The sequence below is a fragment of the Zingiber officinale genome, chromosome 2B (assembly GCF_018446385.1).
Source record: "Zingiber officinale cultivar Zhangliang chromosome 2B, Zo_v1.1, whole genome shotgun sequence".
Classification (NCBI taxonomy): Eukaryota; Viridiplantae; Streptophyta; class Magnoliopsida; order Zingiberales; family Zingiberaceae; genus Zingiber; species Zingiber officinale.
In genome coordinates this window covers 915,956-988,044 of record NC_055989.1, presented here as the reverse complement: position 1 = coordinate 988,044, position 72,089 = coordinate 915,956, and the positions used below count along the sequence as shown (strand labels likewise).

Sequence of the window (72,089 nt, the reverse complement as noted above, 5' to 3'; positions counted from 1 at the left end):
CCAATAGAGGGATGTTAAGTTCTCACATGGGATGCGTAATATAATATTAAATTTCTAGACTATTTATTAGGAGGGCTTTTTGATTTAATTTGGGCAAAAAAAAAAAAATTTTGTGGGATGGAAAAAAATCCTCAATCACAATTTTAACTTTGTATAGAGTCATTGTGTAAAAAAAAAAATTTATTTCCATTCCAGATATATAAAGTTTCATTTACTTCAACTTTCTCATATAAACATTATTATATAAATTTAGTATTATTTAAAAAAATTTAATATATTTTTTATTCAATTGAATATTATTTAAAAAAAATCTAATATATTTTTCATGAAATTAAAAAATCAATTCTAATAGAAAATATATTAGATTATAATTTAATATAAAGAATTATATATATTTTTATTTTTTATATCTAAATAATATAAAAAAATAATTAAGTAAATTAATTTTTATAATACGGGACTACCTATAAATTTAAGTTATGATTGGAGAGTGTATTCTCCCTTTTTTTTAAATTTAGATTAAATCTGATTACATCATTTAATTATTTTTCACAAAAATATTAGAATTTCTAGCCCATCACGTGGATCTCGGCGTCAAAGTGAAGTGAGAATTATTCTGAGCGTTGACTGCTGAGATCGCTTTGACGGTTATCGGCAAGAGAAACAGGTGACTGATCACCGTTGATAATTAATGATTCTGGTTGTCTTTGATGGGACCTTGTTGCTCGATTAGACAACAGAATTCAACAACCAATCTACTTATTTCTTGATTTTTTTTTCTCATAAGAAAAAAAAAACAATTTTTGCAATAAAAATTGAAAGGAAGTGATTTACAATAAACTCCCAATTGAGTATAATGCTTAATTAACTAGTAAAAAAACATGGGTTGCAAAGTTTTGATGTATTACATGTAATTCTGTTCGAAAATGATGAAAATGATTAATTAAGAATGTGACTTTATTATTGATCAAAAGAAGACTCCGCATAATATAGAGAGCGTTAGTGACAGGGTAGGGAAGGAATTCCCGACGTTGACTCTCTGATACTTAAGTCAGTGATAGAAGAAAATGATGAAAAGACGGTAGCAATGTGCGTATGTAGATGACGATCATTTTTATAGTATCACTATTATATTTATACACGTATTCCAAAGTACTCCTAAAAAAGAACGTATCATATAATAACTTTGACACATTTCCTAAAGTGAATCTTCAAATCTCTATGATTTGATTAATTGAAAACTTCGAAAGCACAATTTACTTGTAGGATTACTTCTATCATTCGTGATGTAAATTTTCAAAAAGAGAGTACGAAATAGTTGGGGCATGGGGCCCACAATGGCCCGATCGATCATTCGGATTGCCCGATCAACCTTGCAGAATGTGATGAGTGATTCAGTCTTCACTCAGTCTTTTCATTTGCATCAAAGGCATGATATGTCCAATCGATCTATAGGTCCGATTGGCGATCGGAAGGCTCGGTTGGCCGGGTTACCACTACTTATTGCACCCTAAGGCTCGATTGGCCATCCAAGGTCCAATCAACCGCTCAAGGCCCGATCATCCATCTGTCCCTAGTCCCTACTCTGATTGGTGATCGTCTCATCAGCTGATGTCCCCGACCTTGACCTAGTTTTTGGGGTCCACCCTTATCACTATATCAACATGCATGAAAACAACATAGTGATAATAAAAAAAAACAAGAAGTTTTCTAGATTGTCTGCTAAGATTTCTAGCTCAATAACTGCTGCTAATTGTTTCTCATTGTTAATTAATTTTGCTCTTAATTATTTCTTTTTCATTGTTAATTATTTATTCAAATGTTTGAAAATGCGCCATCGGGGTGACAAATTGCACATTTGAGATTGCACGCTATTTAAGATTTAAACAATAAAGAAACCTATCCAATTCAGTAAGTTAGTTGAACGTTGGCAAAAAGAAGAAAATTAAATTTTGTCTTCTAAATTTATTATTAAAAAATAAATATCTTTGAAAATATGAAATTGACAACCAACGATGCTTCTAGAACAGATGATAAATTTGTAGGGATTCCATTTATTTTTCATATGCTTAAAATTAATTTAAAACCAATATTTTTTTTTACGTAGTATTCAAAATTAAATTGGTAACGTGATAAATATTTTTTGTTTGGATAGTTCGGTTTGTTGGGCATCCTAATAAGAAAGTGACATTTTATAATTTAAATTATTGTATTTTAATGACGTCATTAAACAGTGAAGAAAAGGTTTATTCCCGGAGATTCCTCTATCAGTGATCTTCTTTCTTCTCTATAAATTAAAACCCTCCTTCACTGCGACTGGCAGCGGATCGCCGCTTCCCTTGTTCCTCTTCGCCGACTTCTCCAGAAGCAGGTTTTCCTATTCGCCTCGTTGTTTGCTAGCTTCGTGGAGATCGAGAGGGAGGTGTGCATAGATCGGCTGGTGGCGATGACGAAGCTGGAGAAGATGGCATCCATTGATGCCCACATGAGGCTTCTGGCTCCGGCGAAAGTCTCCGAGGATGATAAGTTGGTCGAGTACGACGCACTTCTCTTGGATCGCTTCCTCGACGTCCTTCAAGATCTCCACGGCGAGGGAATCAGAGAGACGGTATGCTCGCTCTACTTGTTTGTTTCGATGTGTGCGGTTTGTTTGGATGTAATGTACAAAATAGGAGGAAAATCTACTCTCTCTCTTTTTTTTTTCTTTTGAAGGACTTATTGGTCGGTCGAAGTGGGTGGTAAATAATTTGAATTTTACATCGTGTTCGGTGATTCTTATGTTGATCCATTCAGGGTTTTTTTTAAAGAGGAACCGAATGATGTTCGTTTCTTGCTCTGGTTGTAGTCATTTTAGCTTCCCTAGCTAGGGAACCACTGAATAAGTTCCGAGGTGAATGGTGAAGGATTTACTGAGAATCCTAAGCGGGGTTAGTGATGCAATGTTTTTTACAAAGATTCATATTATTACCTAACCGATCATATTCTATCAAATTTGCTGTTTGGTTTGGTTATTTCATATTTGATCTTTTTTTTTTTTGTTTCAAATCTGGCGAAGCAAGTTGATGTTTCACTAATAGTAAAAGAAAGCTTTGCTTCTCCATCTATGTGAGCTAGAACATTCAAATCCTTGCTTTAACATGTTATTGCCTTTTCCTTTTCAGGTTCAAGATTTATATGAACTTTCTGCTGAATATGAAGAAAAGCATGAACCTCAGAAGCTAGAGGAACTGGGAAAGGCGCTGACTAGTTTGGATGCGGGTGATACCATCGTGGTTACAAAATCATTCTCCCACATGCTTAACTTGGCAAATCTGGCTGAGGAGGTCCAGATTGCCCATCATAGAAGGATAAAGCTCAAAAAGGGAGATTTTGTTGATGAAAATTCTGCAATAACTGAATCAGACATAGAGGAAACACTAAAGCGCCTTGTAGTGCAGTTGAATAAGTCGAAAGAAGAGGTATTTGATGCTTTGAAAAATCAGACAGTTGATCTAGTCTTAACTGCACATCCAACACAGTCAGTCAGAAGATCTTTGCTTCAAAAGCATGGAAGGTTTGTCAATAACTGCCAACTATAATCTACTTGCCAGAATTCCAAGCAACTATGTCATTTTTCTTCTTAGATTGTCTAGTTTAGATGCATTATTTAGTGTTGTCAATTTGTGGACTTAATTATATAAATATGGGAAAGGATTTTGTAACAATTTCTTCTTTTTTTTTGGGGGCTAAATATCGTTGTACCTTTCCTCTTCTTTCCTACAAAAATATCCTAAAGTTCACAATGAGATCCTGCATCACTGGCATGTTTTCTAGTTGCACAAGCTGTCATAGTTAAAACTGGCAAATATTTGCTGCACATGTCAAAGACATTTTAATTTTAGTAGGAAAAGGACTAACATTGTAAATCTTTCAGAACATACTTCATAATATTATTCGATTCTTGCACTATCTAACATCCAAATGAATGGATAGTTGTATCTTTAAATCTTAGAAATTTCTTGTCTTTACCATTCCTGGTGTGTTATTCTTGTTTAATAACAGCAAGTAGCTATAAATGTAATGAAGTTGGCACCTGCTAGAGTAAAGGACGAAAGCAACACTTTTCTTACATATGATCAATGTTTTCTTCAGGATAAGGAATTGTTTAACTCAGTTGAATGCGAAAGACATCACTCCTGATGATAAGCAGGAGCTTGATGAGGCTCTTCAGAGAGAGGTAACTCTCCCACATACTTCACTTTACTATGAACGAGCATCTTTTTTAGATCCTTGAAGTTTTTCATAGAGCTGGAAGCTACATGGTTGATTTTATGATCTTTTCAATATTGAATTAGAGAATAGAGAATAACGTAAACCTGTGTATAGAGAATTTTTAATTTAACAACCCAAGTCACCAGCTTGTTTAATGTTTTGTTACCATTGATATTTCTAGTATACAGAAAATAGGAAAAAGGATTTTTTTTTTTTTTTTGCATGGAATCAGGTTGATAATTATGTAAGAATGAGTTTCCTCTTTAAAAATCAACTATATCATCTTTTTAACAAGGGTGTTTCTTATTAAAAAAATGAAACATTTAGTGATATTCCATCAAACCATGGTTTTAAATTTTGTTCTATGCCTATTGACACGGGTGTAATATTTTGTTTTTTTTGCTAATCGACATGCGAGAAGGTTCTGCGAATGAAGCTCAACCTTCAAACATGTAATAGCAATAAACTAAATGTGTACATGCAATTTACCCTTGATGCATTCCCTTGGACAACAGGAGATGCACCTACAATTTACACTATATTTTAGCGTGAAATATTATTTCCTTATGAGCATAAGTTCTTTTAATCTACATGCATTGTTTCATCAAAATGACTTCCATTATTCAATTTTCCTTTAGACTGAGGTTGAGAACTTTCTTGCCTCTGCATCTCTTCATCGTTCCCATCCTTGATAATGTGGTAAATGAAGATCTCACCATCAGAAGATATTGACCAATGAACATTTGTAATATATGCAATAGCCAATAATTGACCCTCTGGAGGTTCATCCTCTCTGTGGTCAATGCTTGGCTCACAACTTTTGTAATTCATTTTATGTTGCATATGCATTGAAGACCCTGACGTACTATTACATTCTCCATTTTTTTTTCTTACATTGTTGGAAACAAACATATTGCTAAATCAGCTTGGAACGGAAATATCCTCAGTCTTCTAATCTTGCTTTTTCATAGTTGTGTTTTTATTGTTTATTGCAAATTGCAATTGATCTTTTGCACATCCTATTGCTTTTTATTTCTTTAATTTTATCAGCTAAAAATTATGGCTTTCATTCTCGAAGCAACTAGTTTGTCTTACAGCATAAAATGATTAGACATTACATAGAAATCTGATCTTCCAATCTGAGCACTAGCTAATTGGTATTGAAACACAAGCTACCCTATTAGCCCACTATCAATTTGCATCACTCTTTGTCATCTGGCTTCGCACCTTTTAGATCTATAGGTTCTGCCTAGCCTTTCAAATACAACATATCCATCGTGAGTAAGTTCTTCATGTCATAGTTGGTAGAATCCAACTTCATCATATTTGCCCCTGTATCCTGATCATCATCTGTGATCCTGCTTTATCTTGCTCTGAAATCGCTTGTTGGGATGCTACAGATTTAATTTAAGCGTGTCTAATGGATACGACGATGTCCTAGCAGTTAGTTGCACAATATTGTAGCATAAAAATAAAATTCAAACACACCAAATTTACTTGGGAAATCTCATGGAGGAACAAGGGTAAAAAAAAAACCCATCAGTAAAATACTTCACTAGTAAATATGAAAAAGTACTCATTAGTTTTTCCTATTGAAACATGCTACTTGAATGGAATAAAGTTAAAGACTAATAGCTTAAGAACAGGATACGATCAGGAACCAATTTGTGCTTAAAGACTAATAGTATAGTCAATCAGTCTATATTAAATTTACAAAATATCTAAATCATGCTAACAAAAATGTTTAAACTAGCTCAACAATCCTACAATGTAGTCTGATTAGCGAAATGCCTTGCCTAAGGTTTCATATCTTCTCTAAAATTCTCTAGTATTTATTACAACATTCCTATAATATTTTTTAATATCATCATTGTACCTTTGATTTGTTGACTTGTAGATTCAAGCTGCCTTTAGAACAGATGAAATCCGAAGAACTCCACCGACCCCTCAAGATGAAATGCGTGCTGGAATGAGCTATTTCCATGAAACCATATGGAAAGGTGTTCCTAAATTTTTGCGACGTGTTGACACAGCACTGAAAAACATTGGAATAGACGAGTGTGTGCCCTATAATGCACCCACTTATTCAATTTTCCTCTTGGATGGGTGGTGATCGTGATGGTATATATGATTCCAAATAGGCCCATTTTGATTTTGCTATTATTTTGATGTAAATGTAGTTGATTTGCACATTTCCTGAGACGGGAAATGGAATACAGTAGATTGTTCATTGTTCTTACAAACTTATACATTAGGAAACCCGAGAGTTACTCCAGAAGTAACAAGAGACGTGTGCTTGCTGGCCAGAATGATGGCTGCAAACTTGTACTACTCACAAATTGAAGATCTGATGTTTGAGGTATTACATGGTCTTCTTATTGTAGTTTGTCGTTCTTTCTTTTGCAATGTTCTTGTATGAAGAAATGACATATTTTCTTGTAGTTGTCTATGTGGCGCTGCAATACTGAACTTCGAGTACGAGCTGACATTCAACACCAATCTTCAAGAAAAGATGCAAAGCATTACATAGGTGCTATTTTTTCATTAATTTTTTTGTCAATTTAATTACAATTATGTAAATGTTTTTTTTGTTAATATTATGCAAATGAATTTTATATCATCTATCACCATCTTCTAAGCTTATCTTTCTTGGTATTTTATTAGTCTGCTTCTGTTATAGGAAAATCTGACAAAAATCCTACATTATGTTTTGAAATTGTAAGTTAGCAAGTTGTACTATTTGTAGTGTGATATTTTCAAATTTATGTTCATGAAAGCTTTATGTATTCATTGTTTGCTTCATATTTATTATTTAACAGAATTCTGGAAGCAAGTTCCTCCGAGTGAGCCTTACCGTGTTATACTTAGTGACGTGAGAGATAAGCTATACAACACACGTGAACGCTCTCGTCATTTACTTTCAAATGGATATTCTGATATTCCTGAGGAAGTGACTTTCACAAATGTTGAACAGGTATGCATCTCTATCCATGTTACAAAGGGTTGTTTTAATATCTCTTTTATGTTATTCCACATCTGATGGATTCCATAGAGGTTATAACTATTTGTGCTGCCTTTGTTGTAGTTTCTGGAGCCTCTTGAACTCTGCTATCGATCCCTCTGTGACTGTGGTGATAGACCTATTGCAGATGGGAGCCTTCTTGACTTTTTACGCCAAGTATCAACCTTTGGCCTGTCTCTTGTTAGACTTGATATTAGGCAAGAATCTGACAGGCACAGTGATGTTGTTGATTCTATTACCAAACACTTGGGAATTGGATCCTACCGTGACTGGTCTGAGGAGCAACGTCAAGAATGGCTTTTATCTGAACTTAATGGGAAACGCCCTTTGTTTGGTCCTGACCTACCAATGACAGATGAAGTTGCTGATGTTCTAGACACATTCCATGTCATAGCAGAACTTCCTTCTGACAACTTCGGGGCTTATATCATATCAATGGCAACTGCTCCATCTGATGTCTTGGCTGTTGAGCTGTTGCAGCGTGAGTGCCATGTGAAAAAAATCCATTGAGAGTAGTTCCATTGTTTGAAAAGCTTGCAGATCTTGAGGCTGCTCCCGCAGCTTTGGCCAGACTTTTCTCTATAGATTGGTACAGAAATAGGATTAACGGGAAGCAAGAAGTCATGATTGGATATTCAGATTCAGGGAAGGATGCCGGTCGATTTTCTGCAGCGTGGCAGTTATATAAAGCCCAAGAGGAGCTTATAAAAGTTGCCAACAAGTATGGAGTAAAACTGACCATGTTTCATGGTCGAGGTGGAACTGTTGGAAGAGGTGGTGGTCCTGCTCATCTGGCTATCCTATCTCAGCCACCAGATACAATTCATGGATCTCTTCGAGTAACTGTTCAAGGTGAAGTAATTGAGCAGTCCTTTGGGGAGGAACATTTGTGCTTCAGAACACTCCAACGTTTCACATCTGCTACACTTGAACATGGAATGCATCCCCCTATTCCCCCAAAGCCAGAATGGCGTGCATTGATGGATGAAATGGCTGTTGTTGCTACACAGGCATATCGATCTATTGTCTTCGGGGAACCGCGTTTTGTTGAGTATTTCCGGCTAGTGAGTTTCCTAACTCTCTTATTTGAGTATTTATTCTAGTTTAGGAAAATTTAGGTTAGTTGCAACATAAGTCGCTCATACATGTTAACTTCATTGTCCAGTCTTCTCGACAAGTATGTGATGTGGAGTCGATCTAGGTGTCTGACACATTAATTTCTAGAAGTGGGATGTGTTTGATGGATCTAGTTGTTTGGCACATCATATCTTTATCAGGGTGGTGTTGTGTCGAGAATGGTAAACAGTAAATTTTATAACACCTTATCAGCGAAATCAGCCATTTATCCTATCAACTTCTACCATCGTCACCTAAATGGAATGTGCCGTCAACCAGTCAATCTTTTGGATAATGCTCTCTTCTCTTTTCACCTCTCCTTAATGCAATTGTGGTTACATTGACAGGCTACACCTGAACTGGAGTATGGGAGGATGAATATCGGAAGCCGGCCATCGAAACGAAAACCCAGCGGGGGCATCGAATCACTTCGTGCAATTCCTTGGATATTTGCATGGACACAAACACAGTTCCATCTACCAGTGTGGCTTGGTTTTGGTGCTGCATTCAAGCATGTCTTGCAAAAGGATATCAATAATTTTCAAACTCTCCAACAAATGTACAATGAATGGCCATTTTTCAGGGTGACCATTGATTTGGTCGAGATGGTTTTTGCCAAGGGAGACCCTGGAATAGCTGCTTTATATGATAAATTGTTGGTTTCTGAGGATCTGTGGAAATTTGGTGAGCAACTCAAAGCCAACTATGAAGAAACAAAATGTCTTCTTCTTCAGGTGAGATCTATATTGTTTTTTCATCAACTTTTAATTAAGAACTCCAAACTGATTATTGAGATACAACAAAAACAATATATTGATTCCATTAGTTTGTTAATATACTCTGAACATTTTTATTACTTTTTCCCAGCATTAGCATTTGGATTACTTCAGGGTTTAATGACACCCCAAAAGAAACCGAGCTAGTTTCCCTCCAATACTTTTAAAGACTTTACAATATTCCCATCACCTTGGTTCTCTTTTCGTAGGTGGCTGGTCACAAAGATCTATTGGAAGGCGACCCATACTTGAAGCAACGGTTACGTCTGCGTCACGCGTATATCAAAACGCTGAATGCTTGCCAAGCTTACACCTTGAAGAGGATCAGGGACCCCTCCTACAATGTCCATGTCGGGCCTCATCTGTCGAAGGAGATCACAGAGTCTAACAAACCTGCTGCCGAGTTGGTGAGGCTCAACCCCAGCAGCGAGTACGCCCCTGGACTGGAGGATACTCTCATTTTGACCATGAAGGGTATTGCTGCAGGAATGCAAAACACTGGTTGATTAAATTTATGAACTTGATTAATTATATACTAGTGCAAACTTTTCCTTTTGGTGTGTTTGTCGAAGACAATACTTTTCGGCATCGTTGCCTGATTCTTATTAGTAATTGAACCAGACAAAAAATAAACCCTTATCTATGGATATGTATGTTTCTTGTGTTTTTATTTTGCATGAATCTAAACATCTGCACTTGTTAAAATCTTTGATTCAGGCTGTTAATTCGGGTAGGTCGGGTTTGAATCATGAGAGTTGATTTTTTTTTTATTTTTTTTTAAAAAAAAACTCAATATGAATCCTATCCGAATCAAATTTAACTTAAAATCCCTAAATCTGACCAATCCGAACTTGACCATTCAAGAAAAAAAAAAGTCAATTCAAAATGATTTTATATATATATATATATATATATATTTACTATTTTTCTCATAATTTTTTATATTTATCTCAATATTTTATTATTATCATACTAACATTAATATTAATATATATAAAAATATCTTAATTTTTAAAATAAAATTTAATTTAATCTAAAAAAAATTCACTAAACTTTATATTTGAGTCAATCCGAATCTAACCAAATTTAATCTAAAAATCTTCAAATTAAAAATGTTCCAATCTGATCTCACCTGAGTCCAAAAATACTCAATATGAACTTATTTTTTTTTTTTTTCAAATTAACTCAGATTGGATCGTCAGATCAAGTCTATTTTTGACATCCTATTTTTGATGATTTTGATCGGACGGCGTTCTTTTGGTTGCAGTTTGTCATGCTGACAGACAAGACGAAAAGGGTACTTAGGGGAGAAAGTACGAAGACAAATCTAATAATACCTAAGAAAATAGGAAATTGTATTAATAATTAATTCCTCGTGTACTTAAATATGCGTTTATATAAATTATAGTTCCTAAGACTCATAGCTAAATATGTGTTTAACTAAATTATAGTTGCTAAATGGTCAGAATCTAGTCAGCTAGAATATATGCATGCATGCATATACATAGGTATTTTAGTAATTTCATATTAATTATATGCATGTCCATGCATGCATTTTAATTTGGAGATAGAGATTTTTAGCTGACCAGATTCTGACCAGCAAGATTTACTCTTATATAAATTATAAATCCTAAGACTAAGAAAGAATTTTTTTTAAATTAAGAACCTTAATTATAATTTTATAGAGAAAAAAATATTTCTAAAAAAATAAATTTCTTAACAAAAAATTAAAATTAATAGAATAGAACGCACAAACCAGGATTCATAAATAATAAAATTATCTTGAATAACATAAAATATAAAATACTAAAAATAACAAAGATATTCTGAAAATACTTAAATAGTAGAATTGGAATTTGAAATTTGATTATGATGGATCCTTTGTGACAAATATAGATTTTAAAATTAACATACGTGACCATCAATATAATCTGATTCTGAATCCCAACTTAAAAATTATAACAATTTAAAATTTTGATTGACCTGCATCATTCTTGAAAGTATATATATATATATATATATCTCTGATGCAATCGGTATGCAAGAAATTAAATAAATCTGTTCGAGTCAATCCCACTTAACATGCCAAAAAATCACTTAATTATTTGTTAAAAAAAAATTTAAGTCACTGCAACAAGCCAGCCATAAATTACGTGTTAAAACTATAAAATAATATAAAACGTAATTTTATTAAATTATACATATTTATATATAAAAAAATAATATATATATATATATGTTGATTACGTAGTGGAATCGTTGGATAAGCACATTTAATTATTTTAAAATTATACAAAAAATTTAAAATACAACATTTAATAATTTATATTTGATATATTTTATAGATGAATTAAAAGTCGGATCGAAACAGGTCATCGCCAACTTTTTTTTCCCACCGCTAATTGAATACCTATTTTTGACATTTGTTAGTTAAATGATTAACATAAAATGATAAATGGCTCCGCAACCGCTGCGAGTCTTCATTTATTGCCCCACGTCACGGGAAGTTCGATCGCGGAGGAGAAGAGCTTTGGATCGGCAATGGCGTCGCAGCAGGAGCGCGAGAACTTCGTGTTCGTAGCCAAGCTCGCCGAGCAAGCCGAGCGCTACGATGGTACGTTTTCCGATACAGAACGCTAGGGTTCATGTTTTCTTCGATCATCCGACCTCTGTTGGCGCTGCAGAGATGCTGGACGCTATGAAGAAGGTGGCGAATCTCGGCGTGGATCTCACCGTGGAGGAGCGGAACCTGCTCTCGGTGGGGTACAAGAATGTGGTCGGCGCCAGGAGGGCTTCCTGGAGGATTCTCTCATCGATCGAGCAGAAGGAAGAGGCGAAGGGGAACGAGAGTCATGTCAGGAACATCAAGGAGTACCGACAGAAGGTGGAGTCGGAGCTTTTTAACATTTGTACCGATATTATTGCCCTGCTCGATGAACACCTCATCCCCTCTGCGTCGGCTGGCGAATCGTCTGTCTTCTACCACAAGATGTGAGTTTTATTAAGATCCACCGTGATGCTATTGAACGGATCTTTTAGGGTTATCAAACTTTTTCCCATTCTGTCACAGGAAGGCAGATTATTATCGTTACCTGGCAGAATTCAAAGCTGCCGACGATAAAAAGGAAGCGGCAGAGCAGTCTTTCAAGGCGTATGAGGTAGATTTTTCTTTTTTTCTCCCTTTTCTATAATATTTGTCACATATTAGATTAATATCTAATAGAAATTTCTCCCATTAGGAATTGAGCAAAGCTATCACCCTCTAGCCAACTAGGCACCCCGTGGGGACTTGGTATTTTTGTTATTGATATTATTGAGGATGTATGGAGATAATGGCCAAGGTCTATTATTTATTAGGTTTTCTTGAAGCGTGACTACCTGTTTCTTTTCACTATAGGGCTTTAATGATAAATTGTAATCTATTTCAGTTAGTTGACACCAGTTTTTGTTATGGTTAGAATTTGAAGTTTGCATCCATTGTTGTGGGTGGAGCATTATGAGAAGCTTAATCCGGATTTTGGATTTACAAGTTCTTTCATAATTACCTGAGGCAAACCACAAATGAGAAGAAATGGGCATCCCTCATTTACATATAAGTGAAGTCCTCGCTTGATTTTTGCTTCTTCACAATTTGATGTCTGACCCTTTACTAAATTTTCCTTGTATCTTGTCATAACCAAAGTCTGAACTATCGTATATGATGTAACATGACATTATGATCTCACTGTAGTTTGCAAGGATATTTATGTATTATGAGATTTATCACTTCATCTTTTTTTGTTATAATCTCAAACTTACTATAATTCTCTATTTCAGTTTCTTTTTGTTTACCTAGTGAATTTGATATTTCTTTAATATTGACTCCTTAGGCTGCTACGAAAGTAGCTGAGGCAGATCTTACTCCTACTCATCCGATTCGATTGGGATTGGCTTTAAATTTCTCCGTTTTCTATTATGAGATCATGAATTCACCTGAACGGTAATGTTCATTAGAATAATATTTTTTTAGATATAAGCTCATCATCTGATTTCCTTCGTACTTGTTATCAAACTGCAGAGCTTGTCATCTTGCAAAACAAGCTTTTGATGAGGCTATTTCTGAACTTGACACACTGAGTGAAGAATCATACAAAGATAGTACCTTGATCATGCAATTATTAAGAGATAATCTTACCTTATGGACTTCTGACATCCCCGAAGATGGAGGTAACAGTTGATAGAATGTGTAGAATAATGTTCTTCCATGCATCTGAAAGAGAATAACTGGATATATAAGCTACTTTTATTTATGTCTCTGCCATTTTTTTTTGAAAAGAAGATTACATGCTGTCTAGCAATTGAACTTTAACCCACATTGATATATAATACAAAGATTAGTAGATGAGTTTCATTATGATACCTTGTTTGCTGTTTTCGCAACTCTATTTTCTATGCTTATCTGCATGATGTGTAACATTAATACAGCAACCTAGAAAATATCTTTTTCAGTTAGCATCTTCATTATCTTTTAGTATTTATCTGTAGAAGGATGAAGCGATAATGATTTACTTGTTATTTATCTGTAGAAAATGGTCAGTGTTCCTTTTATTTCTGTTTATACATGTGCTGTGCTAGTGGCTATTACAATTTCCTTGAATATATATTTCTATCAGTTTCCTCTTGAATTTATTTTCCCCTGGAATAATAATGCAGGTGCAGAGGGTTCTATTCTGGACTAGAAAATCTTATTTAAGCCCACAATTTATTTTCTGCACGAGTGTTTGGACAAATGTTTTGATCGATTAATTGTCTGAGTGGTCTAAAATGTTTAATGTTTTTCTCATGATTTGTGCAGTGACTGAAGATGGTGTGAAGGAGAACAGCGGGAAGACTGCTGCAGTTGAAGATGCAGAGGTTGGTTTCTATATACGATGACTTTGTTTTACATACATCTAATGCACTTCATTTGTTCTGGCAAATGTGGGAACGTTCTTCATGAGATAGAATGGAGTTGCCTGTCTTATTTCATGCAAAACACAGTGTGCTTGGTTTGATGCAAGTTTTCACTGGATTGTGGTGACTAGGGTTGCAATTCCTTGGGGATGCAACTCCGTGGGCCATATCTCCATTTTTTTCCCCCGAGTTTGAGTGGGAGATTGATGGATGCTAAACAGCTTTTGCCATAGTGTCTAATGTATGGCTTTCTTGAATTATGGTTACTGGGATCCAAATTCTTTGTGGATGCAATTCCTTTATGTTTCTAGAGCCTTGATTTTGACATCGATGAAGGTTATAACTGCTTATTCCATAATCTAAACTATGGTTTCTGGATGCAATTTGCAGTGAAGGCTAAGCGGTACTTGAACAAACATGACGTGAGGATGTCCCAAGACCATCATTATCATTTGTTGCTAATGGTTTTAGTTTTTTTTTTTCTGTCATTATTTAGGGAATTTATGTCAACTCGGAAGTTAAAGCCTGCCATTACTTGAACGCCTGATGCCAGTGGTTTTATTTGTTTATTTTTTAAATTGTCAGTTATTGTTTCGTGTTCTCTCTCTCTCTCTCTCTCTCTTTTTTTTTTTTTTTTTTTTTGTAATAATGTGTCAAGTAATGCAAGTGAGAATGCATTGGAAGCCCTTTTCTACAGTCCTTAATTCCTTCCATTTCTCTTCATTAATTCAAAATCCGTAGATTTTTAGTGGTGTAATATGGCAGCTTTTAAATTAATTGCTTTCGTTTTAGGTTTTTTGTTGTTCGGTCTCATAAGAAGCGTTTTCATCCTATTTATCTGTACATGATATGCAAAGACCCGAAGGAGTCTATGGTTTTGTGGATGTTATGACTTTAATTGGTTCACCTGCTAAAGCAATCCAGAATTTTAAAAGTAAATAACTGATCGATCCAATTCAAGAACAAGAATAAAGTTAAATGGAAAACAAAATAAACGTTACTTGTTTTATCCTTAACTTCGTTATGGTACATATTGTCCTTTCGTAAATAATCTAGAATTCTGAAATTGTAACGTAGCGTAGCGGGAGCAGATTCGGCTTTCTTAAAAATGGCGTAAATTGGAGGGCTGCTCGAACTTCAATCTCGCCATTGGAAATCTTCGGGGGAGTTTCAAACTTGGGAATTCCCAAAATCAAATGATGCAGCAGCGGCAGTCCCCACTAGGCTCTCCCACTTCGCCTTCTTTCCTGCATCAACAGATTTCATTTCCCTCACTTCTCTCTCTTTATATACAATGGCAAAGCCTCCCCGGATGATCTACTCAGGTTGATCATGTGGGCTGTGGGCTATAAGCGTCAACAACGATGCCTTCCCCAGGCTATTTCCGGCCCCTTTCTCTCCAGTTTTTTTTTTTCTTGTTTTTCCTACAATAAATCTATAGTAAATCTCTTTCTTAAGGTTGAAGGCTGCCTGAGCTGCAGTGAATGAGCGTAGTGGAAATCAGAAGGCAAAAGTTCTATATAATTCGGAGCTCGTGAGCTTCTTTTATAGGTCTTGTTTTATCGACTAATAAAGGATTTCGTTGATTGAACCTATCCATCAACTAATCTTTCTATCAGTCGATGGATCCTCTATTCCTTCATTATTTACGCTGACCTGATTCGTTCGATCATAGAAATCTCATTGTTCCATAGATAGAACACAGTTTTTCTGTAAATTGAACATCTTTTTACCTTTTGTGCTCTGATTCAAATCATGATTAATTCTGGAAATATATTGATTCGTTGACTGATCGCCTTGATCTGTCGACGGAATCGAAATTTCCATTTACGGTCTAGATCAAATCTCATTGCTATGGGTACTAAACACCTTTTTCCTTCAATCGAACGATCCTACAAAAAAATATATTAGAAAATTTATCCTGAAAAAAAGGAAAAAAAAATATATAAAAAAATAAAAAAATTTTAAAAAGGGAAAAAATAATAAAAACGTTAAAAAAACATTAAGAAAATAAAAAATAGGAAAACATAAAAATTTTAAAAATACAAAAAAAAAATTGAAAAGTAAAAAAGTAAAAAAAACTTAAAAAATTAAAATTTAAAAAGTAAAAAAATAAAAAAATGAAAACATTAAAAACATTAAAAAAAACAAACAAAATAAAAATATATATATAAAAATAAAAAAAACGTAAAAAAGAAAAAGTAAAAAAAAAACTTAGAGTTTAAATAATAATAATAATAATAATAATAATATTATTATTATTATTATTATTATTATTATTATTATTATGTATAGTTGGTTTTATAACTAAGGGTAATATAGTAAAATATTAAAGTAGGTTATTCGTTAAAATTTTCAAACAAACAAATTTTTATTGCATTACCTAAATTGAACCAAACAACATTTGGTTATGTTTTATTCCCCATAATTTTGGTTATGTGATTACCTGATAATCACATAACGAAAGTTATACATAATGACTTAAACCAAACGCACCTTAGTGTCATCCACTATACGTCGTATCACCTTAACCATTAGCCCCATATTGTCTTTAGGGTCATCTGTTATATGTCGTATCATCTCATAAATCATGTAAACATGCACTTATGTTGTCCAAAAAAAATTGACATCTTCAAAATACAACAACATATAATATCCATTACAAAATAGTATGGTTGCATAATCTTTATTTATCCTAATAGAATAATAAGATTATATAATGAAAGATAAAAGCAATTTAATATGAATTAAAATAATTTTATATCAATGAAAAAGTGAAAATTTTACCAAGAGTCTAGTTTAAAGTAATCTTTCGCATAACCAATATCCAAATATTGTTATCATCCCAGAACACCAAATTGATATATCAAATATATATATTGGATCCCAATAGGAATAAGTTTAGCAAGTTGTAATGCTGATTGATCCATAGCAAACATACACCAATTAATCCCTTCTCCCAATTACCCATCAAAACTTTCCATTCCAATCCATTTTGCGCCAAACCAAATTCCTTTTGGCGCGGAGCTTCATGGCGGGAGTTAGTTTGTAACATCAAATTCCGCGGCAGCTACACGATCAAAATTCAAGTCCGCATCATTTTTTTTTTTTTTTGAAAATATTTTTTCCCTCCATCGATCCTTAGCTTCTCCATTACAAATACCTCTCCCCTCTCCTGCCTTCTTCTTCCCCTCCATCTCTACTCTAGCCGATAGCCATGGCTCTTCGATCCGAAGACAAGGAGAACGTCGCGACGACCTCCGCTTTTCGCCTCTCCGTCTCCATGGCGAGCTGCAAGCGCAAGAGGTCCAACAGGATCCGGAGGCCCCTACAGGACATCACTCACCTCTTCCAAAACCGCCCCTTCCGCGCCGCTTCTTCAGGAAGAAGAGCCGCCCTTGATGTGCCGATTGGCGGCTATCCTCCTCGTCTCTCTCTTCTCGAGGAATTCAGGTGACCGCCGGCAACTCAGCAGAATCTACCATCGAGTCCTTAGATTTATATGTCAGGCTGGCAGCTTCATCATTTTTCTGTAATTTTGTTTTCTTTTCTTAAACAAAATAAGAACGACTTCAGCGAATTTTAAAACAATAGTTACGGCAAATTCCTCTTGATCATCGTCATCGTATCATTTTATTCTGGTAGTAACTTTTCTTTTTTCGGTGAAAAAAAATATCAGCTTTAGGTACGAAAAATCTAAGTGGTGCTGAGTCAGCTAATGCTTCGGCTGAGTCATCCTACAAAATCTAAATGAAAAATCGGATAACCATTAAATCAAGTCACAGGATTCATCAGTTAACGTATAAGGTGTTGTTATTATAAAATTTGGGATTCAAATTTCAATAAAGTCGAGATAAATGTTTTCTTTATATGTTAATTATTATTCCAAAAGTTAATAGTATCTTTTTCGTGTTGATTTTGAGATAGATTAATGGAAACATTGAAAGTGAGTGTATTCATCTTTTATCATCAGGATCCATCGATGACATCACTCAGATTATGCGCCGCCATCGATGAGGAAAAAGAGTAAATGAAAGCCCTAAATAGTTGACATCGCAAACTTGAAGCAATGGTATTATGACATTCAAGTCAACGGAGAAAAAAAAAAAAGGTTGAAATCAGTCGAAAGATCTCAGGTTTAAAAAAAGGGCCAAAATTAGTTTTTTTTTTTTTTTTTTTTTTTTTTTTGACATAGAACCACAAAGCGCATGTTTTTGAGACAAAAGGCCAAAGTATTCACAAGTAAAGCATTCCAAATTAGTACAGAGAACATTTTACAATCCTTTTTTGTAGTATGTATATATTATTGGATATTTTAAATAAATGAAAAGAAGTTTGAAAGGAGAATCATAATTTTTAGAAAAAGTCATAACTTTTAATCATTTTCAATTTGTTTGGTTCTCTATAAAAGAAGTTAAGTTAGATAGAAAATGAACACAGATTTTTGCTCTCTTCCTTTATTTTTTGAATTGTCTTATTCAATGTAAAGTATAGACAATTAGCTTTATTTAATCCTATAGGATATTTGACCTTTGTGGTGCACAATTTATAGATCAAATAAAGTCTTAAGGATAATATTCGAAACACGATTTGGAGTTTAAGGTCGATTTTGCTTTTGAGCACTAATCTTATACTATGCCAACAATCTTAAGGTGTTACGCTACCATTTAAAATGGATAGTGTTGTGAAAGGCTTAACATCTAAAGTTTGACAAGTTTGATAGCGGCAACTTTATTCGTTGGAAGAAGAGGAGTCATTTTCTCTTGGTGGTCCTAAAGGTAGTTTATGTGCTCAACACCCTAAAGCCAACGTTTGAAGGAATGGAGGAGACATTGGACGAGCTCCAAAACATAAGTGGTAAATGGACAATGAAATATGTAGAGGTCACATCCTCAATGTCATGTTTATTACAATAGAATCTATGACACGATTAAATTAGATCTTTTGCTTAAATGTGCACAAAATGATGATGGAAAATGCAACACTTATATGAATAAAAAAATAACCAAAAATCCTTTTTCACAAATTAAAAAGAAAATCAATATGTTGGAATTAGTGCATAGTAATTTATGTGATTTGCGTGCAACTCAAGTTTAGGAGGAAACAAATATTTTATGACAGTTATAGATGATTGTACAAAATTTTGTTATATTTATTTATTGCACTTTAAAGATGAAACCTTGCAAATGTTCAAGTCTTGTAAACAAGAAGTTGAACTTGCAGTAACATCTCTATAAAAAGTCTAAGGACTGATAGAGGTGGGGAATATTATGATAAAGATTTCTTTTAGTCAACTGGTATCAAACATGAGTTGACTGCACCTTATATACCATACCAAAATGGTATGGCTGAAAGGAAAAATAGAATGTTAATGGACTTTGGGATGAAGCTGTACTTACAACTTGTTAGCTCATAGTCGAGCAACTTTTTGGTTTCTAAGACATGTTTAAGTCATTGTTTTCGAGCTATACTTACACTGCATTTGGACAAGAGCACAAAGTGTGTAAACTTGTAAAGTCATTGTATGGACTTAAACTCGAAAGCAATGACATCAAAAATTTAATCAAGTAATACTTGCTAATGGATTCAAAATTAATGAATCAGATAAATGTATATACAGTAAGTATTCAAATGACAAAGTAGTCATAATATGTCTATATGTGGATGACATGTTGATCTTTGGTTCAGACTTAGAACAAGTCTTAGAAACCAAAAAGTCGTTGTCAAGTAAGTTTGATATGAAAGATATGAGAGAATATGATATCATCCTAGGCATAAAGATCAAAAGAGAACAAGGATCAATCCTACTCTCGCAGTCTCATTATATTAAGAAGGTTCTTAAAAGGTTCAATCATGACTATTATTGTAAACCAGCTTTAACTCCCTTGGACCCTAAAATTAACCATGTCAAGAATGAGGGTTCAATAGTATCACAATTGAAATATTCACAAGTGATAGGAAGTTTGATGTATGTCATGACTTGTAGACGTCTGAATATTGCTTATGCAGTAGGGGTGTTAAGTAGGTATACAAGTAACCCCAGCAAATAACATTGGTTGGATGTTACAAGAATTCTGAGATATCTCAAAAACATAATAAATTATAGTAAGAGTTATAAGGGAGATCCTTCAGTATTTGAAGGATACTCAGAAGCTAGTTAGATAATGAACAAAGATGATTACTCTTCAACAAGTGGTTGGATATTTACTCTAGGTGGTGGAACTATTTCCTAGGCATCCAAGAAATAAACATACATAACCAATTCCACCATGACAGCCGAGTTCGTAACTTTAGCTGTAGCTAGTAAGGAAGTTGAATGGCTAAGAAACATGTTGTATGAGATACCAATGTGACCAAAGCCTATCTCTCCTATAACTATACATTGTGATAGCACAAGTCTGATTGTCAAGGCTTATAGTGAGATATATAATGACAAGTTAACACATATTGAAGTGAGACATAGTATGGTTAAAGAGTTGATAAAAAGTGAAGTTATAACCATAGATTATGTTAAATTCAAAGAAAACTTAATTGATCCTTTAACAAAAGGATTAACTTGAGATATAGTTGAAAGAACCTCTAATGAAATGAGGTTGAAATCCATGACATAAACCTTCAACAATGGAAACTTCAATTCAATGCTACCACATTGCATAGTCTTGGATTCAATGTAGTGAAAAATACATTGGACAAAGGTTGAAACACTATATCAAAGATAAGTGTTTAAATTACCGCTAGTAAAGTGATGATGAACTTAATGATTCTTAACAAGTCTCAAAAAATGTCACAAATGGCGGGGGCATTTGAGAACTTGCCTATATGAATGTAGGATTTAATTATCCACTAAAATTTTGGACTTAAACTTTGACATATTCATAAAAGGATTGTAGCATTACACAAAGTATATGCTATTTATAACAATTGGAAAGAAGTGAATCTGTGTGTGTGATGGTTCATGTGGTTTGTTACATAAACCTTTGGTTCAAAGCTTAGATACCAAAATGGTTTACAAACTTCTAAGAAACTATCATTAAGATAGTGGTTCAATCGAAAGATACTATTATTGGCGCACAAATTATCAAAATGTGTTTTGTAATCCATGAATAAAGTATTTTTAAATAAATGAAAAAAAGGCTTGAAAGAAAAGTCACTAAGTTTTAGGAAAGGTCACAACTTTTGGTCATTTTCAATATACTTGGTTCTCTATAAAAGAGGCTAAGTTTGATGGAAAATAAACATACATTCTTGTTCTCATTTCTTTTGTTTTCTGAATTATCTTACTCAGTAAAAAGTATAGACAATTAGCTTCATCTAATTCTATAGGATATTTGGTCTTTTATGGTGTACAATTTATAGATCAAATAAAGTCTTAAGGATAGCATTTGAAACACAATTTGGAGTTCAAGATCAATCTTGATTTTTAGCACTAGCCTCATACTACACCAACATATATATAAACTTAGACTCAAAAGTGTTCATGGATTCTTGGCGTGATGTTGAGAGTCAGGTCCGCCCAAACTCGACCTCTTTGAATGGTGTGGATTCTGATCCGTCATTCCCCAATGCATTGATCGAATCACATACTCTATTGCTTCTGCAACTATGATCTGTGGTCATGATCATCGATCAGTAGCTTCTGCGATGGCGATGTACTGATCGACAAAGAGAATTCAACACTCAGTAATTAACTTGAATATATACTCAAGTGCAAATTTAACCATCTCTATATGTGTATCTTCTTGATGGGAGGCTGTTGAGGCTTGAGGGTGTATGAGAAGTAGTGATCACTAGTTTGTGTTTATAATCTAGCTCCATAGATATAATATCAACAAATTAAACATATATTTCAACACAATGGCCCCCTATGATGTCATGTTATTAGGGACCTCAACTTTGACACTTAGTATCACTTCCATAATAATGTAGTTGTTCCTATCTGAAACCTACAGAGATGACACGCTGGGTAAGGTGGACTAATGTTTGATCGACAGAAGTCCCTTCTCTCCCAGGAGCAGCTTCTTCTTCGATCCTCCGCATAAGAAAACAAGCCAACAAAACGTCGGCACTTAGAAACCAGGGACAGTCCATGAAAAAGGTCCTCCGACGCTCAAGTCAGTACGAATCCGGATGAGTGGCTGAAGAATTGTAAGAACGTATGTGCAAGAGTGAAGTTGCAGATGTCAGTGAGCGTATTTTCGTCACAGAGAGGACTCCCCTTTTATATACCATGTCACATAACCTCCGCAATCATGAGGTGATAAAATGTGTTAGAGATTGTTAGGTAAAGAAGAGGGTACAAAGCTAGGTGATACGTTGTAGTCGTCCAAGGAATTTTCCACTAACCCAGATGTATACTTCTTTTGTCCTTTATAGTTTCTATTATCACTGAGGTGCCGAAGAAATATGCTGTTATAATTGGTCTGCTGATGGGAGACACGATGGTCCCTGAAGAAGTTTTTAGAAGAATATTCTATGACACAAAGTTGTTATTATGACAGGTTGTCGGGATATTGTCTGCTAAGCATAATTCGGCCAGTCCTTAAGCCAGCCGTCTCATTATAATGTTGTTCGTTGAGTATATTTCGATTGGTATTTAAGTAGGCCGCCTCATTATGAAGTTGTTCGTTGAGTATATATCGGTTGGTCTTTAAGTCGACCGCTTTTATGGAGTTGTTCAGTTGCATTCTGCATAATCTGCTCTGTCGTATATTATACCGCTTGTATCTTGCCCAGTCATTAAGTCGTTCTATTATATTCTACGTAGCTTTGAGACATTCGTTCGGAGAATGACATAGTGCCTTCTGCTTCCTGGAATTCCGTCCGTGAGGTAATATAATGATAAGTGTTATAGGCCCGATTGTCCTTTCACCCGACCGACCATATAATGGGCTCCCAAAGATACCCCACTCCGTTATTAGAGGCTTGGTCAATATATTATGCTGGGTTGTATTTATCCTAGCTGGATTTCTATATTAACGGGGCAAATAAACTTGTTCGACTTGATGATCGGACGAGTACACATGTTCCCTATGATTGGTCTATTGTGGAGTGAGTCAGTCGTTCCAGTAGACTCATAAAACAGGCGGACCTCAATCTTAGACGTCGCCTTAAGATTTGGCTGGCCTTGAGACATCAAACTTCCCGATTCGCGCGGCTTAAGGACTGATCGTCTCTCCCCGACCGGACTGTAATTCGATCTAGTTGAATCTAAAAACCTTAGCACTGAACGATTTAATCAAAGTCAGATGAGGAAATATTACTCCTCAAATATAATTACTAATATCATCTTGATTTTAACTGTCCGCCTAATTATTCTATTTCCCTGGTCTTAAAGTGATTCTTCCTTCGATACGCTGCTAATAATTAACCAATTGAAGAGGTATATATATATATATATAACATGATGTTTGATCTGTCTCGAATATATATAATGCTTTTGGCTCTAAAAAATCTAAAATCAATAACTAATGGTATCTATCTAGACGGGGCTGATGATGATGATGATGACCTGACACCACTAATAATAAGACATTACTGCATGTTGTTCACTTTCAAACCAAATAATAGGAGAAAGGAAGAAGCTAAGAGAGGGAAAAGGAAAAAAATTTAATTAGGTACCTAGCTAGATTGGTAGTCCGGGCTTTTATTTTCGATCAGCCCTTTTGGTTCTGTCATAAGGTGTTGGGAGACAAGTGGTCAAGGCTGTGCTCGAAGGTCATAACCATTATTGTCGGTGTACATGGGTTTGAAGTACTTGTTAGTGTAGTGGCTCTCTCTTGCATGGATTTGGAGGTGAAATTAAGAGGAGGGAGAAAAAGAAATTAAGAGGTAGAAGAAGAAGAATAATAAGAGGAGGAGGATCTGTGAGATTTGTTCTGCAGAGGAAGAAGCCATTGGAGTTGGATGGAATAATAATGAGAGGAAGAGACGGGTCATGGGTGGTGGCCTAAATATTATAAGAATTTGCTAGGCCGTCGACGGCGGGGAGATGCTGCGTGCGTAGATTAGTGTGGCGGGATGTGGACACATGGAGGCCATAACCATTCTTGTTTTTTGTTTTTTTTTTTAATTTTTTGAATGGTCTTATTCAGTGTAAAATATAGATAATTAGCTTTATCATATTTGGTCTGTGTGGTGCACAATTTATAGATCAAATAAAATCTTAAGGATATCCTTAGCGTTTGAAACATAATTTGGAGTTCAAGATTAATCTTGATTTTTAGCACTAGCCTCGTACTACACCAACATATATATAAACTTAGACTCAAAAGTGTTCATGGATTCTTGGCATGATGTTGAGAGTCAGGTCCGCCCAGACTCGACGTCTTTGAATGGTGTGGATTCTGATCCATCATTCCCCGATGCATTGATCGAATCACATACTCTATTGCTTCCGCAACTCTGATATGTGGTCATGATCATCAATCAGTAGCTTCTGCGATGGCGACGCTGCGATGGCGACGTACTGATCGACAAGGAGAATTCGGCACTCAGTAATTAACTTGAATATATACTCAAGTGTAGGACCAACATGATCCATAAAACAACTACAAGGATCAATTTAACCATCTCTATATGTGTATCTTCTTGATGGGAGGCTGCTGAGGCTTGAGGGTGTATGAGAAGTAGTGATCACTAGTTTTTATTTATAAGCTAGCTCCATATATATAATATCAACAAAACATATATTTCAACACAATGACCCCCTATGACATCATCTTATTAGGGACCTCAACTTTGACACTTAGTATCACTTCCATAATAATGTAGTTGTTCCTATCTGAAACTTATAGAAATGACACGTTTGGTAAGGTGGACTAATGGTTGATCGACAAAAGACCCTTCTCTCCCAGGAGCAGCTTCTTCTTCGATCCTACGTACAAGAAAACGAGCCAATAAAACGTCATCACTTAGAAACTAGGGGCAATCCTTGAAAAAGGTCCTCTGACGCTTAAGTCAGTACAGATCTGGACGAGTGACTGAAGAATCATAAGAACATATGCGCAAGAGTGAAGTTGCAGATGTCAGTGAGTGTACTTTTGTCACAGAGAGGACTCCCCTTTTATATACCATGTGACATAACCTGGTAAAATGTGTTAGAGATTGTTAGGTAAAGAAGAGGGTACAACCTAGGCGGTACGTTGTAGTCGTCCAAGGAATTTTCCACTAACCCAGATGTATATTTTTTTTGTTGTTTATAGTTTCTATTATCACTGAGGTGACCGAAGGAATATGCTGTTATAATTGGTTTGCTGATGAGAGACACGATGGTCCCTGAAGAAGTTTTCAGAAAAATATTCTCTGACACAAAGTTATTATTATGACAGGTTGTCAAAATATTGTCTGCTGAGCATAATTCGACCGGCCCTTAAGCCAGCCGCGTCATTATATTGTTGTTCGCTGAGTATATTTCGGTCGATCTTTAAGTAGGTCGTCTCATTATGATGTTGTTTTCTCAGTATTTTTCGGCTGGTCTTTAAGTCGGTCGCTTTTATGGAGTCGTTCAGTTGCATTCTGTATAATCTGCTCTGTCGTATATTATACCACATGTATCTTGCCCGGTCATTTAGTCGTTCTATTATATTATGCACAACCTTGAGATATTCGTTCAGAGAATGACATAGTGCCTCTTGCTTCCTGGAATTCCATCCGTGCGGTAATATGAGAATAAGTGTTATAGGCCCGATTGTCCTTTCACCCGACCGACCATATAATTGGCTCCCAAATAAGTAAGAAACCCCAAATAAGTAAGAAACCCCACTCTGTTATTAGAGGTTTGGTTAATATATTAGATTGGGTTGTATTTATCCTAGTTGGAGTTCTATATTACCGGGGCATATAAACTTGTTCGACTTGGTGATCGGATGAGTACACATGTTCCCTACGATTGGTCTATTGTTAAGTGAGTCAATTGTTCCGGTAGACGACACATAAAATCGGCGGACCTCAATCTTAATCGCCTTAAGATTTGACCGGCCTTGAGACATCAAACTTCCCAATTCGAGCGGCTTAAGGATGGACCATCTCTCCCCGATCGGATTGTAATTCGATCTGGTTGAATCTAAGAATCTTAGCACTAAGTGATTTAATCAAAACCAGATGAGAAGATATTACTCCTCGAATATGACTATTACATCATCTTGATTTTGACCGTCCCGTTCAATCATTTTATTTGTTTTGTCTTGAAGTGATTCTTCCTTGGATACGCTGCTAATAATTAACCGATCGAAGAGGTATATATATATAACATGATGTTTGATCTGTCTCGAATATATATAATGCTTTTGGCTCTAAAGAATCTAAAATCAATAATTAATGGTATCTATCTAGACGGGGCTGATATGATGATGATGACCTGACCCCACTAATAATAAGACATTACTGCATGTTGTTCACTTTCAAACCAAATAATAGGAGAAAGGAAGAAGCTAAGAGAGGGAAAAAGAAAAAAATTTAATTAGGTACCTAGCTAGATTGGTAGTCCGGGCTTTTATTTTCGATCAACCTTTTTGTAGCTAGATTGGTAGTCCGGGCTTTTATTTTCGATCAGCCCTTTTGGCTCCGCCATAAGGTGTTGGGAGGCAAGTGGTCAAGGTTGCGCACGGAGGCCATAACCATTATTGTCGGTGTACATGGGTTTGAGGTACTTGTTAGTGTAGTGGCTCTCTCTTGCATGGATTTGGAGGCGAAATTAAGAGGAGGAAGAAGAAGAGGAGGAGGAGGAGGATCTGTGAAATTTGTTCTGCAGAGGAAGAAGCCATTGGAGTTGAATGGAATATTAATGAGAGGAAGAGATGGGTCATGGGTGGTGGTGTAAATATTATAGGAATTAGCTAGCTAGGCCGTCGGCGGGGAGATGCTGCGTGCGTAGATGAGTGTGGCGGGATGTGGACGCACGGAGGACATAATCATTAATTGTTTTCCCTTAATTGGATCTTAATTAGGTAGAGCGTTGGGATAGTTACACTTCATCAGAACTATTGTTGACATCATGGTATAAGGCGAATATAAGAAATCTAAATATAAATAAATTCTAAAATAGGTTAAGAATTAGAACAGTTGAGGTCTATTATTTCATGACATTGAACACAACAATAATCATCAATCAGACAACATTGATTGTTAACTTTAAAAGATATTAATAGTTTTTCATCTTTTACATGAACGAATATAACGACTAAAGAACAAATATCTTTAATTTTCACTTTTACTTTCAAATTTGATAGGCATGCAATAGATAACAGCGCTAGGATTGATAGGCATGCAATTGATCAGTAAAAATTTGATTAAATTAAATAAATCAATTGAGTCTATCGAATTTAAAATTTTAGTTTGTTATTTTTTATTTCATTTTTTATTGAAAAAATTGGTTAATTTAGTTTAGGTTCAGTTTTAAAATTTTTTATTCGGTTAAATTGAATAGTTCAAATAAATTAAAATTTTGAACTAAATTGAATTGTTAGATCCTATTTGTTAATATTGAAATCAAATTTTTATTAAAGCAAACTGAATTTTTAAATTTAATTAATATTTTATTAGTTTAATTTGTTTGGTTTTTTATTGAAAATTCAGTCGGTTTAAATAGTTTGAAAAAATAAATTCAGTTCAGATAATTCAATTTTACCGAATATTGTCTAATTAATTAGTTGATTGATTATCAATCCATTAGTAATTTGTGTCAATTGATTAATACACTTAATGTAGGAGTTTTCAATCCAAAATCTATAGATACATTTCTAATTGAAATCAATTACCTCATGTCAAATAAATCTCATGTTTCTTGTACCTAGAATTTCCTCATCTCTGAGCCACTAATAATAGCCAATATACTATATATATATATATATATATATATATATATATATATATATATATATATATATATAATACTGATCTCGTGCGCGACGCGCAGGAGATGCTTTGTCTTTTTAATTTTTTTTTAATAAATTAAAAAAATTAACATTTCCTTATATAAATTTCTAATATATTAATATTTCCCCTCAACATATTACAATATCCAATAAATACTTAAATTAATTTTATTTTAATTTTTTTTAAAACCAAATACTATAACCTAATTGGGAAGCCTAAACCCCAGAGGTAAAATCTAAAAAAAAAAAGTTTTGATACTATAACCCAAAGTCTGAACTCCAGAGGTAAAATCTAAAAAAAATAACTTTGATTCTATAACCCAAAGTCTGAACCCTAGAAGTAAAATCTAAAACAAAAAAATAGCTTTGATAATATAACTCAAAGCCTGAATCCTAAATAGCTTTGATACTATAACCCAAAGCATAAACCCTAGAGGTAAAATCTAAAAAAAAAAAAAAAAATTTCATACTATAACATAAAATATGAACCCTAAAAATAAAATTTTTAAAAAATATTTTAATTATTTGTTATAATTCAAATTTTTTTTTTAAAAAACTAAAACTAAAACCTGATATCCTGCGCGCACAGTCGTGCACTATGCAGGCGCGCAGGATATCAGGATCGTATATATATATATATTACCCCCGGACACTAATACCACTACAACATTCTCATAACGACCAAAATACCAAACATACTTACATTTTGAAAATTATGGTTCATCCCACTAATGTTTCTTCATCACGTTTCTTTTCATTCAATCATTCCTAAGTATTAAGTTGTGATGTATCTCATCACACCTCTACGAAGCATGAAGGCCTATTTACTTTCTTTGTGGACTTACAAAAGATATAATTTATGTTAATCGGGTTTCGCTAAACAACACAACGGACTCTTCATGCTATAAAAGGACTCGGATTATTTATACTATACTCGAAGGCAACTTTCATAAGAACATTCACCTGATAGAAAATATGAATTTATATTGATAGTTGTATGATAGGAGGAAATGCTATTCACATAAATACTGAGACTTCATTCGATTTCATTCTTCAGTCTATCTTGAAGGGAGGATATCTTATGATAGTCAGATTTTTTCTTCCTATATTAAATTAGATTTCATTTGATATCATTCTTCAGTCTGACTTGAACGGAGGACATCTGATGGTAGTCAGATTTTATTCTATATTAAATCTGACTTCATTTTTCAGTCTGACTTGAAGGGAGGACATCTGATAGTAGTTTGATTTTTTTCTATATTAAATCTTACTTCATTCTTCAGTCTGACTTAAAGGGAGGGCATCTGATGGTAATCCAGTCTAACTCCCAGGGAAGCCAATATCCTTATTAAGTCAGCCATGCAATATTCTTATCAAGTCAGCCGAACAATATCCTTATTAAGTCATCCGGGCAATGCTCATATTAAGTTAGCTGGGCAATAATCTTATTAAACTAGTCGGGCAATAGTCTTATTAAGTTAGTTGGGCAATATTCTTATTAAGCCAACCGAACAATATCCTTATTAAGCCATCCGGGCAATGTTCATATTAAGCCAATCAGGCGGTGTTGCTACAATGAGGTCTGAGGTTCGAATCTCGGCAAAGCTGAGATAAATACCTCCCTTATGTGCTAGTCACTATTCCAAAGACTAGTAGCGCCTGTGATTTACCTCCTTCGTATTGGCCTTGAGATGGGTTGACGGGGGCACTGGGGGCGAGCGTATTCGTCTTTTTGCCATAATATTAAGTCAATCAGGCAATATCCTTATTAAGCTAGCCGGGTGATAGTCTTATTAAGCCAGCCGGACAATATTCTTATTAGGGCAGCCAGGCAATAGTCTTTATGAACCAGCCGGATAATATTATTCGATCGGTCAGATAGTAAAAGATTCACAGGGCAATAAGTACAATCCTCTAGGGCAATGTCGTTAATACTACCTTATTAATCTTTTGATTATCACTACATGGCGGTCATTAAAGGGAACGACATAAGAGGTAGTTCCCCTGACTCCTTCCTTAGAATACATGGCGACCAACGAATAGTGAAACAATGCTGAGTGTTAGAGAGAGTCTCTTTGAAGCTTCATCATCTTACATGGCAGTCACGGATATGTCGCTCGATAATTAACCATCAGAACCACATCTCCACTGACTTGAACGGGTAAAAATTCGGTTGGTAATTTGATTAGTTTGAAAAAAAAATTAATTCGGTTTGATTAATTCAGTTCAATTCTATTTGGTTTGATTTAATTTTAACCGAATACTTATACCTGTGAAAGTGTGATTTAGATGAAAATTTTTCACTCGATTTGAATGAATCCATTTGGAGTTACAAACAATTAGAAGAAAGTGAAAAGTCAATTCCATTCCGACGCGTTCTAAAAGTTACAAACAATATGCTACTGACGATTCTGGTTGTTGAAACATAGAAACATATGAAGCAATTGCCTAATAGATTGGTAAAATTGATTAGGAGTTTTTTTTCACAAAGAGCTCTTTAAATTGATCAATCAATCTATTAAGAATTGTCTAATCAATTGGTTGATTGATTTGGAATGTTTTTGTGTGCTCGAGTTTAATTATCAATCTATTGATAATTTGTGTCAATCGATTGGTACACGTAGCATAGAGTTTTTTCAATCCTAAATCCACAAGTACATTTTCAATCGAAACCAATTATCTCATATTACATGAGCTTCCTCATCTCTAAGTATTCATATTCCCTAGCATATGATCTCACGATATACTCGAGTTCTAAGCTTTTGTTAAGGGCTTTTGTGCTTGGACCCTCTTGAACTTCTCTTGCCGTACATCCAATCTTTCGACTTACAAAAACTTCTTTTTGCTAAGAATTTGGTTCTCGACCTTCTTGGATTTCTTTTATCTTGCATCCGATCTTTTGACTTAATAAGAAATTCTTCTTGCCAAGAATCTGATCCACAACTTTTTTAGACTTATCTTATCCTATAATTTGTAATTTAAGTTAGATTCAACGTATTAATCTAAACTTAAATAATTATCAATCACTGAAAGTTCTTATCTAAGCATCTAAGGCATAATTACACTAACAATTTCTTACTTTTTGATATTTGACAATCTATTTAAGTTTAGATTAATTTCTAGCCTATCGTAATATCAACAAGATGATATCAATACAATAAATATAAATATTACAATATGAAGCCATAATCAACGAGCATGCAACAAGTATGAAAAATCTAATTTGTGTTTAAAAAAAAAATCATTGTTCTCAGTATAGTATGTCAAATTAATTTTTGAGGATATTTATATAATAAGGAGAACTAGACGAGCACACGAGATCTGGTTCCATGTCATTCCGAATTCTCTAAATTCATCAGCTAATTTTAATTAGTTTCAGTCAAAATCGACTGATTGATCCAGAGAGTTAAAAATAATATAGAATCATGTCTTATGTATCTATCTAATTCTCTTGATTATATATATATATATATATATATATATACTTTAAAAAAATTATTGAATTGTAGCAATCGATGGAAGTAAACGAAGATGTAGCTAAAATGGATACGGATAATTGATAAAGTTATGGTCATGTAAAAAGCTCTTGTTTTTTTTTTTTACTGTGGCCTGTGGCACGGCACCAAACACATGTCTTAGTCGGTCGAGCGTTGTGCATGCATGCTTCTGTTGTATATTAATTATTGCTGAATGAATAAAGCTCTCCATGGTCCATGCTTTCAACTTCAAGTTTTATTGCCTCTATCGCTCCTGCGATAGTGACTACCTAGCTAACTTATTGAACTACTATATTCAGCATGTGCCAATGCGTCTCCTTCCAATCTTTTGAGTAATAGAAAGTGGAATCGTTATCCTAGCGGCCCCTGAGCCTGATCTCTCAGGATTTCAGAGGGAGTAAATCACGGTGAGTGCTGGGCTAGAAAGTTGACTGGGGTCTTAGGAGTTTTTACCAGCAGACCAGGAATATTATTCCCATGTGCAACTGACGACCCTCGACCTTTGGCCATTTGAGCAAACAACCAGGCAACTTACCAGCTGATCCAGCCCATGGGGGCGTCTCCTTCCAATCTTGCTATAATGTCCGAAGGCAAATCAGCTAACCTTGAATTAGTTGGGATAAGTTAGGTTTCATAAAAAATTTTCATCGATCGTCAGAATAAACAGAAAGTGTTTACAGTGGACAACCCAAATCCTAATATCCCTTGTTTGCGAGTCTCATTTAAAGAAAAAATTCTTACAAATACGTTGTAGTTGAGAATTGAATCATGAATATCTAAATGATAACTAAACATCCTTCTATTCTACTGTAACCCAGGGACAAAGAACTCTTATATATGTGATAAAAAAAAAAATGATTCGTTCGTCTCAGTATCCACATTAATCCATTCTTAGGTCAACACGAAAGAGATAAATCACAGATGACTATTAGTTATTAGTCCAAGTGACAAGATATTAAGGAGGACATACTCGGATACATTGAATTTCGATTCCAAAATTTTAGATGACAACGCCTTATATTTTAACCACTGCACCATCAAGAGGGATATATATAATATATATATGTCACTGCACTGCGTTGTCATTACTGATTGCATGTCTCAATCACTGATTCCCGTTTGCTGGTTTTAATTTGAGCCGGTTGAGTTAGTTTAGCCTTCGCCAATCGCCGCCATGTCTTCGCTCTTCCTCCTCCTCCTCCTCCTCCTCGTTTCTGGCCTTTTCCGTTGCGGTCTCGGTCTCACCGACGACGGCCACCGCCTGCTGGAAGCCAAGGCCTACCTCTACGACCCTGACGACGCCCTCGCTGACTGGAGCCCCTCCGACGCCACCCCCTGCAACTGGACCGGCGTCTCTTGCGAAGCACCGCCGCAGTTCCCGGCGGTCGCGGCTCTCGACCTCTCCGGCCTCGGCCTCTCCGGAACATTCCCCCCGCCCCTGTGTCGCCTCCCACGGCTGCACTCCCTCTCCCTCGCTAGCAACTCCCTCAACTCCTCTCTCCTCCCCGACGCCCTCCTCGGCTGCTCCTCCCTCACCCGCCTCGACCTCTCGCAGAACTACTTCACCGGCTACGTCCCCGCAGACCTCCCCTCCCTCCTCCCTTACCTCGAGCATCTAGACCTCTCCGTCAACAACTTCTCCGGCCAGCTCCCGCACTCATTCTCCCAGTTTTCTTCCCTCCGGAGCCTCGCCGTCGTCGGCAACCTCCTCTCCGGGCCCATCCCGGCCTTCCTCTCCAATCTCTCCTCCCTCGGCGAGCTCAATCTTTCTTACAACCCCTTTGACCCCTCTCCTCTGCCTCCCTCGCTGGCCAATCTCACCTCGCTCCGCGTCCTCTGGCTCGCCAGCTGCAACATCCTCGGCCGCATTCCGCCGGAGCTCGGCCGCCTCTCCTACCTCACCGACCTCGACCTCTCCTACAACTCCCTCTCCGGGATGATTCCTGATTCCCTCGCCGGCCTCTCCTCCATTGTCCAGATCGAGCTCTACTCCAACGAACTTACGGGATTCCTCCCCGGCAGCCTCTCCAACCTCACGGAGCTCCTGTTCTTCGACGCATCCACGAACCACCTCTCGGGGAAGATACCAGAAGACGTCTTCCTTGCTCCCGAGTTGAAAAGTTTCAACCTTTACGAGAATAACCTCACCGGAGCTGTCCCCTCGACCCTCGGCGGCTGTCGCAACCTCGCCGAGCTCCGGCTGTTCTCCAACCGGCTCGTAGGACCTCTCCCGGATGAACTCGGCAAGAATTCTCCGCTTTCCTTTGTTGATCTCTCCGACAATCTGCTCTCCGGCGAGATTCCCGCCGGGATTTGCGACGGCGGCGCTCTGGAGCAACTCCTCCTGCTCGATAACTTCTTCACCGGTCCTCTGCCAGAGAGACTCGGCCAGTGTTCGACGCTCACGCGAGTCCGGCTGTCGAAAAACCGTCTCTCCGGCGAGATCCCTCCTTCATTTTGGGGTTTGCCGCAAGTCCTGCTTCTCGACCTCACCGAAAACTCCTTCACCGGGGGCATTTCCCCGTCGATCTCCGGCGCCGCCAACCTCTCTAAGCTGATGATTTCTGACAACCAATTCGACGGACGAATCCCCGACGAAATGGGAGCTCTCTCCAATCTCTACGGTTTGTCTGCGGCTAACAACCAGCTCACAGGGTCGCTCCCGGCGACCCTTCTAAACTTGGCGGAGCTCGGCCAGCTTGATCTCCACAGCAATTCCCTCTCCGGCGATATCCCAACAGACGTCGGATCATGGAAGAATCTCATCGAGCTGAACCTCGCCGACAACGAGTTCACCGGCTCAATTCCGGCGGCGCTAGGCGACCTTCCCGTGCTCAACTACGTCGATCTCTCCGACAACAAACTCACAGGGGAGATCCCAAACGAGTTGCAGAACTTGAAGACTAACCGATTGAATCTTTCAAACAACCAGCTCTCCGGCACACTGCCTCCATTTTTCGCGACGCAGATGTATAAAGACAGCTTCTTGGGCAATCCGGCACTGTGTGTGTCTGAATCTTGTGGCCGGAGAGGCGGCAGCTCAACTCACCATGGCTCCGGTCGGTGGCTTCGATCCATATTTGTACTCTTCTCCATGTCGATTCTTGCCGCGGCCGCCTGGTGCTACTGGAAGCGGCAGAAAGAGAAGCAGAAGAAGGTGAAGCTCGATACAAAGAAACCAAATTGGAAGCTAACTCCGTTCCACAAGCTCAATTTCAGCGAGCAAGAGATGCTCAATTGCCTCAACGAGGACAATGTGATCGGGGCCGGGGATTCCGGTAAGGTTTACAGAGCAACGCTGAGCGGCGGCCAGGCAGTGGCAGTGAAACAGGTACAAGAATCCTCCGGTGTCGATCATCGCAACAGATTCGAAGAGGAGGCGGCGGCATTGGGGAAGATTATGCACAAGAACATCGCGAAGCTGTGGTGCTGTTGCATCCACAACGACTCTAAGTTGCTGGTTTACGAGTACATGCCCAACGGAAACTTAGGCGACTTGCTGCACAGCTCCAATAGCCGGCTGCTGGACTGGCCGGCGAGGTATAAGATCGCCGTCGGCGCAGCTGCGGGGCTGTCGTACCTGCACCACGATTGCGTTCCGCCGATCATTCACAGAGATGTGAAGTCCAACAACATACTGCTGGATGAAGAATTTGAGGCCAAAATCGCAATGTCAATTAGCGCAAGCTCAGGCGGATACATTGCCCCAGGTAATTTGCTATTCCAGCTAGTTTCTACGACTCTCTTCTGCCATTGATAGATCTTCATACGGTGCAGAGTACGCGTACACGAGGCACGTAAACGAGAAAAGCGATGTCTATAGCTTCGGGGTTGTTATACTCGAGCTAGTAACGGGAAGACGCGGTGTGGATCCAGAGCCGGGGGAGAAGGATTTGGTGAAGTGGACTTGTAACGTAACGAGCCGAAAAGGAGTGGATCATGTGTTGGATCCCAAGCTTGATTTGTGCTTCCAGGAAGAGATTCGCAAAGTGCTCAATGTTGGACTCCTCTGCACCAGCTACCTCCCGATCAATCGGCCGCCGATGAGGAGGGTCGTGAACATGCTGCTTGAGGCTGCCCCTCAACGCAGGCTGAAGCCTGCAAACACATCATATAAGGCGTTTATAGCTACTAGCGCTATTTGATTTGGATTTAAAGTTTATGTTCAAGTCACATGTGAATCCATATAGCCTGTGGAGAAGGGAACCAGAATGTTAACAAGAACAATACGATAAATTAATAAAACAAATGGTGATAATTTTGGTGGCGTAGGTCGTGTGGCACGAGGAGCATTGCGGGTCGCTGTATGCCCGTGAACGCCCTGCATTCTAAACGTCACACCTGGTGAGGTGGCTGAGGCATGTCATGCCCGCGCCAGGCACGGCCCTAAGGTGCACCAGGCTGGACGAGGGCGATTGTTTGTACGACCCATTTGTCACATCTGCTCAGGGACTTACATGGTTAGGTAACATGGTCCCTACCAGCTACAGAATAGAATAATTTAATCTAAATTAAAGGTGCAAATGAGTCAAGTCATGACTTCGTGAACGACTTGATCAAAGCTCAACTCGAGTTCAAATTTGATTAAACTTGAATCAGTTCATTTAACATTCGAAGCGAGCTCGAACTCATTTAACACTAACTGGAAGGCTCGTCGAGTCTTATCAAAACAGATTAATTTAATAATTAAAATTATTATTACTTTTTAAAATGATAGTTAAGGAGTTTGTGACTAGAAAATATGTATTTGAAATCTAAAGTTTGAATTCCTTGAATAGGCTTTTAATTTATTTTTCCAAGTCAAGCTCGAGCTCGGCTTGAGCTTGACTTCAGCTAGACTCGAGCTCAAGCTCAAACTCACAAGCTCAATCGAGCTCAAGCTCAAGTCGAGCCTATGTAATTTTCTCGAACTCGACTCGATTACAACCCTAATCTAGACTCCCCAGTCCATTGGGAAACCTAATTACCAAGCTCTTTTTAATTAGACATCTGTACAAACTTGATGGTAAAAGATAAATACGCTCACCCCAACGTCCCCGTCAATTCGTGCCAGAACTAACACAGAAAAGGTAAATCACAGACGATTATTAATCTTTGAAATAATGACTAACACATCAAGAAAACATGACATCTATACAAACTTGAAAAGATAGAGTCATATTCGTATTGAGTCCGGATCAAATTTTAACAATTTTCCATTCTATATGACTAGTGGCAAATAAATATCTTTTTCATTAAATAAAATGACCCTGCCGGGGTATACAGAGACAAAACGAAGCTCGAGTCCATGGACTAGTAATAAACAATTTTAATAGATAGTATTATAGCTATTTAGTAGAGTTGCTTATTCATACAGATCGTTATTCATGTTACAAATCTATCAAAATTTCTTGGTATCATTAAATTTAAATCATAATTAATTGTTTTTATCTTTACCTTGTTGCCGAACAATTTTAGTATTAGTAATCCTTCTTGCCTTTCATCATCTTCCTTTTATTGGCATCCAGATATCGTTTTCTCATCTTAACAGATTTTGGTGTTACCTGATGGACTCAAACATCAGTAGCAAATATATATATCTATCAACATAAGACTGAAAAGAGTTAATTTAAAGATCTACCTCGATGAGCTCATCCGAAGCAACATAACCGATGGCCTCTTCTAGGGTCATCTGCACATTGTATTACCAAAATATTGAGGGACATTCCAGGAAATATCTCAGGTTTTGCTGAAAGCAAATTCTAGACAATTTGGGCATTCTTTAGACGATCTAGCTATTTAACTCAATATCGCTTAGCTTGAATATTATTAAAAACGAACATGATCTACATTTAAGTGTTTCAAGAAAGGGAAAAGACAAGAACATAAAAGAATATAAGAAACCAACGAGCTTCCAAGAAAGGATGAGATAGAGTAGTAGCCACAATTTCCCTTTTATGAGAACAATAAAAGAAAATGGGTGGTGTTAAGTTCTAAGCAAAACTAAGAATAAGGATAGAACAGCTCGTGATGAATTATCACTAGTATGTAAATACAAAATCAAAGAATGAAGAATCCTAATTACAGGGATTGGGATTTTTTTCCACTAGAGCCAACATGGAAGAAATAAATTAGAACCAATGCACACACACAATTAAACTGCAAAACAGAGGGATGAAATTCCTGAAAGGAAAGTCGAATAGAAATGTGAGCATACCAAACGAGGTGGGGAAAGCTTGACGTTCTCATCCTTTCCAGGTGCTCGGATGTTTGTCAACTCTTTCGTCCTCACAGGGTTTATCTAGCCATGGTTATTGTTGCACATTAATCACAGATGCAATTAAAATAGCAATAAGCTACCACAATTATTTGAGCATATTCCACTTACATCAAGGTCATTATCACGTGAATGTTCACCAACGATCATACCCTCGTATGTCTTCACTCAACAAAGAACAGGTAAGAAGTATGTTAGTCTAATTTCCAATGGAAACAATGCATTGTGAACAGGTCATATCAAGGAATCACCTCCATTCCAGGTGAGACAAAGAGTGTTCCACGAGCTTCTAAACTCATGAGTGCATGCGCAGTGATAATTCCTTTACCACAAGATACCTGTTAAAGAGACAAACAGATAACTACAACATTAGTAGGAACTGTAAGAACTAGTAATAGTTCTATAGTTACCCTTTTCCTGGTTCCATGTTTTCACAAATTTAACATGACAAGTTTGGTAAAGTATTTGTACCCATTTGGGCAAATATAAATCTGCTTCCCAGATTCCTTAAATAAGGAAAATTGTGGTATAGATGGGTTTCATGTTTTGATGTCTTACTATATATATATATATATATAATCCAGGTATTCAACTCTTTGAAACGACTAATTCTGGAGATGACCGACCTGGCCCCGCAAAAATTTGCCAATGACCACCAAAGTAAATCCAGAAGCACTTGCGAAGGCCCATCCAAGCGGCCAGTGTTCTTAGGGTTGTCATCTTACTTAATATACTTGATCAATTAAAACAAGGGCTCAACATACAAAATCAAATGGAAGAATAACAAAGATACACAATCTAGAAATGGTAAATGCTATGTGTATATAAAAATGATATATAACTATTAATCAAACTCGACCTGTGCACAATTGAACTGATTCCATACTGAGATATGCAAAAAATCAATTATAAACTAGGATAGTTTCTAAATAGAATCAAAATACCAAATCTCACAAATATATAGGACATAATGCAAGGTCTTGCAATCCAACAGACCAAAGAATATCGGCTGCTAAAAGAAAACTTACTAGTACTCCTTTCCTGACATTACCAAGCTGACCCCGATGCTTGGAATAGGCTGCATAAGCAAAGTAGGAGAGATTGGAACCATAATCAGTCAGTAAATTTTGCCACCATGTACCATAGACATTTAACCGGTAATGTAAGTCCAAGGTATAAACTGCAATAACTAGTCTAGCAACCAATATATATAAAAGTTTACTCTTAAAAAAAAAAGGATTATGATTGTAAGCACGTCTAAATGATATACTTAATTTGGATAAGGTAGGCTGACAATGTATACTGAAAATGGATATCATTTTAATCACACTTTCAGCAATAACTTAATATATGTCAGTAGTAGCAGAGTGGGTCAAAATAGTTACTAGGAAAAGTGATGTTTAAATACTAGCAGTTGTATTCTGCTTAGCAATCTGCTAGACCAACATATAACTCTTGTGGTCTTTGAATTTATCTTGATTCAAACACAGACACTGATAGAACTAGAATAGATATTTTTTGTTTCTTACTCATAAGGGCCAATATCCTTGATTTTCTGTTGGTCCCTAATCTTGAACTTCCTTTGGCATAGACAAAAATTCCATTATGGTTCTTAGCTAATTCATGGGAAGGCTTAAAACTCCAAAGCCAAGGTGCACAGAAGAAACTTATACACCAATTATTTGATTAGTTTTCTGTTTATCTATTGATGCAGGTAATTAACCTTAGGATCTCATTCCCCAGCAACAAACAGAATATAACTCAGCCTCAAAAAACCATTGATCCACATGCTTATAATATGAGAATAATGCCTTCTCCTGTGAAGCTTAATGAACCACAATAAGGCTTAAGTTCTGTGCCCATCTTACTTTGTGGCAAAGTTCACTCGAATTCAACTACATTTGATGCTTAGGGACCAAAGTTTGCTGAAATTCCAAATGCATGTCTAAGTATACACCAATGAACCAGATTAAATTCTCAATAAGATCCACGATTCATGAAGCTGATTATCTTCTGTAAGAACACTGAAAGATATTCACAGAACCTAATTTCAGGAGGATAAAGAGTTAGAACAGGTAATATCATTCTTGGATGACTGTGTGATATTTATTTCAGTTATATATCTGTGTGTATATACACGTGTGTGCAATTTTTGGAATGTAACAAACTGGTTCTCTCTTTTCCACCACAGTTGCTCTATATCTACTAAGGTGATTCAACATGAATTTTACAACTCAAACAAGATATTTATATGACAAACTAGCAAAGAAAAAAAATGAAAATTTTGGACCTACATATCAAAAAATATATTTTTGGCAACTACTTCAAAAATCTAGAGGCTAATCCATTTTACTGTAAAAAATTGTGTCATAACCTTTAAAGGTCACAACAATCAATAAATTATGTATGGACATACTTAAGAAAGCGCGATGCATGAAGCCAGTGCCACGAGTGTCGGTGCTAAATACACTTCTATACCCAACTAGGCCCCTGCATTGAAGAAATTTACATGAATGACACATTTAATTTGGAAAGAACATGAATGTAAAACAGAAAGATTGAGATATACGGTTTATATTTGGCAAACTGACAAAAATGATTTATAGTAAACCCCAGCAACTAACCTAGATGGGCAAGTCAAAGACATTCTAGTCCTTCCACTAGTCCCTGGAACAGGACCCATGTCCGTCACCTCAGCTCGCCTATGAGAAAGGGCTTCCATGACAAGCCCAACATGCTCATCATTAATCTGTAAGAGCAAAGATATTCATTGTTCCTTTGCTAGAAGATGATTTCCAGTAGGCAAAGTTGCCCATGTGAATACCTCAATAGTTACTTCTTCTATAGGTTCTAGCTTCTGACCTTTTTCAGTTTTATACCTGTAAGAGTTTCATAATCTCATCAACAGAATCCAAGATGAAATATTGAGAAAAAACCTATAAAATACTGAAAATACAAGGTTAAAATTTGTCAAGTAATTGAAAAATTAAAAGAAACTTCACACAGGGAACAAGCAGGTTAATCTATGACTGAATAATGTGCATTTTATGTGAATTTTTTCAAAAAGTTCAGATGCCAAAGCAGATTAAACGTGCACACAGGGAACAAGTAGTTTCACACGATTAATGTTAACACTTTCCCATTAATGTTAACACTTTCCCAAAGGAAAATGCTCAGTGGTAGAACATCCTCCAATACTTCCCAGTACAGATATAAAATGAAAGCAAATGACAGTAACCCTACTTAGAGAACATGCAATGCAATCAGTAAAGTCAAATCCATTAATTTTTGGTATACTCTAATTATGATTTCAGAGTAGGCCAACTGCAATGTTTCAATAATAATTAAACAGTTCAAAGACATGAAAAAAGTAATCTAACTATGCATCCACACAATATACACCCATCATAACTTTTATGACCACTACTATGTGAAATATGCAAATACTGGCAGCTACTTTACAGAATTAGATATATGTATGTAATTAGAGAAAGAGAATGGCAAGATGAATGTGTAGAGTACCAAAAAGAATAAAATAACAATACCAGCAGTAAAGAGCTTTTGTTTAGCTTCAATGGTTGATAAAATTAGAGAAACATGTTCAAAGAAGACCAATCAATCCAATAATCAGAAGAGTTGAATTTGTTAGAGAATAAGATGTAGTAGAGATAGGGAGACCCCGACAATATTAGTTGGGCAAAAATCAAAAGAGTACCCCAAATTAAAAGAAACATTAAATGGGTGCCTCTTTTTCAAAAAAAAAAAAAATCAAAAGGGTGCCTCAAATATCCCTTATCCCAACATTGTTATAGCAGCTACAGGTTGCTGCTACAATGTGTAGAAACCACTAAATAACTTCTACAACATTGTTCTTTATTTCCAACGCTAGGCAGCTGCAACTAGTTGTTATAATATGTAAAAGCTATTATGTAACTACCACAACATGTAACACCTAATACAATATTGTTGTAGTGTTGTAGTAGTTATTTAGTAGTTTCTACAACTGTTTTAAAGTGATTTTGATTAATTGAAAGTGATTTTGATGAAGTTTAGACAATTTTGATGTGTTCAGAAGGCCGCAGAATAAGAGATATTTTCAGGATAAAATAACTGATGGAGCACCCTTTTGACTTTTTTTTGAAAAAAGGGCATCCTTTGACTTTAAAAAAAAATGCTCTTTTGATGATTTGTAAAATTTGGGGCGCTTTTTGATTTTTGCCCATATTAGTTAACCACATAAGAAAAATGTTCAATTTAATCTGGATGACATTATTGTGTGGCCTTGCATAGAGCCTAATGGAGAGAAAAAACCAAGTTTATATCATGCGAAAAATAAGATACGTAGATGTAGTGGAAAATAAGAGGCACCAAACTGCAACAACAGGAATCTCCTAACATTAACAAATGGGATACAATCAACCAAAAGATTTAAATAAATTCAAGTGCAAGAGCTCACATCACTCTTGGAGGTGAAACAGAGAGTTCGAATCCTTCACGCCTCATATTTTCAATTAAAATACCTGAAAATATCAAAAAAAATAAAAATAAAAATGTTTAGACAAACTAGAAACAAGATACAAAAGAAAATCAAATGGCAATGAGATTGCTATGATGGCATATACAACCTAACTGGAGTTCACCCCTTCCCTGGACTTCAAATGATTCTGATACTTGTCCAGGAAGAACATTTATTGCAAGATTTGTTTCAGCTTCTGCCAAAAGTCGATCACCGATTTTACCTCCAGTCAACTGCGATTTTCTTATAACTCATTAAGCAAGATAAGGACTGCTGGAAAGCAAAATCAATGGTTGCCGAGGAAATGCAATCGGAGCATGACAGCCACTAAGTTTTTAAAAAAATGAAGACATACAGATAGCACACAAACCAACTACATAATTCCAGTATGCAGATGCATATGCAGCCTATATTTTACAAACCAACATTAGTTATATTGGCACAGCGCATATATTGTGTGGAATAATACAATTTTATGTCCACTAACTAAAATATCCAATTAATCAATTTAAATAATCTCTCTATCTATGTAACATCACCTTAAGATATCTGCAAGTACATAAAAAATATTTTGTACATGAATCTCAGAAAATTTGCATAACATATAAAAATGCATGTTACTAATTGACAAAACCAACACAAAATCCAATATACATAATGGCCAAACAAAACATCAAACATGCATTTTATTCATCCATTTTGGGGAAAAAATTTGATCAAATCAAAAATTAATTTCCTAGATGACTTGGACTTCAATATGCTTGGAATTGGTTACCATGCATAATCAGCTTGTGGTTATAACTCATGTGAATGTTATGTTTTCCCCACTGCATAAGAGTATGTAACCATGTAAGCAGCTTATGCTAGACTTTAGCAATGAGAAGCACCATGATATGCGTTATCATGTAGTAACAGTCTTCGAAAAGACTAGAGGCATGAATTGTACAAATGTTGGCTAGGACCAGCAGTCCATTAACAGAAGGAATGATTTGAGCAAGAGGATTCAAAGTAGACATGTCTCTCCAAATCTCAATAGCAAAGGACACTAAAAGGGGCATATGGAAATAATGCATTGTATGCCTTTTAAATAACAAATGGTTTTATACTACATACATGTGTCCATGCTTTTCAAATAACAAATGGTTTTATGCTACATACATGTGTCCCATCACGGCCAGCCAATGGGGAATCATTCACACCAAAAGTCATTGATATTGTTGGAGGGTCCAATTGAACGGTCGGTAGTGCAGTAGTTACCTGCAACACAATCAGCTCTCAGCAGACAAGTTCAAAAAAGTAAGTTAAAATCTCATCAGTTAGCAAACATCTAAATATTCAAACAATAAAACATGTAATTTCATGAAACAGATAGGAGACTTGCAGACCAAACATCCCTTTATTTTGAGAAACAACATGCATCATATCTCACAAAACAGTATTAATCAATTTAGAGATCAGAAACATGTGTCCAATGATCTAAATCAGAACCACAACATTTTTTTAGCAAGATTCACTTCTCAGTTTAGTTATTTCGTTTACTCATGCACTTGAGTGATTGAGTCACACTCTATTTTGATCTGTCATATGTGAAGCAACAGAAAAGGATTCTAAAATAGGATTTATGTGGCAAAAATAATTGGAACATAGTACCATAACACCAATAAACATGAGGAGTACAAAAGAAAAGTATCATTTTCATTTGGAATGATTTTCTTAACATAACAGAAACCAAAACGCATAAAACCTCAATATTTGCTACAGTGTGACCAATTGAAGGACTTGTTAAACCAGCCACGGAGATGATATCACCAGCTCCAGCACTGTCAATCATGATGATACTTGTTCCTTTCTTTTTCATAAGTTTGGTTACCTACATGGTAGTCAAAGGAAAAAAAAGGTTCAGACTGGTTGAACATTGCCCTGAAAACTAGATTCTGATACAAGGAACTAAAGCAAAGTAACTTTGCTAATACCTTTCCTTCCTCAATCTTCTCAACTCCACCATCTGTACATCTAAGGCCTTGTATCTTGTCTCCTACATGGATAGCTCCAGATGATATACGCCCAGTCAATATCCGCCCAAGATAAAAATCACGCTCCATCATGGAGACCTGCAAAGATACGATTAATATTTCAGAGAATTGAAAAGAAAAAAAAAAAAAACCTCTCACAATACCTTCAGTTAAGAGAGTAAATCTTTTTTTTGTATAATTAGAGAAAATATATGTAATGATAATTTGTTCCATTTAGCCAATCGATCCTACAATAGTAGGGCTTGAATCCTTATTCAATATAATCTTTCAATTTTCTAATTTCAAGCTGTTGTCTGAATGATAGAGTTATATTGCTTGAAATTGGACTTTGACAGAAGTATATACCAACTATTTGCATTACAACAGAACAAGAATATAATGTTCGCTGGACTGAATAAAGGAAAACACAATCTGTGCTAAAAGCATTAGATTAATAGGGTTGGTGGCATAGAGAGCATTCCCACACTGATATTTTAGGTTTGGATTTCTACATTGCCTAATTTATGCTTTTGTGAGCTCTTTGCAATATGTTTGGCATAGGTAACATCTATACTCCAGCTCATAGTTATTTAAGATGTGAGGCACCAACAAATGCATAGGTAGTGAGGCGCATGCAAGGCGCTCTTGGTATAAATTTTTACAATTCACACATACTAACAAAATTATAGTCCATAAAATATTAAACAATAATATAAATATAAAATTCACTAGCAAATAAATAAGTTATGTGCATAATTCAATTTTTTTTAAAAAAAACTTAAAATATCTAAATCTTCATCATCTTCTTCAATCATATCATTATCATCATCACCACTAGATGTTTTAGATTTGTATAGCTGAATCTTCATCGGTTTCCTCAAGACTGATTTCTTCCTCCTCTCACAAGGCGCATGCTTAGGGCGCACACGCCTAGCTGCACCTTCCACCTAGGCATAGCCAAGAGAGTACCTTTAATAACTATGCTCCAGCTTTTTGAGGGGAGTGTTAGAGGTTTGATGGTATATTGGGTTTAGTCCCACATTACATTCTAGGTTTATGTTTTCTACATTGTGCTATATATATACATGTAATTAGTATATTACACTAAGCTCCTCTTCAAAATTAAACTAATAGTAGATTAGTAGATAACACAAATGGTAAGCATTTGAAATATAACATGCAACTTCTAAGATGATTGAACTAACCAGCATTTGAAAAGGAGCTTCAACATTTGCTGAAGGTGGAGGAACATGACTTGTGATGGCATCAAGCAAAGGTGACATATTCCGTGCATCGACTGCAGGATCTTTTGTGAATGTTGATGAAGCCCAACCTTCTTTTGCAGATGCATAAAGAACAGGAAAATCCAGTTGTTCCTCTGTAAACCCAAAATCAAAGGAACTTAACCAGGACGAAAAAATATATCAGCACATATAATGTCTAGCATATTTTTCCTTGGATGTCAACAGACCTGTAGCACCGAGATTTGCAAAAAGATCAAATACCAAACTCTCAACCTCATTGCAAGTCTCCTCCGACACTACCAAAGAACAACATCAAATTTATGTTTGTGGAAATCCAATAAAATCTCAGCGGACTATGTGTGAAGAACAGGAGTGACCAAATAAACTTATTAACCAGAAATGAAGAATAACTAACAAATAGATAAACTAAGCAAAGTACTCTGTGTGCTAACAAAGCAGGAAAGCATACAGACATAGCAACAATAAAATATTTAAAGAGGATATTTGTATACAGTTAACATGAATGGAAATAAAACTACCTGCCTTACAACACATATAACAAAATAGAAATACATTCACTCCCCATCAAAGAGAAAGAGATTCTTTTTACGTCACTGATTAACTCTTAGGAATTCTTTCTTAAAACATTTCTGATTTTTCAGTCATAACCTAATACATTCTCTCATGGAGAAACCTTTTGTATATTGATCATGGGTCTGCTGATTCAACCAGTTATATCAACAATCTGTGTCAGGCCAAAGCTATGCCAACAAATGCTAAAATGGAGAAACAGAGAACCAATCAAACACGAAGAAAGGGGTCAACAATCAACATCAATGTACACAAGACAGGTGGAGTAACAGATCATTGCAGAAACAACCATACGTATTCTCACCCATGTATTCTCCCAAGTGTGCTCAGAACTGGATCACAAACTGAGACACAACTATGGAAAGAAACAGCAATCAATTGGCCATGTCATACACCGGAAGATGATACACAAAAAGTTCAAGGACAATGATCACATCAGACAACATCATCCATGCAGAACTATTTTACCATCTCTACTATAAGTATGCAATTGTATCTTTATTATTCATAGTAATGTTTGTCATAGATATCCCAAGTCAAACCACTCAAAATAGTAAGCCTAGAAAAATGGTTTTGCAAGGTCAGATCAGCATATAATGTTTTTATAATTTGACATTAGTTGGGGCAATGTAGATCATCTTTTACCATTTTTTCCAAATTACTGTCAGTAAATTCAATGGCATCCCAATAGCTTCAATTCCTAGAGAGTTCCAATTTCATCAAAACAGTAAGCCTAGAAAAATGGTTTTGCAAGGTCAGATCAGCATATAAAGTTTTTATAACTTGATATTAGTTGGGGCAAAGTAGATCATTTTTTCCAAATTACTGTCTGTAAATCCAATGGCATCCCACTAGTTTCAATTCCTAGAAAGTTCCAATTTCATCAACTAAAGATTTCAGTTTTAACTAAAGAAATGTAACATATCAACAAAATCCTACCCTAAAAGCAAGTTTAACACTCCAATACCAACAAGTATAACCACCTATCATTCTTGATTCTCAAAAGACATGCAAATTGCTTTTTAAAAAAAATTGTTGATCCACCTAATTCAATCCTTTCTCAAAAATATGATAATTAGGAAGTATAAACAAAATTGAGAAGTAAACAATCTAGCTTCACTTATGGGACTGTAAGAATGCAGTATAGATGTAGATAAAGAAAGAAACTCTTAGCAAGCTCAGCATGCAAAAATATCATGCACTTGTTCTCAAAATGATACAGAAGCATAGTGCACCTAGCTTTTTCTTTTAGGTCAGCCATGAAAATAGATAAGCTTTATGGAGAATTTATGTAAAAAATCCTACTATATGCAGGAGCATCCCTATCTTTGAAAATAACCCAAGGGTGCTCCTAGCACCTTGCCCTCCTTGTTTTATCCCTTGTTTTGCCCACAATGTATTTCAAGAAAGCAAAAGGGGAAGCCCAATCCAACCAAAATGTTAAGGCACTTAGGTGGAGGGCCTTTTAATGCTTATGCATGTTTAGGCGAGTCACATTTAGCAATATGAAATAAAGGAAACTAATTTCTTGCTCTCTTCAACATTCACCATGTGTAATACTTAAAATTTGACAAAGAATTGCATGAGACATTACTTATTTTTGCATCCAACAGCTCCCTGGATCAGTTCTTAAATGATAAAACAGAACGAGCTAATTAATAAATCTTGACTTCTTGGAATCCTTTACTCATGAGTGCATTCAAGAGTAGAAAGTGTTTTTGATCAAGCCAAGTGCAATGCTAATTTGCGGTTTATAATCAGAGCAAGCAAAGTGCAATGCTTGGTTGCAGACCTAACACGACCATTTTCATCTACTTTGATCTCAAATACACCCTGGGTATGCTAGGCAACAATATCAAAATACACACAACACACATTTGACCGTAAATCTTTTTTTATAATGTAAAATGGACTTCTTGCCTTTTTTTTTTTGTAATGCAATAATTTCTTGCCAGCAATCACAGCTATAATAAGTCTTGATATGCACAGTATGAACTCAAGAGTAAACTAAATTCAGAGTAGAGGCTAAATGGGGAACAAGGCACCAGCCATGTATGCATAATTTCCAAAAACAGAATTCTGACGTTGATCCTGAAAAATAGGATATTCTGTGGGAATTGCAAGGACTAGTATTTAAAAAAAATGGTGATGCATAGTATCAAAGACTGAATCTAAGGGCTTCGAAAAGCAATAGCTGGTGCCCACTGGTAAACATAATTTGGCTGCAGCAGTGAATAAGGAATTGCTATGCATACCTGAAGGCCTGTCAACTTTGTTTAGTAGTAGTATTGGACGCAAACCATGCTTCAATGCCTTTGCAAGAACAAATTTTGTCTGTGCTAAAGGACCTTCCCCAGCATCAACAACCAAGACAGCTCCTTCAACCATGCCAACAACTCTTTCAACCTATAGAAGAAAGGTGAGTTAAATGTACAACTATTCGAAGCAGAATAGTAACAACCATCTGAAAAAAAAAACAATATTCACTGACCTCGCCACCAAAATCAGCATGCCCAGGTGTATCAACCATGTTGAGCTCGTTATCCTTCCAAGAAATAGAAGTAACCTAAAAGCACAGAGATGTCAAATGTCAAGACTAAGAAACAATAATCAAGTTGTTTAATGCATTAACTTCGACACTAGGTTGAATAAAATACCCTAGCAGCAGAATTCGAACCTTCTAATCCCAGAGGAAAGGAGAAAATTGGTGGGAGGGCGTACCTTGGAGGCAATAGTGATGCCGCGTTCTCGCTCGAGTGTGATGGAATCAAGAGCGCGCTCGTGAGGGATGTCGGCGCCGCACTGGCGCAAGAGCCGGTCCATGAGGGTCGTCTTCCCGTGGTCAACGTGGGCGATGACGGCGACGTTACGGATCCTGCTAGGGTCCATCGAGCTTCCGAGTGCGAAGGCGGACGCCGGAGAGGAGGCAGCTGCGGAGGAGAAGCAACGATGGGGCGAAGAAATAAAAGAGGAGGAGGAAGCGACTCTGGAATAGAAGCGTAAAGGGGAAGCTGGGGCGGATAATAAGGGCTTGAGTTGCTGACGGCCCTCCGAGCGAAGGGCTCGCATAAGTAGAGCGGCGGCCATTATTCCTATTTCCTTATAGTTTCGCCGACGAGCGGGCCTGTCGCCGGAGTTGGTTTCGCGCCGGCGTTGCTCTCCTCCGAGTGGCTCGGGCGGTGATTGGCTTCGAACTTCGAAGGAAGGGTTTTGTTCGTCGATTATATATTCGTATTAGGCATCCATCTAAATGGGCCCTTTCATAGGCCTAGCAAATGGTCCAAGGCTCCAAGCCCAGCACTGATTTCAGGTTTGGGCCTTTGGCTGGGTCGGTCAATTTTTTAAAATATCTGGTCAAAACGGAATAAATCATCTGGAAAATGATTTTAAAAATCATTCGGTAGAATAGAATTATATTTGTGATTCGTATATTTCTAACAATAATAAATCATGCATATATATACATATATGAGAAGATATGAACTTTGCAAAGCTATATAAAATAAAATCATAGCTAGTTATTTATTTACGCAAATTTATTTAATTTAGATAGTTTTTGTTGTCAAAAAGCTAAAATTTTTGAAGAAAAAAATTCATTCGATTTGATGTATAATCAATAAAAGTAATATATAATTACAAGGAAAAAAATTAACTTTAACTCTCTTTATATTTTTTATCCAGTAGCATTTTGTTCTCTTATATTTAAAAAATAACATTTAATTTTTTTTACCAACGTTAAATGTGTAAAAATTGTAAAAAGAAAAAATATATTAAATTTATTGATAATTTAAGTTTTTCTTTTTTAATATGTGAACTAATTCTAAATAATCAAGGGCTAATTGATATTTCCATATGTGCATGACTGATGATTTAATTAAAATCAATAAATTATACCTCACATCCAATAATATATAAAAATTAATACTTGATTATATAAATAAAATAAAATTAAGTAATTTAAAATATTTTTTTTTATTACCCTGACTATGCAGCTTTCAAATATAATGTATAATAATTATTTTTTTCACTTTCTCCTCTAAATTTAAAATTTTAAATCTGCCTCTGTATTATATAAAATTTCATGAAAAATAGGTAAAGGTATATTTTTTTTTCTTACACGAAAGTAAATCTTTTTTAACTCTTTTACTTTCTCATGTATGCACACGAGCCTCACATTTATATCATCATTGACTTAATCGTTAAAAAGGATAACACCAACAATACTAATCCTCAGTTGACAATCTTTGTTTTGCAGGACACAGAGAGCAGACGCATCGACAAACCGACATCCACCACATATCCGAGCGAGTGATGAAGAGCATTATCACTGGATGCTTCTATATATTTTTTTATCCTTGTATGTATATTTTTCTCTCTGTGTATCCAACTAATTAATAATTAAAATATTATTATTTTAAATACTAGGCATTATGCTACTGGGTAGGAACTAGAAAATATAAGGAGTTACAGGGTTAAAAGATTTTTTTTTCCCAAATTAAAACTTCAAAAAATAAGTAAAGTATAATTGAAATTTTAATGAACTTCTGTCAAATCTGACAATATCGAATTCTACAGGCAAAAGGTGAGAGCAGGCACGTCCTTCATATTTCATAAAAAAATATGCGGGATGTCTGCCTATTGTTTATTTAAATTACCGGCTTAAAATCTGCCTAGACATTCCCTTATCATAGATTTGCATGGAGACGGGTTCACTCGCCGGGCAGCTGCTAAGAAATACGATCAAGAAAACATGGATAAAATATTACCAAATGGTGAAAAAACAGGATAAAAATTTTTGAAAAATAAAATTTATTTATTTATAGAAGGAAATAGTATGTTCCATCTTGCGTGTATCCATCACACAACTGTAATTCCACCTTTTAAATAAAAAATCCTCATTCCATCGCCAACAAAGAAGCAAACTAACAGATAATGCAGTGACATTGTTTTGATTCTTTGCCTTCCGCCACTGTTTTGTTGGATATCAAGCTCCGAAATACCCCACCGTTTCCCATCTCTTCTATAGAAAAAAGTGGTCTATTTTATGCTGTCAAAAATAGATTTTGAATTGGGCAAATGTTTTATTGATAAAAAAATCAACCCATGAAATAATTTGATCTATGCACAGCCAACAAAAAAACAACGTTAGCCATAACAGGCATGTTTTATTAAATAAAGAAAAAAAACAAAAATAATTTCAAAAGATATGATAAAACAAAAGGTTTCTACACAATAAACCATTACGCGGGATAAAATAGGCACACTGGCTGCGATGGAAGGGCATAAAACAGGCATCACCAAAGTCGCAAAAGGGAACCAACATGGTGCGTAAATGGCTCTCTAATAGACTCCTTGGAAGGATAATCGATCCCTCAAGGTGTCTAAAATGGATGAAGCAGACGTATTTTGTGCCAGTGTGAGCTTGAGGCGCCCAAATAGTTCTTCGCTGTCTTTAGCTTGAGAAGCAGCTTCAGCAGCTTCTTTAGCCATTCCAATGCGTGCATAAGCCTGAAAATTAAACTTTAATAGACCGATAACAATAAACCACAATGGTGGAAGTCGGTGTTCATCCATAGCATGTTGATATTTCAATGTCACTCAACCAAACAAATACTAGGACAGGAACTATTGCTACACTGGATGAAATAGATTAGCTGCAATATATACTCTATGCGGAGATCAATGTCATAATATTCAAGTGACGGAACTAACGATGAGAAGAATGCTTGAAACATCCAAAGTTCAAATAGATGTGGGATGATTAGGAGTGAACGAGTACTAAATTATTTGTGTTTTTTTACCTCTGATCTTTCTCTTGGCTCTGTAAGTTTTGGAATGTACTTGACGGCTTCAGCTTTCTCATCAGCATCAATACATGCTTCCACAAACGGTTTATAACCTGATATGTGAGTAACAATAAGCTATCTGTGCATTTTGATTGCACACAAATGTTGTCCTTGAAAATATTAAACAAAAACAGGATAAGTCCCACCAAAATTGCTTCATAACTATCATCACACAAAGGGAAAAAAAATATATCATAAATGTTGCATAAATCATCAGTTTTTCAAATTTTTGTTATGAGGCACCATCTACAATGGTCCTTCATCAAGCTTAAGCACAACTACCTCTGATGAAGCCACAATTAAGTAATGATCATTTAGAATTTTACTGTGTCAAAAAATCTCTTTCAGAAAGACAGATTTATAGATCTTTTTCAAGAAAAATCATACTAGATAACTTACCGCCAGGTGGCCTTTTCTCCTTTGAAAACTTTTCTAGAGCATCCCAGTCTCTAACTGTAGCGAGTGCAAATGCTTTTAGCCAGTACCATCTTTTTTCAGAAACCTAAATTTCCATTAACTTTTGAAAATCCAAAGCAAATAAAAAAAAACAGAATGTCCAAAAAAGTGTAAAAGTGAATCCAAAATACCTTAAATTCTGCCCTTACTCTTGCTGCCTCCCTATGATTTCCCAGCACAATGCATGTTCGTATCGTATCACTGATGCTAGAGTCAACAAATATTGCCTGTTTCGTGGAAACTTCCAAGTCGTGCTGCAATCTGTGAAGCCATGGAAATCAATAACAGGAATTGTAACCTTTTGTTAGAACCAATGTAGAGATGGCCAAAGGACACATCTGAGTAATTAAACCTTAGATCACATGGCACAAGATGCAAAAATGCTATTAATAGTTAGGAAGCATGGAATAGTATGGGAAAAAAATTGAGCAGAGTAGTGATATGTTATTATTGTCCAAACAGTAGTTCATAACTTCATAATACCCTAAGCATAGGATAGATACATGTTAAAGTCATACCCCTGCCTACTTATGGAATTCCAAGACGTTTGCCATGTCAAAATTAAAATGGACTTCCCAAAGAAAGATGCAAAACTCCACCTATTAGCTTACCTCAGCAGCTTTGCATGCTCTTCTGCAGCTTTTGCTTCAAAGTTATGTTCCTTGGTTTCAGAGAAAAGCTTCTGAGCTTGCTCAATAAGCCTAATCCGTGGACCATGGAGAGGAGATCCTTTGCTTGCCATTGGATTCTTTTCTAATTTCCACGATTCTTTTAGCAAAAGGATAGCTACCTCCTGAAAAGACGTTGCTTACATATATAAGACCAGATATATTTAATTGTGAGGCAACAACAAATTTCCAACTGTGGAATGGGTCCAAACAACAAGAATGCATATCCAAGTGCTTCAAAAATTAATAAAGTGCACAGGTTCAATCTACACTCAAGAACAGAAGATAAGTACTAAGTATATCACAAAAGAGCAACATTACATGAATGAAAGTTATCCAAAGTTCCCATCACTAAACAAAACAGAAGTCCCAAGAGGTATTAACAATAGTTGAACTAAATGATGCAATCTTAATACACATTTTTGAATCACGGTAAAGGCTACATAGAATCTCTTAACAAAACCAGTTATTATTTAAGAAGTCTTTATCACTTACTGGGAGTCGACCTGTTGAAAGAAAGAAATCCTTCAGGAACTCATGTTTGTAAGACCTACCAAGATAGAAAAAAGCATTTTGAAATGATAAAGTTGTCAAACAAGACCATACACAGGTAATACCTTGAATATGTGATAAACAAATCTCGAGCTAAAGGCCTTGCATTTATTGTTCCAAAGAAGTCCAAAGCTGGTTTCTGCAACAAAATGATAAATAATAAATTTGACACCATGTTAGGTAAACCAAGCTTCAGGTTTCCACTTCACACATGAAATTTTATTTCTCCAAAATGCAATACCTTCTGCCAAATATGAAAAAGAACGAGATAAACAAGGTCAGTATCACCACTATCAATTGCTTTCACCAAGGCAGAGTCTTCCTCTTGAATGCTCAATAATAAAGGGACCTGTTAAAAGTAGATCCACAATTATTATGTGTTACTTGAACTTCTATAAAAAAAAAATGAAAATTCTCTTATCAGCAAATTGGCAACCTTTGCATGCAACATAAGCATTAAGAGCCTATGACATGATCATCAAACCAGATACATTATTAGCTACTAGATGTTTTACCATCACAATTGAATGGTATCAGGGCTACAAAGAGTGTTTTTTTTTTTAAAAAAAAAAAGAGGAACAAAACTAAAATAAAGATTGCTAAGGAGTTTTTGTTCCGAACATTTGTCATCAATAACAGTAGAAATAGCATTCTTAAAAGTATGAAATCCTACAATGGGTATCATTCCCAATGATGGTACAAGAAGCTTTGTCACTCGTACGACACCAATCTTTTTTTTTTTGCTAGAATACAGATTAGTGCATTTGGGATCATAGAGTCAACCGCATGGTAAGAATTGTTCCACATCTAGCTTAAATGTGAATGGAACTATATATCATAAGATGTAATCTCTGAATTCAGTGGATCAAGAAAATTATGGAAGAACCAATTAGCAAGACTATCCAACTTAAGAAACTTAGTCCTCAAATTTTTTGTTACACATGTATCCCATCATATTAAGTACAATATCTTTCACATAATATAATTATAATATTCAAAAGCATCAAATGAACTTGAAGCATCTCTTACTTGCTTGGATGAACGCGGTTCATGATCAACGATCATGGCAGCTAATTTTCTGCGCCCACTGTTGTCTGCATGAGAGGCAATTGCTGCATAAGATATGCCTTTGCATAACTTTATCTGTAGCAGAATTGCCAAACTTGACTCAGATATATTACAAAATATAATTTTATAGATTTTCCCTAGAACAGAAGTTCAAACCTTGTCAAGCAAGATCTCCAGCAGTGAAGAATCTTGAATAGCCGATGAAGCTGTTATCTTTGCACAAGCCCAATGCATTATAACCACCTCCTAGAATCAAATATAATAAAAATGTAAACATGAAAAACAAAGCTGTGTGGCACAGAACTGTAAAAAATAAATCCAAAAGACCAAATAATTAGGGATGTATCTCATTAATCACTTTCTGACCTCCTTTCATATTTAAAATAATTGATATTCTGAAGATAGATGTTTTTTGAATTTGATATTCCAGAAGGTTCTTAGGAGGCATCCGATAGAAGAGGGTTGTCCAGTATCAATTTTTATATACTAAAGGTTGTTGTCCTTGAGCTTGAAAGAAGAAAGCTTGAAAACCAATAAAAGGATTAAAGAATACCATAATCTTTTACATCATTAACAGTACAATATTCATACCTCTTAACACAGTTTCCAAGAAAATTCACCATTAAGAATTACCTAACAAAAACATGAAACAGAAACCCAAAGATCATGTGGATAAAGAAATTTACCGGGTTTAGGCTAAGGTATTGTGAAATTCTCAAAGCCACAAGATGGTGATTGGCATTAATCAGGCGTCCAGTCAATACTGGTGCAGTGAGCAACTGAGTGAAAAATGGTTTACTGTTAAAGGAAAAATGAACATAAACTCCAATAATGGTTCTAAACCATCAGAAAAGTAAGACCTTGTATTGCTGAATGCTGAGAGGGATTCCAATTTCATGGTCGCGGACAGCATTTAGTACTCTTAGTATTTTACACATTTCTTGGAAACGATCTCGTGTAAACTGACTGCCAAAGCCAACTGGATATCATTGTCAAGATAAAAATCAGAAAAATAAGTAGTTCTTTCAGAATAAATAGATACCAATTTCATGGTTACCATAGACTAAGTGTTCTAAAAAGATTATATCATTTGAAACTATGAACATAAAATGACTATCACAACAATGCGTTTGGTAGATCCAATCAATCAGGCCATACAAGTAAAAATTTATGTTAAAAACACAGTTATGAATCCTCATTATATATGATGGTTTGTGAAATCTATCAAAAGCAGTTCAAAGTAGAATTGCTGAGTGATGAAGTTGCATTATAAATTACCCAGAATATAAAGGAGGCAAAAAATATGCACAAAATTTATTTCAGTATTTAACTTCCCACTATCTAGAAAATAAATAAATAAAAGATATTAGCAGGTGTCTAGAAATAGAACCTATGTGATGTAATAACTTTAAATTCAAGAAAGAAAAAATAGCAAGCTATCCTAGAGTGGTAAGTTTAAGCTAGCTATTCAGAGTTTTGCAGCATGTAGTTTTTTGTTCAAATGTCCTAGAACATTAAAAAAAAAAAAAAAAAAAAAAGTGGATTGGTAAATGGCAACTGAATAATCTCATAACTGCAAATCATTAGATAAAATAGCTTCCACTGGTTATGGAATTAAGGTTGAATACAGATTAAGGAAGGATAAATCATAACTTCTAAATTCAAGATAGAAAACTAGCAAGCTATCCAGTGTGGTATGTTTAAGCTAGCAATTCAAAGTTATGCAGCATGTAGTATTTTGCCAAATGTCCTAGAACATTTAAAAAATAGATTTGTAAATGAGTAATCACATAACTGCAAATCATACGATAAAATAGCTTCCATTGATTATGGAATTAAGGTTAAATACAGATTAAGCAATGGAAATGCAAAAGGGAATATGCAATGCTCCATGTTGCATGTCATGAGAATGCATCCTCGTAAATCAATAAGGATCATAAATGGAAGCTAGCTTAAGATTTTCAAGCACAAGAGTACATCCCAAAGAAAATTATGGTGGGTAATTTTGCATAGATTAAAGTAAAACCAATTTACTACCAAGTCTTTTCAGTGCACTTGGAGAGTTACTGCTCCAAATTATCATATGCTAGTTACCTGAATTAAGAATCTAAGTAAAAATAACATGCCAATACAGAAAATAAATGAGATAATAACAAAAAATGCAAGTTTAATAAGCGCAGCTTATCATTCTACTTAGCAAAAGCAGTCAAAGCAAATACTAATCTGAGGTGAATCAGCCAACTATGAATACACACAATCAAAAAAACAAAAAAACACTCACAGAAAACATTTTAGGAAAAATTACATATATAATGTCAAAACTCAGATATCTCCCTGATTTCAATGAAAAGATTGCTTTCTGCTAGAACCAACCTGCAAAAAGCTCGACCATAGCTAGCAGCTCTCAACAATGTCCTTTGCCGTGAAAGATCAAATTCATGCCCAGCAGCATCAATACAGGCCTCAACTGCCTCGGCCAATGAGGAGCGAATCAATCTTAAATTTTCATCAGCCTGTGAAATATCACCAGTGTAGAAATAGTAAGGATTAATACAAATTATTTAACAATTCAGGCACAAAACCTAGAGGCTAAGGTTTAAAATAATGAATTTCTATAATCCCTGTACACAGTTTTGATATAATAGAGTGCTGAGGCACAACACTCAGCACACTTCACAAACTTCAAAGCATATTGAGATAGACTGAAATTAGTTTAATTATATAATCCCTAACCACTTAGCCTCTGCATACACGCCTATAGTGATTAGAAAATCATTTGGGTTCAAAATCTTAGCAAAAAATCACAAAAACATTACAAGTATCTTGACTAATACCAAAATGAATGTAGTGCCTCAGATGGAAGTGTTGATTTTTGTAGCATCCTAATAAAATCCACCTGATAATTTTCCAAGGCCGTGATTAAATAATACATTAGCTTCAAGAGCACATATTGTCTCCATATGTCCATAATCTCAATTTTTCTGTCTTTGGTCATCCTCTTTGTTGGTTGGTACTTCTTCTCCCCTCTCTTCCTAAAGTGTTGCATCTCCTTTCCATGACTGGTAGATGAAATTGAAATATGAGTCACGAGAAGAAAATATAAAGTGTTGGCCTGGCACAATAGCATTTACTCACATCAACACAAAAAATGGTGGTTATTTTCATGTGAAATTTATCTACAATTAAGGTAATTCATTTCTCTTACACTCCCAAGATATTAAAATCTAAATGATATTATTCATTTCAACCTTCACACCATTCTTATCTTTTCTTTGGGGGATTGATTCCTCCACGCCCTTCTTTATGAAACTACAATGATGTTCTAAAATAGCTAAAAGTGAAAATCCCAAACATATTCAGATCTATAATATGGGTCTAATTGTCAAAATGGAAAATAAAAGAACAATTAGAATTATGATATACGTACAGAATATAAGACATGAAATACAATCAAATGGTTGGATGACAAATAGAAAATATTCTCAGGTTGTGAAATACATGAAAAAAAGATGACTTAGCAAAACACCTTAGCACTGCGCCTATCAAAGTGCTCCAGGGCATCGTATAGCAGAGCTGCTGGTAATGTGCTACCAACTTGAAAGATGGAAACAGTAGAGTCAGGAACTCGCTGAAGAAACTCCATGCTTGAATTTGACAGAATCCTCACGCCATCACATTCAGGAATGAGTCTTATGGGTTCATCATACATATAACTCACTGGAGTTCCATTAGGACCCACCATAAGAAGCTCCTTTTCATCCCAATAGAGCAGCACACTATCTAACCCACACCAAGCTATCTGCTCTGGAGGCAATGAAGACTGCAAATAAAAAATAAAGCCTCCATGATAAATTGTTTCCAAGCACTAACAACTAATTAGCACAATAAGGTTGATAGTACTTCAGCTCCTTTGCTTAATACATTGGCCTATAGTTGAAAGTTGCCTTACCTAAATGTGCATCATCAATTAACAAGTAAATGTTCACTTGAAATAACAGTAAATTTTTTAGCAATAGTTAAATGATATAGTTTGAAACATGCAAAAATTGGTGCAAAAGGGAAAAAGAAAAAGAAAGTATCCCTACATGTAACATGAAAGTGTTCCATTTAGACGGGTGTACAAATATGGAATCCTGATTCACACATGTATAGCACATGAAACAATAAGTGTATCTTGCCTGCAACCAGAGAGGATGTAGGGAGGATGTTTCCTCAAGGAGATTGGTAATTAACACCTTTATTTTACAGGAGCAACATAAAATAAAAGACAAAATCAATTCTATTAAAACAAGCTACTGGATATGAACTTCATTGACAATAAATTACTTTCACAGAATTTTAATTTTTACGAGGGCAATTTACAGAAATAAAGATTAGAGTTCAGATACACATAAGACATATACCAGGAAGAGAGGTAAAATCCTTGCAAACGAGCTTTTCAGAAACCCACCTACTAAGCAGGTTATCCAAATAAGTGCAATTAAGTGAGGATCCATGTGTAGTAGAGTCCCATTGACCAAGTAGTCCAAATGTTAGCTCCTGAAAGATCCTTGCAACTCCTAATAAATAGTGAATGTAGTCCTATATCGAGAGTTATCTAAGCAATTAACTTGACGCACAACCTTAGATAGGTAACCAGATCCATGATAACTGAAAAAACGGAACTTCTATATAAATGGTAATATTTCTAGCAGGAAACAAATTCAAACATAACTAAATATCATAAAAAGAAAGAAAGTACCCTAAGAATTATATCAAATAAAAAATAGTCAATTAGACTTCCTTATCAAAATTGCACAGATGCAATGATTAATATATATACTAAACATTACCACCAAGGCTGAACCTTCAGTGGTGCTAGATTATATAAAGATTAACAACAGTATAACACTTTGGCAGGGCACAAGTAGGGTGATTCGAGAAATATTCTTAGAAATCATCAGTCATCACAAGATAAAATCAGAGAATTGTTAATGGTGTACCATAGGACAAGAATACATAATTGTAGTTTTATATTTAATGTTGTAAATTTAACTTGTAAAATTGAGGATAAAGATTAGATAAGGTTTAAAGGTGTACAGTCGAAGACACTTAATGTGAAAGAACCATGTCAGAGTTAGATAATTTGCTTTGTGCTTGTGGGCAGGTGATTTCCATAACCACAACTTGATTTGGCAAACAAAAATGGTATAGGAATCCTCTGTTCCTCTTTCAACCAAATCAAAATGTATTAAATAAAATTTGATTTTACTGGATCAGTATTCTTAATCAAAGAAGAAAAATGATATATTTGATCTTATAAGATTTCTCTTCCATTTTTTTAAATATTTTTACTAGATTTGCCTTCCTCTCCAAATCATCTTTTTGTTTTCATGTTTAACATTGTGAACTTGTAATCTTTCAAAGTAAACTTCAGTGTTGTATTTACCTCAATGGAACTAAGATAGGAAAAAAATGGAAACGAAATTATCAATTTCTCTTGTTTAATTGAAAGAAAATAACAAGGTAGAAGAAATTTGTTTCCACTCAATTCTTCTATTTCATTTCCGCCTGGATCTGGCAGAAAGAAGGGAGATAAAATTTCAGCATCCAATAAACACAATAAGTAATTAATTTTATTTATTTCCTTTAATTCCATCCAAATGGAAAATGGAATGGAGTAGAAATAAGATATTAGCACTCATATCTTTCCTTTTCCTTTCATATATATTTTATTTCTTTTCTTTTCTTTCTGTTTGCTCAAACTTCTCTCCTATTTCTTTTTTATCCAAACAAGCACAACATAAGTGAGTTTTATAATTTCACAAAGGAACCAAAAGCAAGAGATCCTTGCGACGGTCATTATCAGAAGCTTTCATGTTTCTGTTTGTTGAATATTGATTATTAGTGAGCTCATTGATTCTTATTTCCATTTTGTATTTAGTATGTATTTGACTCATTAGCAAGCAGATGGAGACCAAGCCACATCCTATATTCCTATGTTCTCCACTTTTCAACTTACATTTTTCTCATCATTAGGAATATTTGTATTTCGCTGATCTAGTCTTGACATATTGGATCCATACAGGCTACAAGTGGAAGAAGGTGGCTTTGTCAGATGTTGATACAAGAAACAATTAATAAAATCAATTTTATGATTGATTGGCAATTTCATGAATTGCATCTCAATAATTTGAAAATGAGTTAAAACCATAAGTCACATGAAAAAAAATGCTGTGGACAGAAATGGAATTAGAGAAAAATAATGAGAGCACAGAATTCAGCCAACCTCGCAAGGATATTCAAAGATTATCCTAGAGAAGTCCGTCAGGATGACCAGCAGACGTCCATCGTGCGTGAATGTTGCAAGATACTTCCCATTCTGAGAGACGGCCATCTTCTGGAAAGGCCCCACGCCGACCCCAAGCTGCTGCACCCCATCCTCTTCCACTATCAGCACGTGATCCCCTACACCAAGCAGCACTTCCACGTTTCCAGACATGGTGTACTGCGGCTCGATCACGGCCACGCACAGTGGGTACTCTTCGATTCCCGGATCAGCAAGCTTGCACGGGACCGGATTCTTGAAATCGGGGACGCAGAAGATTTGAAACCCCTCCGTAATGCACACCATGCCGTTGCCCCAGAAAACGCACTCGACAACGCCCTGCTCGAAACACTCCTTTCCCAAGGAGAACTGCGGAGCGCAAAGCTCGGCGTGGACATTGTAAGAGTAGACGGTACCATCCTGGACGACACAAACGAGTACCTGATCGTCGGTCCAGGCCATTCCAACGAGGCGCCCGCCGGGGCGGTCCCATACCGCGGAGGCGAGGGGGCGGCCGGCGGCGTTGAAGATAAGGAGTTTGCGGCGAGCGGACTCGGCGTAGAGCTGAACGATCTTGGAGTCGTCGCGGATAGCAGCGACGGGGCCACCGAAAGGGGCGGCTGCGACGCGGTGGCGGGAGAGGTCGATTCGACCCCACTGCATGGAGTAGATGGTGAGCTTGCGGTAGAAGCGGTTGTACAGGAGCTGCCACTCCCCGGCGACGGAGACGGCCGCCATGATAGGTAGGGCTCCGGTGATGGAAGGCAATTGGTAAACCCTAGATCTGGGATCGTGATTTTTTGAGGGGTAATTGTGAGAGGAAGAAGGACAAGAGGAGGATGACGACAAAAACCACCCTTGATTATTATTATTATTATTATTATTATTATTATTATTATTATTATTCAATCTCCTCTACTTTAAGTCCTCTCCTATCCTAAATTTGCTCCTCTCCTTCGTTTATTGCTCCCTACTCTCCACCCTCCACCCTCCACCCTCTCGCCGGCAAAGTGAATCCGGTAGCCACGGCGAAGCAAAGGAATTCTTCATCCCCTTTAATATATCAGTTTCAAGTATGAGGTATTTCTATGAGGGTTCGAATGGGTTAAGTTAGTTTTCTTAGTTGATTTTATAAATTTTGTGTTTTTTCCAAATCGACTTTCTTCTGTTTGGCTCTTAATGCTGCTCGATTTGTCCTAGGATACTTGCTCAATTCACCTTAGGATAGCTACTCGGTTCAACTCTTCCTGCCTTAGGGTTGTGAAGCAAGGTTGTGGCATATACTTTGCATCATTGCCCAAAGGTAATTTATATTTATCGTATAAATTATGAAAAGGTATTACGGGTTTAAGGTGGAGATTCAAGATGTGTCATATATCATTTTACTCAAAACTAGGAGTTTTCTGTTCAAAAAGAGAAGTCGTTGATGTGGGTGGAGATTGCCTCTTATAGTCTTATACCCTTGTGTTTATTAATTTGGCCATCAATACCTATGCCTTTCAAACTATATCTTTTATCATTTGGTGTTTCAAATTAAAAGTTGAGCCAATGGAACTCTTAATTAACAATTTTGACTGAATTCTGTTGAAATTTATGTTGTTCCATTTTCTTATTCTATTTTGATACTTAAATACTCTGCTTCAGTATATAGTACCAAACTATTTTTGAAGAAACTACTTTATTCCTGAACCACAGCTGTTTTGTGCGTATATGTGAATTTCTTGATGTTTGGGTTGGAGTTTTGGTTTTGGTTTTAGAGTAGTGGCTTTGGTTTAGTAAGTTTTTAAAATAAAATGTGACAAGGGGCAGTCTGCATTGATACCTGCCTTTTTTTAGGGGAGGTCCTCAAAGAAAGAAAAGAGAAAGGGTGAAAAAATCTCTTCTTTTGTATGTTTGTTTATCTTGATAGAGGAAGGTGAACACACACAACGTAATTTTGTAAATAAAAATGATACATGCGTTATTTTTTTAGGTACATGGTCTAATTTTATGAGTTTAAAAGGGTGCATATGTTATTTTTTTTTTATATGATGTAATTTTGTGAATGAAAAATGGTACATGCATAATTTTTTCCATCCACCGCTTTCTGTCCGATTTTGAGGTGAATGATTTTGGCTCCAAAATCATCTATTGATGGATTGCATTTCTCTTCCATCTGAAAATTTTAATGAAGTAAACAATGAAAACTTTTCCACTGTGGAAACTTTTCCTTAGTTTTGGTTTTTGCTCACCTAAGTAAACTGACCATCATTCTTATCTGTAAAGAGATTGGTAGTTGATTTGTTATATCTCATATCTAAAATAAATAAGTTGTTAGTTGTTAGATGTTAGATGAGATACTTGGATATTAAAAACATGAGATAGCGTGAAGCAATGAGTTTATGTTTTACTTATTGTTTATTATTAAGATGTGATAATTTATGTGGTAAATATTACTAATTTATATAGTAATCAAAATAGCTTATTTCCTGTTTTTGAATTGATTTAGCATATAATCTATAAATGTTGTAATTTATTCAATCTACCAATGTTGTACTATATTTTTTAAAAAAATAATCTAAGTAATTCCCATTTGATTATTAGGTTGGTATTTTATGGCATCATCAAGTTACAGCTCCATCGACAATACAAAATTTGAACATGTACCATGCAGGGATTGGGGACGAAGAACATTAGTATTGTAAGTATCCCATGGTAGTTTTGATGTGGTCAACTAAGTTAAGTTAAGTTCTGTGTATTTAATCTTTGTGCCTAAGTGTATAGGAGCTTAGGAACACAAGAAGTCGAGCGGAAAACATAGCTAGCGAGAAGGATGACACGAAAAATGAGCCGACGGGTTTGGTGTATCCGAGGAATAAGATGTTGCGGAAGAGTATATCGGTGGACGAGAAGGACGTGTGCGGCGTCCAAGCGACGAAAAATCGGTGAGGAAGTCCGCTCAAGGAGAAGGTCGAAATTGGGTTTGGATGAGTTCAACTCCGTCAAACCAGAGCATCACCCACACAAGAAGAGATCAACTTATGGGAACTGATTTGCCTTCTAACTTATGGAAAGTGTTGGATCGTGGAAGTCGATAAAGGGGAGGCGGTGAATATCGATAACAATTTTTCGTAAATAGTAAGCACAGTGGAAACAGAATAAGCGAGGAAACAGAACAATGCTAACACAGTTCAATTTACTTGGTTCGGAGCCTATGTCGACTCCTCCGCCAAGGCCCGCACACAAGGGTGCTTTCGATGGGCAATTCACTAGTAATTCGGAAATTATTACAAACTAAGTATAATTGCTTTAAAGTAAAAGTATACCTACTCCTACTCCAGAAAGTTTCTCAGGCACGACTGAGCCCTGGGATGCTTAGGCTTGGTTTATGTCACTAGAGAGCACCATGGAACTTCTTGACTGGCCAGAAGTCGAGAAGGTCAAGTGTGCCTCTTTCTGCCTATCTGGAGATGCTCGTATATGGTGGGAGAGAGTTAAGAGCAAGAGAGTAGTCAATCAAATGAGCTGGGCTGACTTCGAGACAGAGTTTTACGAAAAATTCTTCCACCAACGGATCACCAATAAACATTATGAAGAGTTTATAGAATTCAGACAAAGTGATCTGCCGGTAGAAGAAGCAGTCAGAAGATTCAACAGGCTAGCTCGGCTCTGCCCAGAGTTAGTAAGTACAGAGAAGGAACGAGTCAGACTGATCTCCGAATGCTGAGACCAGAAATAACACTTAATGTGAGTAGTGGAACTCACCGGCCACCGACTGGGGAAGAGCTGGTCAGCAGGGCATTAGTTGCTGAGCACTATCTGAACAGCATCAAGGCACAACAAGCGCAACTCAAGCCAGTCAAGATAGAGAACAAGACAGCAGAGAGCCAGGAACCCCAGGCAAGTAAGCAGAACTGGAAGGGCAAAGATAACAAAAGGGAACGATGGAATACAGGAGGCAGCCAAAAGGGAGGTCCAGTAGACGAGCAGGCCAAGTTCCCTCCCTGCCCTAAATGTGGGAAATTACATCCAGGAGTCTGTCTCTTGGGTATAACTGGATGTTATTCGTGCGGTCAAGAAGGGCATCTGGCTAGAGTGTGCCCTAACAAGTTTAAGGCACCTCAGCAACAGTCAGTGCAATATGGAGGCAAGTCTGCACAGTTACACCACATGACAACATCACTAGAGGGACCCTATCTCAGTTAGGGAAGGTTGGAAGCCCCACCCGTTCCAACCGATGTCAGAGTATTTTCTCTCACTAAGGAAGAAGCTGTCGGTGCCTCTACGGTAGTCACAGGTCAAATAACTACCCTTTAGCATTTAGTTACCGTCTTATTTGATACTGGGGCTACCCACTCTTTTTTGTCAATTTCTTTTGCCCAAACTTAACAAGTATCCATTGCCCAGAATTATTCTAAGTTCGAGGATGAACTTTTTATAAGATACGGAGAATTATAATGATCCAAATTTCCTCATTTCAAGTCCTAATGGTAATTAAAAATATTTAGAAATGCTTTAGAAAAATTCTAGAGATTTTTAGAGTATTTTTATGCAATTTTTGGAGTTCGTTAGGTATTTTTACCAAAAGAAACAAGTTGAAAAAAAATAAAGAGATTAAGTCGAAGTTCGAACCGGAGACCTCTGGTTAAGCAAAGTCTTTAGTAGTCTCTGCTAGCCAAGTACCCAAGCGGACCGTGATGATTAAAGAAGGAGTGGAAATAATTTAAGTAGTAGTTAATAAACATAAAATAAATAGGTATAAAGGGATTCGGCCGAGATTCGAACCCGCAACCTCCGACCCGACCCAAGTCTTAATTGGTTTCGGCTAGCCAAGCGTTCACCAAGTGTTTTGTGAAAAAATTTATAATGAATTGGTCTTAATCCATAACAGAAATAACCTAGTTATAAAAAGGGAGGAGTTAAGAGAGGAATTAGGTTTTCTCTTTTCTCTCTTGTCCGATATTTCCCTCTCGACTGCGCGCGGCGGTGCTTGGGAGGAAACGAAGAGGAACTAGGGTTCCTCTCCGGCGGCCGGCCAAGGCTCGATTCTGTGGGCTCTTCACCGAATTAAGATCCTTTCGGCGAGGAGAGCTTGTGGGCATGAAGAGGAGCCGGAAATTCGAGCTATCCGCAAGCCCTAGAGGGTTCTTGTTCGGTTGTGAGTCCAAGGAGCAAGGTAAGCGCTTCTCACCTGCGGTAGGAGTAGTTTTCGGATTTTTCTTCCCCTTGTTTTTGAATCATGCTGTGAAAGTCATTGTGATGGGTTTGCCACCGTGACTTTCAAAGAAAGAACATGATGGGTAAAGTTCAAGTATGTGGGTAGTATACCTCAAGCTTTGTAGTTGGAATTCGGATTTTGTTATTCTAGTCAATAAGCATGAAGAACAAGTATGATCTTTAGGTTTCCAGTAGCAAATGTTCTGTTTTGTTTTTCCTTTTGTTGCCGTGGCACATAGTGTGAAGAACAGTTATAGTTTGAGTTTACAGTAGCAATTGTTTACAGTAGCAATTTCCCTTTTGGTTCTTTGTCGTAGACTGAAATAGTAGAAATCTCCTGTTTCCTTTTTGTTGCTGTGGCACATAGCAAGAAGAATAATTATGTTTTAAGTTTACAGTAGCAAGTTCCATTAGATTGGTGACTTGGTGAGCATGTTGGGTTGAATGGGAGCTAGCAACCTTCTGTTTCCTTTTGTTACCATAGCAATTGTCAGAGTAACAATTCCTTTTGTTCCTTACCGTAGCAATTTCTTTGAATTGGGTTGTTGGAGGCTTAGTATTCCAATTTTTGATCATGTTGTAACATGCTTAAAGATTACGATTGCCTTATAAAAGTATAGTTGTGGATAAGTTTTATATAGGTATTGTTTTAGTTTTCCAGCAAGCTCAAATTAGTTGTGTAGCCTTGCAAATCTTGGTTTGTGGTTGGAAATAGCATGGATATCTGGAAGTGTACGGATTGTAGTTTTGAGCCATTAGGTTGTGTAGTGTAGTTTCAATTTCAGAATTTGCTTATGTTAAATCTGAGCATGAGGTTTAGACATGCTTCCTTGCTACTTTCATTCAAGTATACAGATTTGAGTTGCTTTATTCTAGCACGAGGTTTAGATATGCTTTCTTGTTACATTCATTCTCGGATACAGATTTGAGTTTCTTTATTCTAGCACGAGGTTCAGATAACCTAGTAAGAGCGAGATAAGATAAATCAGCTTATGAATCAGTATTTTACTTTTATCAGTGGCACTGTGCTGGACTCTTAGTTGTCCTTGGGTTGGGCTCCCATAGTTGTCCCTAGGTTTAGATAACCTAGTAAACCCTACTAGATTCGGGACTAGCTACCTCGGGTCTAGTTAGGGATGCGCGCATAGTAAGTACAGTTGTCGGGCCCATCAGCAGTATGATTATTATTTTTATCTATTATGAAAATAGTTTTCAAAACTTCACAAATCAGTTACGTGAATACAGTTCAGATTCAGTTTAGCTCAGGTTATGTATCAGTTCAGTTAAACTTATTATTCTGAAGTATAAAAGTATAAATTTTGAACAAGTGAAATAAACTTTACATGTTTAGCATTTCAGCATGTCTTGTTTGTTTTGCTATTAGATGAGCATGTGTAGTATTTCCTTTAAAGCATTCAGGTTTAGATTTATTTTATTCACATGCATATTCGAGTTTTGTGAGTTAGATAACACTTACTAAGTAATTTTGCTTATAGTTGCATTTCCTCTTACTGCAGATAAAAGAAAGGAAAAGTTATAGCAAAGGAAGGCGACAAGGAGGTGCGGATGGATGTGTGATGCCTGGACTATAGAAGCCTTGGGACCTAGTTAAAGAATTTATTAAGATTATTTTGTATTTAGACATTTGGGATTGTTTATTTATGTAGATGATTTAATTCATAAGATTGCCATGTATTTAGAATTCTTTCATTTAAATTGTTATGCACATTAGACCTATTATCTGAGTTGTATAATGGTTGCATGCATGTTCAGATTAATATATATAATTCAACATAATTAGATTGATGTATAGTTTTAGTTGTGATCATATGCCGGAGTAGAATGTAGAGATAAATTGTTTATGTTTTCCGCTGCTATCAGTTGCATGTTTAGAGAGTTTATGTATTGATCTTTACATGTGAACAACTCTAATTAAGTAAAGTTAGTAGTCCAGTAGCGCTCCGCCCTCACAGACTAGTAGCGACGAGGGTGGGGTGTTACAAGTTGGTATCAGAGCAGTTTCTATTCTCCAACATCACACATCAGCACCAGCCTTGCCGTCTTTAAGTAAGAAAGTATTAAAAAAAATTTTTATTTAGTATGTTTTTCCTTATTATTTGTGGTATAGAGAGATCCTTAGAAATATTTGGTTATAAGTGCTAAAGTAAGATAAAAGTTCTTGTTTAGTTCCTCTATGTTTTATATATATATATATGTCTAGGGAGAATAGAGACGATTTTAGTTTTTCTCTTTTTACATAACTAGATGACAAGAAGAGGACGTCCCCGTACCGTTCGTATTGAGGACCGAGCTCAGGAGAACGAAAAGCCTAGAACAACTGAACCAAATCTCACTGAAGTTGTTGCTCAACTCCAGAGACAAGTGGTAGAGCAGCAGCAAGTGATCGTCAATCTGTTGGCTAATCAGTAGCTAGTCCCTCCCACTCCTCCAACTATTAATGTGGAGACTCCAGTGGTGACTGAGGTTCCACCAGCCGCCCTAGAAGTCGCCACAGCACCTAGAAGACAAGAAGCATATCTGATATAGTGGCTGAAGCTGAAGCCAGAAAGTTTCTCAAGCACGATTGAGCCCTGGGATGCCCAGGCTTGGTTTAAGACACTAGAGAGCACCATGGAACTTCTTGACTGGCCAGAAGTCGAGAAGGTCAAGTGTGCCTCTTTCTGCCTATCTGGAGATGCTCGTATGTGGTGGGAGAGAGTTAAGAGCAAGAGAGTAGTCAATCAGATGAGCTGGGCTGACTTCGAGACAGAGTTTTACGAAGAATTCTTCCACCAACGGATCACCAATAAACATTATGAAGAGTTTATAGAATTCAGACAAAGTGATCTGCTGGTAGAAGAAGCAGTCAGAAGATTCAACAGGCTAGCTCGGCTCTGCCCAGAGTTAGTAAGTACAGAGAAGGAACGAGTCAGACTGATCTCCGAATGCTGAGACCAGAAATAACACTTAATGTGAGTAGTGGAACTCACCGGCCACCGACTGGGGAAGAGCTAGTCAGCAGGGCATTAGTCGCTGAGCACTATCTGAGCAACAGCAAGGCACAACAAGCGCAACTCAAGCCAGTCAAGATAGAGAACAAGACATCAAAGAGCCAGGAACCCCAGGCAAGTAAGCAAAACTGGAAGGGCAAAGATAACAAAAGGAAACGATGGAATACAGGAGGCAGCCAAAAGGGAGGTCCAGTAGACGAGCAGACCAAGTTCCCTCCCTGCCCTAAATGTGGGAAATTACATCCAGGAGTCTATATCTTGGGTATAACTGGATGTTATTCATGCGGTCAAGAAGGGCATCTGGCTAGAGTGTGCCCTAACAAGTTTAAGGCACCTCAGCAACAGTCAGTGCAATATGGAGGCAAGTCTGCACAGTTACACCACATGACAACATCACTAGAGGGACCCTATCTCAGTCAGGGAAGGTTGGAAGCCCCACCCATTCCAACCGATGCCAGAGTATTTTCTCTCACTAAGGAAGAAGCTGCCGGTGCCTCTACGGTAGTCACAGGTTAAATAACTACCCTTTAGCATTTAGTTACCGTCTTATTTGATACTGGGGCTACCCACTCTTTTGTGTCAATTTCTTTTGCCTAAATTTAACAAGTATCCACTGCCCAGAATTATTCTAAGTTCAAGGACGAACTTTTTATAAGATACGGGGAATTGTAACGATCCAAATTTCCTCATTTCAAGTCTTAATGATAATTAAAAATATTTAGAAATGCTTTAGAAAAATTCTAGAGATTTTTTGAAATTTTTAGAGTATTTTTATGTAATTTTTGGAGTTCGTTTGGTATTTTTACCAAAAGAAACAAGTTGCAAAAAAAATAAAGAGATTAAGTCGAAGTTCGAACCGGAGACCTCTGGTTAAGCAAAGCCTTTAGTAGTCTCGGCTAGCCAAGTACCCAACCAGACGGTGCTGATTAAAGGAGTGGAAATAATTTAAGTAGTAGTTAATAAACAGAAAATAAATAGGTATAAAGGGATTCAGCCGAGATTCGAACCCGCGACCTCCGACCCGACCCAAGTCTTAAATGGTTTCGGCTAGCCAAGCGTTCACCAAGTGTTTTGTGAACAAATTTATAATGAATTGGTCTTAAGCCATAACAGAAATAACCTAGTTATAAAAAGGGAGAAGTTAAGAGAGGAATTAGGTTTTCTCTTTTCTCTCTTGTCCGATATTTCCCTCCCGACTGCACGCGGCGGTGCTTGGGCGGAAACGAAGAGGAACTAGGATTCCTCTCCGGCGGTCGGCCAAGGCTCGATTCTGTGGGCTCTTCACCGAATTAAGATCCTTTCGACGAGGAGAACTTGAGGGCACGAAGAGGAGCCGGAAATTCGAGCTATCTGCAAGCCCTAGAGGGTTCTTGTTCGGTTGTGAGTCCAAGGAGCAAGGTAAGAGCTTCTCACCTGCGGTAGGAGTAGTTTTCGGATTTTGCTTCCCCTTGTTTTTGAATCATGCTGTGAAAGTCATTGTGATGGGTTTGCCACCGTGACTTTCAAAGAAAGAACATGATTGGTAAAGTTCAAGCATGTGGGTAGTATACCTCAAGCTTTGTAGTTGGAATTCGGATTTTGTTATTCTAGGCAATAAGCATGAAGAACAAGTATGATCTTTAGGTTTCCAGTAGCAAATGTTCTGTTTTGTTTTTCCTTTTGTTGTCGTGGCATATAGTGTGAAGAACAGTTATAGTTTGAGTTTACAGTAGCAATTGTTTACAGTAGTAATTTCCCTTTTGGTTCTTTGTCGTGGACTGAAACAGTAGAAATCTCCTGTTTCCTTTTTGTTGTTGTGGCACATAGCAAGAAGAATAATTATGTTTTAAGTTTACAGTAGCAAGTTCCATTAGATTGGTGACTTGGTGAGCATGTTGGGTTGAATGGGAGCTAGCGACCTTCTGTTTCCTTTTATTACCATAGCAATTGTCACAGTAACAATTCCTTTTGTTCCTTACCGTAGCAATTTCTTTGAATTGGGTTGTTGGAGGCTTAATATTCCAGTTTTTGATCATGTTGTAACATGCTTAAAGATTACGATTGCCTTATAAAAGTTTAGCTGTGGATAAGTTTTATATAGGTATTGTTTTAGTTTTCCAGCAAGCTCAAATTAGTTGTGTAGCCTTGCAAATCTTGGTTTGTGGTTGGAAATAGCATGGATATCTGGAAGTGTACGGATTGTAGTTTTGTGCCATTAGGTTGTGTAGTGTAGTTTCAATTTCAGAATTTGCTTATGTTAAATCTGAGCATGAGGTTTAGACATGCTTCCTTGCTACTTTCATTCAAGTATACAAATTTGAGTTGCTTTATTCTAGCACGAGGTTTAGATACGCTTTCTTGTTACATTCATTCTCGAATACAGATTTGAGTTTCTTTATTCTAGCATGAGGTTCAGATAACCTAGTAAGAGCGAGATAAGATAAATCAGCTTATGAATCAGTATTTTACTTTTATCAGTGGCACTGTGCTGGACTCTTAGTTGTCCTTGGGTTGGGCTCCCATAGTCGTCCCTAGGTTTAGATAACCTAGTAAACCCTACTAGATTCGAGACTAGCTACCTCGGGTCTAGTTAGGGATGCGCGCATAGTAAGTACAGTTGTCGGGCCCATCAGCAGTATGATTATTATTTTTATCTATTATGAAAATAGTTTTCAAAACTTCACAAATCAGTTACGTGAATACAATTCAGATTCAGCATTAGCCTAGCTTCAGTTTAGCTCAGGTTATGTATCAGTTCAGTTAAACTTATTATTCTGAAGTATAAAAGTATAAATTTTGAACAAGTGAAATAAACTTTACATGTTTAGCATTTCGGCATGTCTTGTTTGTTTTGCTATTAGAAGAGCATGTGTAGTATTTCCTTTAAACATTCAGTTTTAGATTTATTTTATTCACATGCAT

General features: G+C 36.4%; 4 protein-coding genes and 1 pseudogene across 4 annotated transcripts; 3 read left to right on the top strand and 2 right to left on the bottom strand.

Moving 5' to 3' along the window:
- The first annotated feature begins 2,272 nt into the window (after positions 1 to 2,272).
- On the top strand, positions 2,273 to 9,828 carry LOC122044958 (annotated as a pseudogene).
- Positions 9,829 to 11,617: 1,789 nt separating this feature from the next.
- On the top strand, positions 11,618 to 14,787 carry LOC122044957 (14-3-3 protein 9-like). The gene is made up of 7 exons (XM_042604988.1): positions 11,618 to 11,779; positions 11,850 to 12,156; positions 12,236 to 12,323; positions 13,035 to 13,144; positions 13,223 to 13,371; positions 14,000 to 14,058; positions 14,488 to 14,787. The coding sequence occupies exons 1-7, from the start codon at positions 11,707 to 11,709 to the stop codon at positions 14,488 to 14,490; spliced, it is 789 nt and encodes a 262-aa protein (XP_042460922.1). The 5' UTR covers positions 11,618 to 11,706; the 3' UTR covers positions 14,491 to 14,787.
- A 17,744-nt stretch (positions 14,788 to 32,531) lies between these two features.
- LOC122044956 (receptor-like protein kinase HSL1) lies at positions 32,532 to 35,723 on the top strand. Its single transcript, XM_042604987.1, has 2 exons — positions 32,532 to 35,175; positions 35,243 to 35,723. The coding sequence occupies exons 1-2, from the start codon at positions 32,640 to 32,642 to the stop codon at positions 35,608 to 35,610; spliced, it is 2,904 nt and encodes a 967-aa protein (XP_042460921.1). The 5' UTR covers positions 32,532 to 32,639; the 3' UTR covers positions 35,611 to 35,723.
- Positions 35,724 to 36,674: 951 nt separating this feature from the next.
- LOC122044955 (50S ribosomal subunit assembly factor BipA-like) lies at positions 36,675 to 49,282 on the bottom strand. The gene is made up of 19 exons (XM_042604986.1): positions 48,806 to 49,282; positions 48,576 to 48,650; positions 48,340 to 48,490; positions 45,721 to 45,789; positions 45,455 to 45,627; positions 44,211 to 44,348; positions 43,982 to 44,107; positions 43,396 to 43,494; positions 42,347 to 42,470; positions 42,178 to 42,241; positions 40,546 to 40,600; positions 40,346 to 40,470; positions 40,138 to 40,211; positions 38,750 to 38,799; positions 37,973 to 38,059; positions 37,833 to 37,883; positions 37,662 to 37,745; positions 37,086 to 37,136; positions 36,675 to 37,008 (listed from the first exon to the last, which is right to left on the bottom strand). The coding sequence occupies exons 1-19, from the start codon at positions 49,169 to 49,171 to the stop codon at positions 36,925 to 36,927; spliced, it is 2,046 nt and encodes a 681-aa protein (XP_042460920.1). The 5' UTR covers positions 49,172 to 49,282; the 3' UTR covers positions 36,675 to 36,924.
- Positions 49,283 to 51,145: 1,863 nt separating this feature from the next.
- On the bottom strand, positions 51,146 to 61,792 carry LOC122044954 (protein VACUOLELESS1-like). The gene is made up of 15 exons (XM_042604985.1): positions 60,943 to 61,792; positions 58,201 to 58,494; positions 57,048 to 57,187; positions 55,535 to 55,640; positions 55,361 to 55,453; positions 54,831 to 54,920; positions 54,636 to 54,749; positions 53,848 to 53,955; positions 53,672 to 53,745; positions 53,550 to 53,604; positions 52,998 to 53,179; positions 52,518 to 52,647; positions 52,330 to 52,432; positions 51,886 to 51,983; positions 51,146 to 51,592 (listed from the first exon to the last, which is right to left on the bottom strand). The coding sequence occupies exons 1-15, from the start codon at positions 61,717 to 61,719 to the stop codon at positions 51,425 to 51,427; spliced, it is 2,532 nt and encodes an 843-aa protein (XP_042460919.1). The 5' UTR covers positions 61,720 to 61,792; the 3' UTR covers positions 51,146 to 51,424.
- Positions 61,793 to 72,089: the final 10,297 nt, after the last annotated feature.

What these genes read in the sequence shown, in the direction of transcription:
- LOC122044957 (XM_042604988.1), top strand. Translation starts at nt 11,707, where the DNA reads ATGGCGTCGCAGCAGGAGCGCGAGAACTTCGTGTTCGTAGCCAAGCTC. An exon ending in TCTGTCTTCTACCACAAGAT is followed by an intron (nt 12,157 to 12,235) that starts GTGAGTTTTATT and finishes ATTCTGTCACAG; the next exon opens with GAAGGCAGATTATTATCGTT. An exon ending in TGACATCCCCGAAGATGGAG is followed by an intron (nt 13,372 to 13,999) that starts GTAACAGTTGAT and finishes TGATTTGTGCAG; the next exon opens with TGACTGAAGATGGTGTGAAG.
- LOC122044956 (XM_042604987.1), top strand. Translation starts at nt 32,640, where the DNA reads ATGTCTTCGCTCTTCCTCCTCCTCCTCCTCCTCCTCGTTTCTGGCCTT. An exon ending in AGGCGGATACATTGCCCCAG is followed by an intron (nt 35,176 to 35,242) that starts GTAATTTGCTAT and finishes CATACGGTGCAG; the next exon opens with AGTACGCGTACACGAGGCAC.
- LOC122044955 (XM_042604986.1), bottom strand. Translation starts at nt 49,171, where the DNA reads ATGGCCGCCGCTCTACTTATGCGAGCCCTTCGCTCGGAGGGCCGTCAG. An exon ending in TGCAAATCTCGGTGCTACAG is followed by an intron (nt 45,628 to 45,720) that starts GTCTGTTGACAT and finishes TTGGGTTTACAG; the next exon opens with AGGAACAACTGGATTTTCCT. An exon ending in CTTCGGATGAGCTCATCGAG is followed by an intron (nt 37,009 to 37,085) that starts GTAGATCTTTAA and finishes TGAGTCCATCAG; the next exon opens with GTAACACCAAAATCTGTTAA.
- LOC122044954 (XM_042604985.1), bottom strand. Translation starts at nt 61,719, where the DNA reads ATGGCGGCCGTCTCCGTCGCCGGGGAGTGGCAGCTCCTGTACAACCGC. An exon ending in TCTTTGAATATCCTTGCGAG is followed by an intron (nt 58,495 to 60,942) that starts GTTGGCTGAATT and finishes TTTTATTTGCAG; the next exon opens with TCTTCATTGCCTCCAGAGCA. An exon ending in AGCCAAGAGAAAGATCAGAG is followed by an intron (nt 51,593 to 51,885) that starts GTAAAAAAACAC and finishes TTTAATTTTCAG; the next exon opens with GCTTATGCACGCATTGGAAT.